A 72089-nucleotide genomic window follows, 5' to 3' on the forward strand; every position below is an offset into this window, starting at 1 on the left:
CCTATTACTTAACCCTAAGACATGCTTGGAGCTAACGGAGGCACTTAACGATTACTTTGCTATGAATGAGTCCCCTGACTTATCACCATCCATAGTCTGGGAGGCGCATAAAGCCACAATCCGTGGAAGGCTCATCAGCATCGCCTCTGCTCGACACAGAGAAGAGAAAGAGCTGATAGCTACATTAGAGACTAGACTTATCTCCCTCCTCGCTCAACATCAGGGCTTACTAGACCCATCGCACCTGCGAGAACTGACGGCAGTGAGGGGCCAGCTCGGCACGGTCCTTTCCAAAAAAACAGCCCGTAGTCTTAAATGGACCCAGCAGCTCTTCTACGAAAAGAGTGATAAGGCGGATTCTCTTCTAGCTAGGAGGCTTAGGCAGGGACGTACGCGTAATGCGATTACATTAATTAAAAACCCAAAGGGTGTAGTGACATACAACCCGAGTCAGATAATGAAGGAATTCCAAATGTATTATTCGTCGTTATATAATTTAGATGCCTCATCTCCACCCCCCCCTGATTTAGAAGATAGAATAAATGCTTACATATGTTCTTGTCAACTTCTGCGGCTCTCTGAAGCAGAGATTGAATTTCTTAACTTAGACATAACGGAGGAGGAAACCATTGCTGCCTTAAGTGGCATACAAGTGTCCTCTGCTCCAGGCCCAGATGGCTTTCCAGCCAAATACTATAAAAAATGTGCAGGTGTCCTTAGCCCTAAACTCACCACATGGTTTAACACCATCCTTGACGGAGCTTCCTTTGACCCGGCGACGACCCGATTCCGGATATCAGTAATACCAAAAGAGGGTAAGGACCCCTCCCTTTGTAGCAGCTATCGCCCCATATCACTTCTAAACGTTGATCTCAAGATATATGCTAAAATTCTCACGAATAGGGTTAATTCCGTGCTCCCCAGGCTAATACATCCAGATCAAGTCGGGTTTGTCCCAGGTCGACAGGCAGCGGACAATACTAGGCAGATCATAGATCTTATCCAAAATATTAATGATAACAAACAACCCTCTCTCCTCATGTCACTTGATGCGGAGAAGACATTTGACCGCGTTGGCTGGCCCTTCATGATGCAGGCTTTAGCTGCGTATGGCTTCCAAGACTACTTCCTTAAACGGGTGTCAGCCCTGTACCATAACCCATCGACCTCGGTCCAGGTGAACAGAGGCACCTCTCCATCTTTTATTATCCGAAACTGAACCCAACAAGGGTGTCCCCTGTCTCCCCTTTTATTTGCTTTGGTGATAGAACCCCTAGCTACGAGAATTCATATAAATCCTAATATAACGGGGATACAACTACCTTCCAGTACCCATAAGATAGCCCTCTATGCGGACGATATTCTCCTCACCCTAACTAACCCTCTAACCTTTCTCCCCAACCTATTTCAAAAGCTTGAAATCTTTTCCACAATATCAAACTTTAAGATAAACACAGCCAAAACAGATATCCTTGACCTCCATATTCCCCCTAAGTTAAAGCAACTTCTAGAATTAAACTTCCCCTTTCACTGGAATTGCGAATACATAAGATACTTGGGCATAGCCCTTACCAGAAGGGTGGAAAATATCTACCAAGCATTTTACCCCCTTTATAGCCTGTATTAAAAAAGATCTAAAAACATGGGACAAACTCATGATATCCTGGGTGGGTAGGATAACGTCTGTGAAAATGAATTTGCTCCCAAGGTTATTGTACCTTTTCCACACTTTGCCTATCAGGGTCCCCTCCTCTATTCTGAAAATGTTACAAACTTTAATAATGCGATTTATATGGTCGAACAAGAGACCCAGGATATCTGCTCGCATTCTACAGCGCTCTCCCGCGGCGGGTGGTCTTAGCATCCCTAGCATCCGCAATTACTATTACGCTGCGAGGCTGGCCCAGTGTGAACAATGGCAGTCTCCTCCTGGAACTAGGATATGGGTGGACATAGAGTCGGACATACTGGGTGGCTCACCGATCTGCTCTGTACTATGGCTATCAAGCACACAGTGCCAGGCCTCTGTCCGAGCCCATCCAGTCCTGGCCCTATCTCTATCAATTTGGTCTAGATGCAATCGCTTAGCTTCCCTCTCTCCTACTCCTTCGATTCTAGTACCCTTATGGTCTAATCCAGCCTTTACGCCCGGTCTGTCTCGCTCTATGTATTCGGAGTGGGCGGGTAGAGGCAAACTGCTGTTACTCAACCATATAACCAGAACAGAAATATTTCCACAATTCTCGGAGTTGGTGGAACAGTGTGGCTTTGTTCCGAGGCAGTTCCATCAGTATCTTCAGATTAGGCACTACCACCAAACAGTCAAAGCTCAACTCTCTTCCAGACCATCCACCACATTTGAGAATCTATGTCTTTCGGGCCCAACCTCCAAAAGACTCATTTCTATTCTATATAATACTTTACTTCCTACCACTCCGCCTGTTAAGGATCGCTTTCAGACGCAGTGGGAGGATGACCTGGGGACTGTACTGGATGAGGAAGAATGGTCAGATGTATTTGATGGTACGGCTCACTCTTCTATAAATATACGCATTAAAGAAAATATATCCACAGACCAGCGCTGATTGTTGGAGAAACTGTGGTCAGACGGTAACATTCATGCATATATGGTGGGACTGTCCCGGGATCCGCCCATACTGGGCAGCAGTTCTTGCTCTAGCCTCAACAATCCTAAATGCCCACATACCACCTGACCCTAAGCACATCTTACTGCCACTACCCATTCCAGACCTCACTAAATCTGCTCACAAACTCTTTAGGCACATCATCAGTGCTGTCACATGTCAAATAGTGGCCTCTTGGAAAAGCTCCACGCCACCAACACTCCAGATGGTCTGCAGTCGGATATGGCACACTTACCAGATGGAACACATTACTAGTGTGCTGAGGGGCTCCTCCGTCTCCTTCTACAAAATTTGGACCCCTTGGGCCATACATCACAATCAGTCTCCACTCCAGTTCTAGTGGAATCTAGACATGGAAAGATATTCCTAAGCAAGCATACTTGTTCTTTTACTGGATGCGTGAATCATTTACCCCCCCATCCCTCCCTTTGGTCCCTGTATACCCCCCCCTTTTATAACCTTCAAACTTGAAAAGTTAAAATAATATCTTTGCAGTATTAGATAGATAAATATACATTTATCTCCCAAGTGCGAGAGAACCTGTTGTATGTAAACATGTGTTATCTATTTCTGTTTAATCTCTCGAGATTCTGTAATGCATTTTCTATGGGAAAAGATGTTTCTAATAAACATGGAGAGAGTTCACTTAGGTCTACAGGTAATCTCTCCGAAAAATTCCCTACTAATACCTGCCCAACTCTCGCACGGCGGACAGGAGATATCTATTCCTGCGTTTGTGGATAGTGGAGCTGCTGGAAACTTTTTAGACTTGACACTTGCCCGGTCCCTGAGTTTCTCAGCGGTCCCTCTGGAAACCGCTATCGCTGTGCATGGGCTCGATGGGAACCGCCTGAACAAAGGTGAGATCCATCATCGCTCACCTCCTCTTCTGCTAAAGTTGGGTGCCCTTCACTCCGAAACCATCTCATTGTACTTAATCCATTGTCCTTCAGTACCTCTTATCCTGTGTTATCCGTGGTTGGTCCTCCATAATCCCAGAATTTATTGGACTACGGGAGATATAATCAAGTGGAGCCCCATGTGCTCCTCCACCTGTCTAACCCTGCCGCTTAGGGTGACTCATACTTGTCCAGTACAGCTACCCTTTCCGTATCGAGAATTCTCCGACATTTTTTCCAAGAAAGGAGCAGATATCCTCCCTCCTCACCGGGAGTACGACTGTGCTATTGATCTTATTCCAGGTGCCAAATTACCCAAGGGAAGGTTGTACGCCCTGTCCATTCCGGAAACATTAGCCATGGAATCTTACGTAGAGGAAAATTTGCAAAAAGGCTTTATCAGACCGTCCAAGTCACCTGCAGGGGCAGGCTTCTTTTTCGTTGGTAAGAAGGACGGCAGTTTGAGGCCCTGTATTGATTATCGAGGGTTAAATAGGGTAACCATTAAAAACACATGCCCTTTGCCTCTTATTTCGGTCATCTTTGACCAGCTTAAAGGAGCCAGGATCTTTTCAAAGATTGACTTTCGAGGAGCATATAACTTGATTCGTATCCGTGAAAGCAACGAGTGGAAAACGGCCTTCAATACCCAAACAGGCCACTACGAATATCTCGTCATGCCCTTCAGTCTAAGTAACGCTCCAGCCATTTTCCAAGATTTAATTAATGACGTCCTTCGTGAATTTCTGGACTCCTTTGTAGTCGTCTACTTAGATGACATCTTAATCTATTCTCAGTCCCTTGAACAACATCGTGAACATGTACAACTGGTTCTTCGGAAACTCCATCATTATCACCTCTATGCAAAATTAGAGAAATGTGGGTTCGAAGTTTCTACAGTTTCATTTTTGGGGTATGTCATCTCCCCGGAAGGATTTGCCATGGATCCCGTGAAGGTGCAGGCCATTCTTGACTGGGTGCAGCCCTCAAATCTTAAGGATTTACAAAGGTTCCTAGGGTTCGCCAACTATTAAAGGAAATTCATCAAGTCCTTTTCTACTCTCGTTTCTCCTATTACAGCCTTAACACGCAAGGGAGCGGACACTAAAAACTGGTCTCCCATCGCCATCTCTGCCTTCAAAGCCTTGAAACAGGCCTTTGTATCAGCACTGGTGCTCAGACATCCAAATCCAGACCTTCCATTTGTCATTGAAGTGAACGCCTCTGATGTGGGAGTGGGACCGGTGTTGTCCCAAAAGGATTTGAGTGACCATCGCCTTCAACCCTGTGCCTACTTATCCCGGAGATTCTCTTCTGCCGAAGAGCATTATGATGTTGGCAATCGGGAGCTGCTGGCCGTCAAGTGGGCTTAAGAGGAATGGCGCCACTGGTTTGAAGGTGCGAAACATGTTATTACTATTTACACTGACCATAAAAACTTGTCCTACATTGAGTCGGCTAAAAGGTTGAATTCTAGACAAGCGCGGTGGTCCCTCTTCTTCTCCCGTTTTCGCTTCATCATTACCTACCGACCGGGTTCAAAGAACCTCAGAGCTGATGCTCTGTCTCGCAGTTTTGTCTCTTCTCAAGCTCCGGTCTCTGAACCCTGTTCCATTGTTCCAGCTTCTTCTATTCTGATTGCCTTCACGCAGGAACTTGGTAAAAACCTTCAACAATTTCAGTCACAGGCACCTCCTGAAACTCCAGCGGACAGACTCTTTGTGCCGGTACATCTCAGAAAATCAGTCCTTTTAGAGTGTCATGACAACAGGACTTCTGGACATCCCGGTGCTGCAAAGACCATCGAAATCCTCTCTCGTGTAGTCTGGTGGCCATCATTATCTGCGGATGTTAGAGAATATGTATCATCTTGTGATCTGTGTGCTAAGAATAAGAGTTCTCGAAATTCTCCTTCTGGGTTACTTATGCCATTACCAGCCCCAGTCAGACCTTGGACCCATTTGTCCATGGATTTCATTGTTGATTTGCCTCTGTCTTCTGGGTGCAACACCATCTGGGTAACTGTAGATCGATTCAGTAAAATGGCCCATTTTATTCCGTTGACAAAATTACCCTCAGCACGCTCTCTGGCCGCCTTGTTTATTAAGCATGTTTTTCGATATCATGGGTTGCCGGAGGATATAGTATCAGATCAGGGATCACAGTTCATTGCAGCATTCTGGAAGGTTTTTTGCTCCCTCTTAGGGATTAGGCTCAGTTTATCATCAGCCTACCATCCACAGTCTAACGGGTAAACCGAGAGGGTGAACCAATCTCTGGAGCAATATCTACGGCTCTTTATATCCAAAAATCACGACAATTGGTCTGACCTTCTTCCATGGGCTGAAATTGCGTACAATAATGCATGCCATACTTCTTCTCGGTACTCTCCCTTTTATTGTAACCTTAAATATCATCCCAGAGTCAACTCATTGTCCTCTCTATCTACGGATAGGCCACCCGAAACCAGGGTCAGGGCTACCCGGCTTAAGAAGATCTGGAAATCAGTTTATCAATCTCTACTCCGAGCATCTTTTAGGTCTAAAGTTTTTTCCGACCTGCATCGTGTCACAGACGTGACCTTAGTACCTGCAAGTATTGGCACTACTACACCAGGAGACGCGGAGTCTAACACGCCGCTGGTGTTCACCAGAGACCCCCGCAAGGAAGTTTGGACTTAGCGGCAACGACGTGCAGGTCGCGGCCCTCCCAGGTAGCTACTTGCGAGATATAGAGAAACACGTAGTCAAACAGGCAGAGTCAGGAACCAACCGGGCAGATGAGGTACCGAATCAGGAGACAGAGAATGGTCAGCAGGCCGAGGTCAAAACCAGAATATCAGGATGGAACAAAGGGAGAATCCGAAAGCGAGGTCAGGAAGCCGGGTCAAACACAGGAGACAAGATAACACTATACTGGAACGCTGGAGACTAGATAAACCAGTTGCTCTGGCACCCTAATGGTGTCAGAGCAGACTTTAAATAGGAATTGATGACTCCTCATTGGTGGGCAGAGGATCGGCGGTCAGCTGTTCTGACCGCCGACAGGAACTTGGAAACGCGTCCCGTTGCTATGGCGACAGGCGCGCCTGCGCACCACGTCGCTGTAAGACACCGTCCCCGTTGCTTGGCAACGGGGCGCTCCAAAGATAGACGTCTGTCCCTGCTCGAGGAGGAGGCGCAGGGACGGCGTCTGACACATCGCTCTGCCTGTTCCTTTAAGGTAGGAGATTCAGTGTGGCTTTCTACTCGGAACATAAGACTCCGTCAACCCTGTAAAAAATTAGGACCCAAGTTTATTGGTCCCTTTACCATCATAAAACAAGTCAACCCAGTGGTTTTCAGACTAGAGCTCCCTGAATCTCTAAAAATTCCCAGTACGTTCCACTGTTCCTAGTTAAAACATGCCCGGTCTTCTCAGAAATTCAGACCTCGACAGTTCTCTAGGCCTCACCCAGTCTCGGTGGGTGGACATCAAGAATTTGTTGTCGAGAAGATCCTCGATTCAAAAAAGGTCCAGGGTCAGGTTCACTACCTCATTCATTGGAAAGGGTACGGTCCTGAGGAAAGATCCTGGGTACCACAAAGATATCTCCACTCTGATAAATTACTTGCCGATTCCTTTAAAAAATTTCCCGGAAAACCCGGGTGTCGGGGTTCTTTGACCCCTCCTCAAGGGGGGGTACTGTTACGAGTCGCGGCGGCTCTGGCCACCGCCGCGACTCACTTCTGGGTACTGAGCAGCGTCCCGGGATGTCATTTCCTCGAGCTCCCGGCCGTCACCTAGTCAACCCTCAGCGCAGCGTCCCGGCATCTAGGCAGCCCGGCGCGTGCGCACATCAGGGGGTTTTCAACCCAGCTGGGCTAGATTACAGGGGTAGGAGCAATTTCATTGGTGGACACCTGTTTATAAGGCACAAGCCCTCCCTGCCGGTTATAGTTCCTACTAGTCACACTAAGCCTGCTGTGTACCCTTGCTCTCTGTGTACCTTCTTGGATTTTGAACTACTGTTGCCGACCTTTGCTTTGTTACTGACCACGTTTGCTTGCCTGTGCCTATTGACCCTTGCCTGGACTCCTACGCTGCTGATTTGCCTGTGCCCTCTGACCCCGATTTTGTGTTCTAGATATTCTGCCTGCTGCCGGCCTCGACCCTTTTTCTGGACCTCACTCTGTTTTGCTCTTACCCTCTATCGCTGAGTTCCCCTCAGTCAGTGCACAATTCACGACCCTCAGTTGTCTGCGGCCAAGCCTGTCCCCACCACTAGGGGCTCCAGCGAAAACCAGACTTCTGAGCAGACTCCGGGTTTTGTGTTACGGGCTGTTGGGGTTCCTAACAACTACCCCCGAAGCTAAGGGAAATAGACTGGTAGACCAGGCGCACGAGAAGCCGCCATAGCCCCAGTACCCCAAGGGGAGTCTATTACACAGTGACCCCCTGACCCCAAGTTTGACCATACCACACTCAACTTATGCAGAGACAAGCAACAGAGAATGAGAAAGACTTTGGCAAAACATGGAGCACTAAAAGTGCAAGGAGAGTGGTGTAAAGGTCAGCGTTTGTATCTGCCAAAAGCACTTTTATTCCATTATGGCCAATATAGCACATGGGAAACTGCATCTGGGGAAAGATGCTATGGTTGTACTCACTAACAGGTTATGGATAGCACCAGGGTTTGCCCAAGCAGCACAGGCATTAGTGGCAGGATGTTTAATCTGTGCACAGAATAACCTGGGTAAGTCTGTCCCAACTCCATGGAAAAGCACACCCCAGGCACAGTATCCCTATAACAGGATACAGATAGACTTTATACAACTTCCCAAATGCTCGGGCTTTGAGAATGTGCTAGTCTGTGTCGACTTCTTTAGTTCCTGGCTGGAGGAATGGCTGTATAGGAAAGCAAATACTAAAGCAGTACCCCAAAAAATTACGAGTGAGGTAATCTGCTGATATGGGGTACCAGAGGTCATTGAAAGTGACAGAGGGACACACTTTACGGGACAAGGATTCCAGGAACTGTTAAAAGACATGGGGCTCAGTGGTTAGCACTTCTGCCTTACAGCACTGGGGTCATGAGTTCAATTCCCGAACATGGCCTTATCTGTGAGGAGTTTGTATGTTCTCCCTGTGTTTGCGTCGGTTTCCTCCGGGTGCTCCGGTTTCCTCCCACACTCCAAAACCATACTGGTAGGTTAATTGGCTGCAAACAAAATTGTCCCTAGTCTGTCTGTGTGTGTGTTAGGGAATTTAGATTGTAAGCTCCAATGGGACAGGGACTGATGTGAGTGAGTTCTCTGTACAGCGCTGTGGAATTAGTGGCGCTATATAAATAAATGATGATGATGATGATCATATCTGCCCTTCACGCCCCCTACAGACCCCAAAGTTCAAAATGTGTGGAGCGCCTTAATGGTACTCTGAAATTGAAAATGCAGAAAATAATGGCTGAAACAGGCCTGCCATGGATCTCATGTTTGCCTATGGCCCTGCACTCAGTAAGAAACACTGCTAAGAAAGACACAGACTTAGCACCAAATGAGATAATGTTTTGCACAGCACACAGAACAGACTGTTATTTTCCATAGCAACTACAGCATCTACATAGTGATTGGTTGAACTATGTTGCTTTATTATAGAAACAACTAACTAAAATACATGGTCAAGTGTTCTCTTCCATTCCAGGCCCTAATTTTGATGCAGGTACCCATAAACTGCAACCAGGGGACTGTGTGGTCATGAAAAAGCATGTCAGAAAGAGTCTTGAACCCAGATACGAGAGTCCTGTCCAGGTCTTATTGACGACTCCCATGGCAGTGGAAGTAAAGGGAAATGACACCTGAATACAGGCATCCCACTGCAAGATCTTCAGACAAAGGGAGTCTGAGTACAATGTATTTTACAAGTTATTTAAAGGTCCAAGGGATACCAGAGAGTGGTGTTCACTGATATTAGCAGGAGGAATATAGACTGCACGTTATTTTCCTTTGCTGTAGGCTGTAGATGTGTACTAGTCTAGAAAAGAAAGCTAGGTCTGGAAAAACCAGACTCACGCCAATAGTAATGTAGAGATCATTATACATAATGAGAAAAATTCTAATATGACAGCTTAACCCAACCAAATAACGAAAAGAGCAACCGATGACTGTAGGGGGTTATACCCAATACAAAAATGTATTTGTGAGTAATGGGGCCCAACACATTATTACAATTACACAAGACAATAGGTTAATATTGGACTACCTGACAGCTTAGTCTGGAGGGTACTGCCTGACTCTAAATATTGAAATTGAAGCCCAGGGATGCACATTTTTAATTAATGACACAGATGATCCAAAGAAAATAATTGATGAACACTTACAAAAAAAAATAAGACATGAAATATAAATTTCTAAAGGTGCACACTGGAGATGCTTATATAGAAGGATAGTTTTCATGGCTGTACCCAGGGCCGCCAAAATGGGAGGGGGGCCTGGACCCTCACTGCCCACAATTTTTTTTTTTGTATTGCTTAATCTTTTTTTTTTCTTTTGCAGCTTTTTTTTTTTGTGGAGGCAGGGGTGAGGGGGTTGCGGGAAAGGTTGGGTCCAGGGCTCCGCACCTTCATTGGATGGGGGAGCAGGGTAGTAAAAAAAAAAAAGATATGCACACCTGATCGCGGGGCTGGCGTCCCTCCTCCTTCCTCTCTGCTCTGTTTACACTGAATGTCAGATGTGGCGTCACCATGTCACGCCTGACAGTCAGTGAGGGGGAGCAGCGCAGAGAGGATCTAGACAGAAGGAAGAAGTCAGAAGATAGAAGAGAAGAAAAGAAAGAAGCTAATAGAAAGGTAAGTAAAAAAAAGGGAATAAAGCAGAAAAGCACACTATGAGGAAAAAGGAGGGGGAAAGAGGTACAGTATAAGTAAAAAGGAGGGGAGAATGGCACAGTAAGGAAAAAGGGGGGAGAGAGGCACAGTATGAGAAAAAAGGGGGAGAGAGATGCACAGTATGAAGAAAAAGAGGGGGGAGAGAGGCATAATAGTGGGGACTATTAATTTAAGATGGGGTGGTTTGGGCGCTAATGATTGTGGGGGTGAGTTTGGGGAGAATGAGGTCTCTTTATTAAATGTGCCTGTAATACTCACCCTTCCCCGTTCCATGCGCTGCCGGCCGCCGGACACTTCCAGAGCAACAAGTTGTATTCCTGACTCCTGCTCTTTGCTCCCTGTGTCTCCCTTGGTCCTGCTACTACTCTCAGCTCTCTGGTGTACCAGACCCGGCTAGACTTTCACTACTCCTTTGGATACTCCCCTGGCTTGACGGACATTGGATAAACGTGTACCAGACATTGTGTACCAGACCCGGCAGTGCCACACCAACCTCCGCAAAGACCCTGTCCCAGTTACTGTGTTCATATTACACACTGCTGTTTGTCTATCTATTCCTCACGTGTGTAAGCTCAGTAGGGGCCGTGACCTGTAGTTTCTCAGCGGCCAAGCCCATCCTGCCTTGCGGCAGTTCTTGGTGAAGACCTGAAAGGCTGTTAGACTCCGCGCCCTAGTGAGCTGGTGCCACTATAGACTGAGTGACTCCCCTGGGCATAACAGTGCCTATGAATTATTTAATGACAGTGGCGGTTGCGGGAAATAGGTATATTTCTGAAATGTAAATACTATTAATTTATTGCTGGGGCTGTTTGTAGGGAGGGTAATATGTTTATTTATTAAATGTGAATACTATTATTTTAATGTTGGGGCTGGAGGAAGGCCTAATTATTAATCGTGGGTGGTATTGATTTAACGCCGGGGCTGGCTGTAATTTTCTAAATGTACCCATTTATTTTTTTCAAATAGGGCCCCCAACATTCCAGGATCCAGACAAGCCGCTACTAAAGAAACCTGCAGCAGAGGTGGTGAAAGTGAGAAAAACAGATGGTAGAGAGCAGCAGAGTCTGTGAAATGTATTGATTCTAGTGGGACAATTCCAATTTTTGGTGACTGTTCAATGGTGTACAAAACAATGCAGGTTTTTTTGTCTGTAGGAGGGTCGCTCGGACATGCCAAATTATGCATAGTCACGCCCCCAATTGTATGAACACACCCATTAACAATTTTGCCCCACTACACAGTGGTGGTGCAAAATTTTTTACATTCTCAACTATAAGGGGGCCCCATGAAGTTGTTGTACTGGGACCCTGAATTCCTCTTGGCAGCCCTGGCTGTACCTGGCCGATTTAGTCAAGGGTATAGGAGGATGGGTATCAGGTTTTATACATGTTGTACTTCAAGGACTGTTACTAATCCTTATTATTATATATATACTAATAAAACTGATGATGTGGCTTATTAACAAGATTATTAAAGCTAAGTGTTTCTCTTCCAGAAAAATTAAAGTTACCACACCTGTCTTAACTAGAGATGCTCACTGAGCCCCGTGAAGTGGTTTTGGTTTTGGTTTCGGTTTTGATCTGTATTTTTTTATAAAAATTGCTAAAATATTCTAAAAACACATAATTTTGCTATTTTTTTGATCCTACATTATTATTAACCTCAATAACACTAATTATTTTGACCACCTCACAGGTCACATTATTATTTTCATACATATTTGGACAAATACAGCAGCGATCTGGCTGGATAGTAAGCGACAGAGCAATAACTCAAACAAACAGCAGTTCCTACCACATTTAGGAGACATTGGCATACAGCAGTGGCAGAAAAGAAAAGTGGGTCAAGATGGAATTGTCCTTGGATCATGAAACCAGTTATGGTTCAATTGATCGCTCCACCTGTTTCTTGGATAAGAGAGGTAATTCTACAACTAATACATGGCAATGAATGCTGAACCCCCTGGGATGCGTTCTTTTATCAGACACACACCAATCCAGGGTGCCAGACAATGCACAAAAAAGAGCCATTGTAATTCCCAGCAAAAAGCCAGTTCATCAGTGAGCTTTGAATCAGCCCCAACTCCCACAAAATTATAATCTATTTGTGCACCACTTTTGGAGTCCAAATTACTTGGTCTTGCTTGGTCACGAGTGACCTTACAAGATGCCTCAGTAACAATTTTAGATCTCGCACTCATAGAGAAAGGCAAAGGCCTCATTCTTTCTTTGCCACTGCGTGTGTAGAATGGCATGTTGGCAATTATTTTTTTTTCGGCAGATAACTTTTCATGGTTTACAGCTCTTTTTTCCTCACCGCGGTAAAAAGTGTTTTTTTTATGATTTTTTTCCTGACTTAAAAAGACTATGTACTTTTACATAGGCTTTACCAGATGACGTACAGGGATTACTATCATCAGGACTGCTGGCAGCAGCTGCTTGCTGCTCCTGCTCCTCTGTGTACTGCTGTGAATCCATTTGGATAACACCCTACACTTTTTGATGCAAATTCAGAAAAAAAGCCTGCAAGGACTAGTATATTATATTTGTATTTCAGCAATGACAAATTCAGCAATGGAGCTCTTGTCTTTGGGTGTATATAATACCCTACACTTTTTGGTGCAAATTCAGAAAAAAAGCCTGCAAGGACTAGTATATTATATTTGTATTTCAGCAATGACTAATTCAGCAATGGAGCTCTTGTCTTTGGGTGTATATAACACCCTACACTTATTGGTGCAAATTCAGAAAAAAAGCCTGTAAGGACTAGTATATTATATTTGTATTTCAGCAATGACAAATTCAGCAAAGGAGCTCTTGTTTTTGGGTGTATATAACACCCTACACTTTTTGGTGCAAATTCTGACAAAAAGTCTGCAAGGACCTGTATATTTGGATTTCACCAATGATAACAAAGCTATGGAGCTTTGTTGAACACTGCTACCACCATCCTCTTTCACTTCTGTTCATTTGCCTGCCCAACTACTCTCACTCTATCCTACCCCTTCTGTATCCCTCTCTCAAATGGCGCTAGATCGCTGTGGAGGGCGGTATTTATAGATACCAAAACTCAGAGGTCCGAGATCCGAAGACATCACAATGACGTTTTGCATCGTTTTGGAATCCGAAAAAGCGCAAAAGTACCGAGCTGGAGGGAAGCCTAATTATAAAACGTGGGTTGTATTGATTAAACACCAGGGCTGGTTGGAGTTTTCTAGATAACATGTACCCATTTTTTTTCCAAATAGGGCCTCCAACATTCCAGGATCCAGAAAAGCAGCAACTAAAGACTCCCACAGCCACAGGTGGTGAAAGTGACAAGAACAGGTAGGAGAGAGCAAGACAGTCTGCCAACTGTCCTAAATCTGGTGTGGAAGTCCCAAATTTGGGTGACTGTCTCGCTTAGTGAGATTTGGTCCGACTACAAGGACAGTTGGGAGGTATGTCCCGCTTCACACTGTACTGCTTCTGAAGACAGAGCTGCGTGCAACTGACAGTAGTGCACACAGTATTGCCTGTATATTTGACTAAAATTTGTCTAAATTGATAAACATGTTACATAATATGGGCCCCCTATCTTAAATACCCCGGGCCCCCCAAGCCTTAATCCAGCTCTGGTTAGCAGGAGGGAGTGGATAGCTGCTCCCTGTCCCAGAAAAGCAAGCCGAGGAACTCTAAGTCTCACAAGATTTGGTAATCTCGTGAGACTAAGAGCTTCCCTGCTCACTCTACAGGAAGTTCCCACCCTGATGCAGGGTGGCTAAGTGGTTAGCACTTCTGCCTTACAGCACTAGGGTCATGAGTTCAATTCCCGAACATGGCCTTATCTGTGAGGAGTTTGTATGTTCTCCCCGTGTTTGCGTGGATTTCCTTCGGGTGCTCCAGTTTCCCCCCACTTTCCAAAAACATAATAGTAGGTTAATTGGCTGCTAACAAATTGACCCTAGTCTGTGTGTCTGTCTGTCTGTGTTAGGGAATTTAGACTGTAAGCCCCAATGGGGCAGGGACTGATGTGAGTGAGTTCTCTGTACAGCGCTGTGGAATTAGTGGCGCTATATAAATGATGATAATGATGGATGTCAGCAGCACCAGAAGCATAGATAAGTACAGTGGGCTGGGGGTGTCATAATGTGCCTGGGGGATGGCGTGATATGGCTGGGTGGGTGTGATAAATGTAATGTTTTATTACAATCTAAGTATCAATGACCCATGTTAGCCACACCCACAACACAATGTGGTCACACCCTTTTCGGCGACACACAGTTTCTCTCCTGCTCATCTAGTGGGGGGGGGGGAGCCCAAAAGTTCACTGTACCCGGGCCCCAAATTTCTCTTTCCGGCCCTGTACATCCCATTGTCTGATACTAGTGTGCCCTATGCTGCAAATAGATAGCCAAGCTGCGCGTAATACATTTGTATCTCACAAGACACGGTAGTGATACCGGGAGAAGGCCAGCGCAGGGCAGGTAAGAGACAGCAAACATCTGATCCACAGAGGACTTTAGTAACATACCCCAACACCCTGAACTAGACGTCTCAGTATACCTGTGAGCCTATTGTGGGGCGTGCTGGTACTTGTAGTTCCACGTAAACCGGAGAGCTACAGGAGGCTGTTCCTCAAGCATACTTCTGTTTGACAGCAGCATGTTTTCATAGATTCTCTGATTATGATACAATGATCTTTGCAAAAAATACTGTGTACTTTAAATGCCAGGGCAGATTTATAGTCCCAGTCCGGCCCTGGGCTCATCACTGCTTGTGGAAAATTAAATCTAAAGAATATTCCAACAGGAATGTGGCTATGCAAGAACTGGTTAAGGCACGTCTTCCACATTATCCTGGAGCAAAAGCTGAGTGGGCCAAGTGAAAGATACAGAACCTTAGGACTGTATTCAAAAATGACTAAATAAGATTGAGGCCTCAAAAAAATCAGGGGCTGCAGCAGAGGATGTATATGTGCCAAAGCTGTGGCACTTTGATTTCCTGCACTGTGAAAATGAAATAACAAGACAGTCCACCTGCAACCTGGATACAGACAGTACTAGTTCTCCATGTGAAGTGGTGCAGAGTGATGATATATCACCAAGTGGAACAGTAAGTGAAAAATGTAGCGTTGATGATGCATAAAAGGTTTATTGTATTAAATATTGTATAACATATACATCACAATCAAGTGTACACATATAACATGCTTCTGTACATACATTACACAATGTCATTCTGCCGTGGCACACCACCCACACCATTAAAATATTGTAGGTATGCCTCCCTGTTTAATTTGGCCATGTGACTTGCATTTCTAAGCTGCCCTGACTCCAGTGGTGTCAAGCCCACAACTTCCGTTAGCATTGTTGTCCATATTGGTATGCGTACTGCGCACACAGAGGGTTTGCGCTTAAGAAAGTTATGTAGTACACAACAACCATCACCAATTTGTCTACCTTGTCTAAACATAGATTTATTGATGAATGAAAGAGTTCTAAATCTTAGAATTCCAAAAGTGTTTTCCACAACACGCCTAGCTCATGACAGCTTAAAATTAAATATCCGCCTCTGTGTTGACAGATTGCATTGCGGGTACGGTTTTAATACATTATTGTGCAAAGCAAAGGCTTCATTTGCCACAAATACAAAATTTAGTCCATATTTTGTATCACTTCCTGTCGGTAGATTAAGTTCATTGTTTTTTAGTTTGGAATAGAAAGGAGTCTGCTCCAATGAGACTCCATCTGACACCTTCCCATTTTTCCCAATGTCCAGAAATAGGAATTCATAGTTGGCATTTACTATGGCCATTAGAATGATGCCGAAAAAAGCTTTTGGAGAGTGGAATAACTCGAACATGTTTCCCATCAATGGCATCGCCAGAGTTTGGAAAATTCCAAGATAAATAGGTTTGAAATTGTTAAATCGGTACATGCATGCTGTCCTGTTAGAACAAGTAATGTGTGATGACCAACTGGAGAAAACTCCAACAACAATGATATAAGGAAGCCAGCTAACAGATGACAGACAGATTTTATCAGAAGTTGTAACACAGCAACAAAGTGTGCAGAAGAAGAGAAAGAAAAGGCTCTGGGAACTCAAGCAAAATGATGCGATAACCGAAAAGATGGTGGAATGCGCAAACACTTAATTTTACACATTTGATCTGCTTGCAGCAATGCTAGCAAGTAAAATGAAAAGTGCAAGTAGACCTATACAAATCCAAATGGAACGTTTGGAGTGTGACTTCATTTGTAGGTCCGTGGCGGAGGATTTGTGGACAGACACAATTTTAACACCATCCAACCACAGACAGGCACCATACACATTTCGGCCTACTCAAATTCAACATTCATATATGGGAGGGCAACAGTGTCGGACTGGCCTGCCGGGGAGCCGGGGTATCCCCCGGGAGACCCTGTTGCCTGATAACCCCGCCCTCTTTGTTGGTGGGGCGGAGCAGAGAATTACTGAGTTGCGGTCAGTCTACATATGAAACGGAGACTGTCAAACTAATAAATTCCTTCCTACAGCCAGCACGTGAGAACACTTCCTGCTCCCGAGACAGAAATGCTGCACAGTGACACAGATCTCAGATTACTCCTTCTGTTGTAGTTGCAGGCGTCCTGTAGTCATAAAGTTGCCGTCCTAACTGCAGTGTGAGTCCGTGTAATCAGTAAGTGTAATAAATCGTGCAACTTCTCTAGAGCTCTCCACTGTGTGACCTCGGAAGGAGGGAGATAAATTAGAATGGCTTCATGGCAATATACGTCTTCAGTACCTCTATAAAAGGATCCTATTGCAGCTGACCAATGAATGGATTCCTAATAAACTAGTACCAAATTCACTGTTTATATCATGTTTCATGTTTATTTGTTTTCAATCAATTTTGGGACTCTATTCCCTATAGAAGCATATCTTAATCAGAATAAAACACATTGAGACAGTTAGTTCCTTATAGGATTACATCTGCTATATGCTTTAATATTAATGTTTTGCTTTTGTCCTTTGTAGTGGCATTGGATTATTATTGATTGTACATTTTGTGGGTAGATCATTTTTTAGAGTCCAGTTTTTATTTGCCAGTCTCTAGAGTGTAGGGAGTGTGATTAGTTTTATGTAATATTTTAAATGTGCATATATTTTTATGCTAATAAATTTGTGGTTTCTATAGTGCTTCATGGATATATTAATTTATAGTCTATACCCTTATATTGTGGTTTTCATATGATGAATGGTTGATCTCTAGTGCTGTACTATAGCATTTCTTTTCTGTGTACACTATGAGAGAAGAGAACACTAGCCACAAAGAATGGACAGCACACAGAGGGGGAGTGTAAGGGAAATGTGAGCAGATGGACACAGGGGGTATAGCCTTGTATTTAATATGTATCTGTCCCTAGTGATACAAAGCATCTAAAATGAATTCAAAGTGGGCCCCTACCGCTGCATTTCCCCCGGTGGGCCCTTCATGTCCCAATCCGACACTGGAGGGCAATGTATTATGCCAAAAACCTACATGACTTCAACACCAATGCCCAGTACAAGCATGCACCACTACATCGGGACTCCACCCCTAATGGATGACAGCAAACTATTGCTCTACGAGCAGCTGTGAACCCCTTATTTGGTTTTTATTTATTTTATTGTACATTTTTTATATAATGTATAGTTTCTATTTTAATTTTTTTTTTATTTTGTTTTATCAAACTTCATATACTGTTCACATAGAACTTCAATTATAGCATCACAGGTCTCAGATATATTCAAACCCAGAGCTTGAGGTGAAATTGCTGTGCTGTATTTGAGACCAGCCAGTGTCCTTCCTGTGGCCAATAATCTCAGGGTAGCAACTAGTCTCTCCTCTGCAGATATGGGTCTCCTTAAATAGGTATCCTCTTTCTGGATGAGGTGGGGGTTACAAGTTGCAGCAGTTTCTGGAATGTGAGTTCATTCATTTGCAGGAAATTCCTGAAGTCATCAGGGTTGTTGTCCCATATCTCCTGCAGCAGGAATATATGAGAGTAAGATAACAGAGGGCGGGGATTCGACCGAGGTAACATAAACGCTGATGGGGCAGGTAGAATAAAAGTAAAAAGTATAGCAAGAGTTAACTCCACTGGGGGGCACGGGTCAGCCAATCAGTGGGGAGATAGGGGGCAGGATTATAGTGGGGGGAAAGCAGGATAAGGCCAGGTACAGGGCAGTCAGCTTCCCCTTTCACTGCTGCAGAGTTTACGGAGAGCTCGCTGTCCTGCTGTTCTGGTGAGTACACATTGTGCAAACTGTTTTTATCCTGCATTTTACTTGTCTTACTGTTTGTTGCTTTCCTTGCTTATCCTCTCTCTTCTGCTTTTCCTGGCTGTATCCTTCTATTATAGCTCTCCTGTGTTTTCTTTGTCCCTTTTTGGTACTTTCCCTATTTTTCCCCTTTTTCTTTTTTATTGCCTTTTCTCTTCTTCCCCTTTCCTTACATTCAACCCCCCCTTCACCATACTAATTCACCCCCCCCTTTCCAGCATGACAAGGGCCAAAAGACTCCGTGCGCCCCCCTCTGCCTATTAGAGGCCGCTTCCCGGCCTGCTGCCAACCCCATTCGGCGAGTCCAGGTCCAGGACTCGCCGCAGCAATAAGCGCTTCTGTGCATGCGCGGCGCCACGTTCGTGCACAGCACATACGCAGTCGCAGAACGGATGTCGGCGGCCATTTTGGAGTCGGCCGCTCCCGGAGCTCCCTGTTCTCCCTGCCACTGCCACCAATGTTTTAATGGCCAGGAAAACCCTCCCTCGCCCCAGCGTTAGTCTGCCAGTGGGCCTTGGGGGGGATCGCTGCAGGCTCTGCTGTTATGGTCGCCAATAGTAGGTCAGGGCAAAATGCGCAGTCAGACACGTGTGGGTGCCAGCGGCCATTTTAGGTGTGGGCACCACAATTTCGGCGCAGGGCAGTCCCGCTGCCACCAATGATTCTGGGGCCCTTATTATTAACCCCCCCAGAGCACCAGACAGTTAACGGGGCTGGGGGGGAGATGCATTTTTGTAGCTGGCCTCCATTAATATCCCCCTGCCCCTAGCTAACCCCCCCTCTTAGAGCTCCTGTTATGTTGGCATAGGGCTATGTGTTAGGCACCCTCCAAGTGCAGTTTCCCAGGTGCCATAAGCCCTGCTAACCCTTACACTTCCTCCTATATTCCCTGCCAACCCAGGCCATTTATCACCCACCCCCATACATTAGCAGTTTTTCATAACGGGGGATACCTCTCCCTCCCTGCAGCGGCATTTGCCTGCCACCCTCCCATGCCCCTCATGTTCAGCTTTTCCAACCTCCTCTCTTGTTCCTCCACCTCTCCCTCAGTACACTATCCCCCCCTTTTTCTTCCTCTTTATCTCTCCCCCCATTCCCTCCAGCTGGACCCCGCATAACCAAAGCCCCCCCTTTTCTTACTCAGTCACGGACCCATCCCTTGGCCTTACTACTTGCAAACCCCCCCTCTCTGCTTTGCTCTTTATTTTTCCTTTTCTCCCTGTCCCAATACTTACGGTTTAACCATAAGTGCATTTGCTCCCACAGTTTCCATTGCTTCCGTTCTCTCAGGGTCGGATGGCACGCACACATCCGCATTAGCCCCTTCAGGGGCATTAGGTTCTCGGAACATGCAGAGAGTGGCCGGAGGGCCCGGTTCAGGGCAGGGTCACACGTCCTCTCTGATGGGTTCTCGTGGCACCCCCCCCCCCGCACGGTCGCCTTAAAAAGGTAGTTAACCCCACCCAGCAAGCTGGTGCGGTTATGGCTCTTGAGCCCAGATTATTAGAGCATAATTCGGAACGGTCATTGCGTGCAGGGGCCTCGGTTCCTGGTCCAGGAAGCTCTCTTTCTGTTTCCTCCTCTGCAGGTCGGACCAGGCATATGTCATCGGGCCGGGGATCCAGGCGCGCTTTTTATGCAGGAGCCACCTCTACGGCCTTGGCAGGAACATCACCAGGAGGGGACGGTGGTGGCCGCGAGCCAGTTGGTGAGCATGCCAGTGGGTTGTCAGGCATGAGCTCTGAGTCCGGTTCTTCTTCCAGCAAGGTCCAGGAGTGTGGACACAAGGTGGATAAGGCGGCTGGAGAGGAAGTTTGAATGGTACCCGCTGGTGAGCGGTGGTGGTGAGCCTCAGTAACAGGCTGACGGGTGATGATGTGGTGCGCTGTTCCAATATAGCCGTCCCACGGGACGTGAAAAACAGGGTACGTGACAGATACGCACTGGCCGGTTTGTATATATGTTTGCCATTACCAACAAGGCTAAGGACGATTTGGCAGCAGCAATGTCACGCTCTGGCGTGGGTAAGGAGGTTTATGGGAGTTTTTTGCCAATTGAAACAGATTGGCGGTTGCTTACTCTGGATTAATTTAAAATATAAGTGCAGGATCGCAGGAGATCCAAAATAGGTTGAACTTGATGGACTGGTGTCTTTTTTCAACCTCATCAACTATGTTACTATGTTACTATGTTTGGAGCAGGGTGCGTGACAGCTACGCACGGGCCGGTTTGTATATATGTTTACCATTACCAACAAGGCTAAGGACGATTTGGCAGCAGCAATGTCACGCTCTGGCGTGGGTAAGGAGGTTTATGGGAGTTTTGCCAATTGTTTGGAGCAGGGTGCGTGACAGATATGCACGGTCCAGTTTGTATATATGTTTGCCATTAGCAACAAGGCTAAGAACGATTTGGCAGCAGCAATGTCACGCTCTGGCATGGGTAAGGCAGTTGATGGGAGTTTTGTCAATGGTTTGGAGGGTTTCCTGGTGTCTGCAGCCTGTTATTCGGTGAGTAGGCCAGAGGAGCATATGAACATTATAAAACGCATTCTCTTGATACAGGGGATGTATACCCGCTCCAGAGGTAACATGTGGAGACATTAGGACGAGGCATTTCACAGGAAACAAGATGGTTTATTAATGATGGATTTGGTGTAAGGTTATGGCAACTCCCAAACAGTTTGGACCAGCCCTTTCAGGGGAGATGTGTTGCATATTACGAGAGTCAGTGTGACAGAGGAGCAGCCGTAGGCTTAAGCATGCCTGTGCCGCGTGCATATGGAGGAGGGCATCCCAAGAGAGAATGTCCTAAGAGGAGCGGCCAAGGTGCCACAGATAGACCCACTGCAAGTGCTCCTGCAAGTTAAGGCCTTGTCTCCTATTGCATTGTCTGAACTGGATAAACGGCTAGGTTGGTACCCCAATAGACCGGAGTCAGAGTTTTTAAGGGTTGGTTTTAAGCATGGGTATAAATTGCTGGTAAGTGGATCTGTACATGCGTAGTCTCCCATGAACCAAAAACGAGCTCTAGAGTTGCCTTTGGTTGGGCAGGAGAAAGTGAATAAAGAGAATGAGTCATGCAGAATGAACGGTCCCTCTCCTACCCCCCCCCCTCCCCCAGTTCAGGGCTTGGTCATTTCCCCAGGGGGTGTAGTACCAAAGAAGGAGGTGGGTAAGTTTAGGCTGATGCAGCATCTGTTTAACCCACATGGTATGTCCGTGAATGACGTGTTTGCAGAATCTGAGTGCTCGGTGGTGTATCAATCCTTGGAGGACGCGGTGTTGATAGTCCAGCGCTGCGAGGCCGGAGCGTTGCTGGCGAAGCTGGATTCTTGTTGGAACATGATTCCCTCTGCAATTATTTTGAAGGATGTGCATTATGGTCTGTAATAGGGATTATAATGTACATACTACTAAACAGGGTTTGATGTCTATATTCAGCCACATTTTATATGGTGATCTTATGTGATGTTTTGTAAGTTGTACCAATAAATTTTGGAATGTGATTTTGAACATAGTTTGAATGGCACCCTATGTAGATGGTAATTATTGATACTATTATGATAGGTGGTCCCAGCGCTTGTCATACTGTATATTTGTTTGAATTAACGGTCTGGTGAACCGTGTTCAAGCTGCAGGGTCATCTATATTTTATAATCATCACTTTAATCAATTAGGTATATTGCCTGTTAGCGACGGGGTGATCCCATAGGGGATCGTTTCTTTTGAAGCTGGATAATGAGTCAGCATTTAGGTTCCGACTTTGCTTGCATATTCATGTAAATACATGGGTGTTCGTTTGCCAGAGGGCTATTATGTGGATGAATGTTTGTCTATGGGAGGTTTAATGTCTTGCGCAAATTTTGAGTGTTTCAGCAATTTTCCCCATTGGTGTGTTGTTACGGGGACGGGGCATCAAAAGGTGGCCCATTACCCGGATGATTTCTTGTCATTGGGCCTAGTGGGTCCACTGTGTGTCAGGAATTGTTGTTTTCCGCTCCGCTCAGTCAAGGTTAGAATTATGGAAGTTCCTGTGGTGGCGGACGAATCGGAAGGTCCTTCAGAGAGATTGTCACACCTGGTAGTGGAATTGTCACTAGAGCAGGGTGCTGTAGGTGGTGTTTGTTTTGGTTAACTTCATTGGGGTTTGTGGAGGTTGCCTGCCGCCAAAAATGTGGAGCTGCACTTGTTTACGGATGTGGCTGGCTCATATGGGTTTGAGGCTTACCTGGGGAGTAGCGTGCGGCCGAGTGGCCCCCTTTGTGGCATCAAGAAGGTTCCATGAGGAATGTCTGGTTTCTGGAGTTGTTCCCAATTGTTGTAGCATTGGAATCGTGGTGTAATCGCCACGGCGATAAGAATACAGTTTACGGTTGTGATAATTTAGGGGTAGTGCATGCTATTCGTCCGCTAGCCCCTGTGGCTAATGTGATTGGTGCTTTATGCTCTGGTTTTGTAGAAATATCAGTTGGCTTGGCAGTTCTGGGGAGGGTCTTGTTCATCAAGGGAGACCGAAAGTTAGCCTGATCAGCAGCGTATAGTGTTTTTGTGTGGCATTGTTTTCATGTGGGTAAATCGAAGCCCTATTTAGTGTCAGCTTTGGCAGGTATTTACTTCTTTCTGCAGTGCACGGTGGTCAGGATGCTGCCAAGCAGGTTTCGGCTCGCAGGGCATTAGGGGTTGGGCAAGTATTCCTCCTGCGGTGGAAGTCAGACGTAGGCCCATTTACAGAGATTGTTGGCCGGTCTTGTGAACATCATCCCGGCGGTAGCTAGCGATGCTTTTGAGGCTGCTTTGTTTAGGTTGTCGGTTGCTATGGCCTTTTTTTCCAGCATTCAGAATAAGTGAATTGGTGGCGCCCTCCAGACTGGCGATCGGGTCAGGGTTATGTCGCAAGAATGCTGTGGTAAGAGCGTTAGCATGGCGTGTAAAATACATAGATCAAAGACAGATCCGTTGGGAGAGGGTGGTGGAGTACTTTGTATCGCAGCAGTGACAGTGTAGTTTGTCCAATTGAGCTTGCTAAGTTGTATTCGGACATGGCCAACCCCCCCCCCCTCCCCTGGTGGTAATTGGCTTAGACACCGAGATGGGTACCCCCTGGCAAGGTACTAGTGTTCAGCTGTCTTTAAGTAGTGCGCTGCGAAGCTTGCCTTGATTACCGCAGGTTATGGGCTCATTTCTGCAGAATAGGAGCAGCTACAGTGGCGGCCGAAGTAAGCGATTCAGAACAGTCTATTATGGCGTTGGGTAGGTGGAAGTCAAAGTGTTTTAGGAAATATGTTCGTCCACCTATTGAACTTTAGCGTATCGCTGCTATTTCGGGAGGTTGACCCATGACATAGGTTGCTTACCTTGTTGAAAGGAGGCGCGGAGGGTTTCGCCATTTTCTTTTCTCCGGGGGCCTGATTGGCTGTTGGCACCCCGGGGTTTCTGGTTTTACCTCCGCAAGGGTCACCCTATCTCGCACAAACAGTGGTGTGCCTTTCCGCTAGTTATTAAGTGTGTATTACGTCTCTGGTCGACACACATATAAATCCATCTTACAGGTTCCCGTCAGGATGGCAAAAATATTTGGTTGGTTGGCCATTCATTCGTTCTTTGGGCCGATAAGTGGGCCCGCTCATAACTCGGCCAAATACCCCCAGGCAAGTTCAGTGAGGTGGATAGGTCGCAGGGGGCTTTGTTGGGAGTCGCTATTGAAGGTTCTAAGGGATAGCGAGGTCAGGTTGGGACGCCCTTCGGTGATTATAATCCACCTCGGGGGCAATGATTTGGGTAAGTGGAAAGGTATAGAGTTCATAGTAAGGATCAAAGTGGATATTGGAGCGATTAGACTACATTGGCCAACAGTACACCTCAGTACACCTCATCTGGTCGGACATAATCCCTAGAATTAACTGGAAGGGAGCAGACAGGCCAGCCCGTATTGAAAAGGCTCGCGGGAAGGTTACCAGGGCGGCGAGGAGAATATTCTCGGAAATAGGGGGGCGAGTTTATCAGCTACCCGGGCATCAGAGCAGGTTTCACAAATTGATATAGGCCTGATGGGGTGCATTTGGCAGAGACAGGGTTGGCTTATTTCGTAGAGCAGATTTTCAGTGTTTTGGCTATGAGAGGTCAGTTGGTGGCGGGCTTGGGTTCGTAACAGGACCCAGCTGTGGCGGTAAGCAGCCCAGTCAGCAGACAATTGGGTCACAATTATGACGCAATAGGCACTCTCCCCTAAAGGGAGTGAGCACTTGGGGAGAATACCCCTTCGGGGTTATGGAGCTCCGCTTAGGCGGGCGCGCCCCAGCCGTACCCAATCTAGTGGGGCGGATTTGATAGTGCATGAGTGTGGCCTAGGTGCTGATTGGTCTGCTTATATTGGCCACCTCTCTCAATATATTGAACATTTCAATAAATTACTGACCATTCATTTAGTCAAAACAAAGTCTCCGTGTCTTTATTTCATAGTGGTATATTAACTCTGCAGTAACACTGTAAAAGGTAAAATGTCACCCGTTAAGCGGATTATGAGTCTCTCCTCTGGAACCACTCTTTGGTCCAACAGATTCTTTCCCTTTCGGTCTATACTCGCAGTCTTCTGGCCATAGCGAGTAGCAAAAGAGCAGTAACTTGCTGTTCTTCAACAGTATTCATTATATAAAAATAAATCGTTGTTGTGGAGTTGCAAACGAACATACTCTGTACACAAATATGTATTATAGAATGAATGAAGAAGACCTGTTTCCTTTTCCCTTTAAGAGTTTTTGGGAGGTTCTTACCGGAGATGTACTGCCCTTTATTTAAATTTCTTGGGCATATCGCTGCAGAGACGTCATATGTCGTTTCAGTGTGTATGAAATCAACATCTTTTAACACAACAATATGGCTGTGAAAAGTCGCTGCCCGGACCGTCAGTCTTTTGTTTATTATTTAAAACTAGAGATGCTCACTGACCCCCATGAAGTGGTTTTGGTTTTGGATCTGGATTAGCTTCGTGTTTTGGTTTTGGCAAAACCACCCTCGTGGGTTTTGGATCTACATTTTTTTAAACAAATTGCTAAACTATGCTAAAATCACATAATTTTGCTCTTTTTTTGTCCTACATAATTATTAACCTCACGAACACTAATTTAAAGTCATATATGTAAGGCAGTAAATCAAGAATAAGCGCTAATGTATACCAAAAAGCAACCTAAGTCATCATGAGAGGAGCCACCTGCTCCCCCAAACAGATATACAAAGCAAAAAATAATAACTTACAGCGCTGAAAGGTTCGCACAAACAGGAATGCCAGCATCAAACAGAAAACTGTAACATAAAAATGGAATAGACATAGAGCAGTAAAGTCCCAACAAATGAATGGGGGTCTCAAAGTGTCTTCAAGAAATCCCTCTTCCAAGTGTATTCAAGGTAGCCAAGTATAGGAAAACCACGTGAAGGGGCCCCCCATAGGTGTATGCTTACAAACTAGTTTCTTGAAACACAGCACATCAATCAGATTTTTGATGGGAATCACGACGTCTGCTTTCTCTGCATACTCCAGCGATAAGACATGTGCACAAAGATAAAATCATAGTATAATACCATTTTTTGAGTAAAAATAAAATCTCATAATAAAATCCACAGAGTTGGTCTGCTTCTAGGAGCGTACCTCAAGGTAAAGTAAATACAGCATTTATAGTATAACAGGGTAGATTACCCAAAGTCCGATAGACTCTTAGCAGCTGCCGTTATCCTCAGATAGTCCCAGCAATCATCTCCCTGTTAACCAACGCATTTCGAATCATAAAGATTCTTTTTCAAGGTAACAGGTGAATAGACAGAGAGTCCTTTTAAAGTGGTTGAGTCCGGTCACATGATACGCATTGACGAATCACGTCGCAATCCAGAAGATAGGTTTTATCTTAAAACGAGGCTTGAATCATATGCAGTTCACACATACGCAGATGAATTCTTCCTCTTAGCGATAGCGTACATGTAAATGATCTCAATCAAAGTGGGGGACATTGATGAATTCATATAGGCTCCCACGAACATAATAAAAATAAATAAAAAATATTAAATATTAGCTATGTGACAAGATACATATGCGTTGTACCAATAAGAGTGCACATTACAATGAAATAACATATACAGTATTAGACATAGCAGTGCTACAGCAAACACTATGCATAGCCACTAATTAAACACTGTTTTTACTCCAGAATAAAATATATAAAATATATGAAATGCAGATATGAAATAGAGAAAAGGGGAGCAAGATGGATCCTAGCAAATATCTCGAAACTCAAATGAACCACTTAAGTTCGAAATCTGCATTTAATCCCCTGGGTACCAGGGTTTTCAGCTGAAAGATCCATCTCATCTCAGCCTTTGGTAATCTTTGGAGTGTATTCTTGTATCTCCAATGTGGTATAATACGTTCTAATCCCCAAAAATTAACAATGTGTTTTGGATTGCACTGATGTATTTTTTTAAAATGATCGGATAGGGTATGGGTTTCTAGGCCCTATCAGATGCCGTCCCTGCGCCTCCTCGTTAGGCAGGGACGGGCGTCTTCTTCCACCTAAGCGCCCCGTTTCCAAGCAACGGGGACGCTTCTTCCGGCGGCGTGGTGCGCATGCGCACCCGTCACAATAGCAACGGGATGCACTGCTGGACTTCCTGTCGGCGGTCAGCGTGTCTAACCGCCGACCCACTGCCCACCAATGAGGGCTGGTCACTTCCTTTAAATAGCCTGCTCTGACACCACTAGGGTGCCAGAGCAACTGGTTGTTTTGTCTCCAGAGTTCCAGCTCCATATTATATTCTACTTTGCCTGACTTCTCCTGTTACTGACCCGGCTTTCCTGACCTCGCTTTGTGGATCTCCCTTTGGTACTGCATTACTCTCCGGATTGACCTCGGCCTGCTGACTCCTCTTCGTCTCTTGATTCTGTACCTTATCTGCCCGCTTGGTTCCTGACCCTGCCTGTACGACCGCATATTTCTCCGTCATCTCGCAAGAAGCTTCCTGGGAGGGCCGCGACCTGCAAGTTGTTCGCCGCGAAGTCCAAACCTCCTTGCGGGGGTCCCTGGTGAATACCGGCGGCGTGTTAGACTCCGCGCCTCTCTGTGTAGTTGTGCCAATACTTGCAGGTGCTGAAACCTCCACTGTGACAGGCCCTTTTTAATGTTGTTCACATGTTCCCTTAATCGAACTTTTAGAGGCCTCGTTGTACGACCAACATACATTAAATGACAGGTGCATTCAATTGCGTATACAACATTAATCATATTGCATGTTATAAACTGATGTATACGATAGGTTTGGTTATTTCTAGAGAAGGTGTCTAATTTCATACAGTTCAAAGGTGTATTCTTACACATACTACATGTTCCACATCGGTAGAAGCCAGTGCTCTTCACATTGGATTGGCCCACATCAAAAGTGACGCTTCTAACAATCTTGTCTTTGATATTCGGGGCCTTCCTATATATAAAGGATGGAACCTCTGGAAGATTCACACCTATAACAGGGTCTTTTTTCAAAATAGGCCAATATTTATGGAATATGCTTTCCACCTGTCTATGCGCAGCATTATACTGCGAAATAAATGACCAATCACACCTATTCCTATTGGATACCCCTTTGGTCTGACCTTTATTGTCCCATTCCCGGACTATATGGGAATATTGGAGAAGGACATATATGACTATATCAACATAGAGGATATCACTATCCCAGTCATATATGTCCTGCCTAAGGTCCATAAAGATAGCCATAACCCCCCTGGACGACCTATTATTGCTGGTACAGGATCAATTACTTTGAATATGTCAGAAGTGATTGATGGGTTCTTACAACCTTTGGTCCAAAAAACTCCATCTTATCTCAGAGACACCAAAGATTTCTTAGACAAATTGTCTGTTGTTCAATAAAAAGACAGCTATAGGGGCGTGGCCTGACTGCCATACAGAGCGGACGTGTTCTATCTGAGCTCCGCTCACCCACCCTAAATATCTTCTTATATTAGCGGTTTTCCCAAAGTAACACTCACTAAACAGCGCCATATAAGTCATTAAACTCTGGGCTGTGTAACTGGGGTCTCTTAAGCCCAAACGTGTAGCCTGGCCAGGTGTTTTGAGGACGCAGAGTCCCGCTCAGTGTGCGCCGCAGATCGCCCTGATCCTCCTGGAGGCGTCAAGCTGCTGTACCCAAACACACGCTGGATGCTGTGGAAGCTGCAGACTGTGATACAATCAACCCAGGGGACGCAGCTTCAGGAAATATAGAGGTGAGGCAGCGCGGGGGGAGACACGAGAACGGGCAGTGTCTGCCTATTCTAAATACCTGCATGAGCTGTGGGGATGTCTGCGCTGACGAGCGGCTGCCCAGCGGTGGATCCCCTCGCTTTCCCTGGATCCCGGTGCAAGGATTGAGTGACCGGATATCACTGGCGCCATTACCACCTTCACTTCCGTTACTGGAGCCAGTGCAGTGTCTGCTTTTGCCGAGCAGTTTACACACTGAAAGTTAGTCTCTGCTGCCACCTTGTGACGTTTTTGTGCTACTACATCTGTAAAGGAAAAAGTTACAAAGAGTTGGTGCTGCCATCTTGTGGCTATATTATACACTATACTCTCCACAAGTCTTATCCGGTGCCCTACTGCCATCTAGTGGCCAACTGGTGTAGATCATAAATTTGGCCATCTAGACTTTCTTCAACACAGTCTGTTGCCCTCTGAAGCCATCTCGGGACGTTATACACATTCTACTGCTCTCGGGCGAGAGGAACGAAGATTTATCATCCTCTACTGCTAACTCAAAAATTGCAACTGTGAGGCGTGGCCTGACAGCCATAACGCACGGCCGGATTACTTGAGAGCTCCTCAGCTCCAGAGCAAAAACCCGGGTGTGGTGACGGTGAATAGCGGGACACCGGAGCATATACCGCCCCTCTACTTAACTGTCCCACAACTTACTATGTCCACTTAACCCACACGGGTCTGTCCCCCGCCCGTCTGCCTCATACTCAACAATAGCAAACGGTTTCCCAGAGATTCTGCACTTAACATGAATAAATCTACGGGTAAAGGCCGCAAAGGCGCACCAGTTGAGATAACTCAGCACTTCTCCCGCCAAGACAAAGCACACACTTCATCTTCTCCTAACTCACCCTCGGAGTCCCAGAGCGACCGAGACCCTCCTACCACTGCTTCTCCCTCAACCAAGGCGGACTTTGCTGAATTACGAAACTTAATAGCAGAGCGCACTAACGCCTTTTCCGTTGATCTACAGAAGGCTATAGGCGATCTCAAAACAGAAATGGTCGCAATCTCCAAGAGAACTTCGGTTCTGGAAAACAAGATGGAGTCGTCACTTACATTCCAAAATGAAGCCTCAAAAGATATAGACTTCCTGCTAAAGGACAACGATTTCTTGAGGGACAAGCTGGAAGATGTTGAGAACAGGGAACGTCGCAATAATCTCAGATTACGCAACATCCCCGAATCAGTGGAACCTGCGGATCTGGAGGACTATGTGAGTAGGTTCTTCTCTTCTCTGGACTCTGCCTTATCCAATCACCCAATGCAGATCGAACGGATTCATAGGGCCTTGAGACCACGCCCGAAAGACTCTGAACCTCCTCGTGATGTGATATTGAGACTACTATCCTTTAAGACCAAGGAACTTATCACCAAAGCGGTTCGGAATTCTTCATATACTCTTTACGAAGGGTCCCGTATCCAAGTTTTTCAAGATCTTGCCCCCTCAACGGTAGCCAAGAGACGCGACCTCAGGGAGGTTACCAGCATCCTTAGAGAAAATGGTTACAAATACCGCTGGGGTTTTCCTTTCCGTTTGATTATTGAAGTCGAGGGCCGCCAAGTGTCAATCCGAACACCAAACGAAGGAAAAGACCTACTCCGCAAGCTCCATCTCTTCCGTCTTGACAGGACCGTGGGTGGCGATGTCCAGAGCTCCTCGCAACAACCTCCTTGATTTGTAAATCTGTGTCTCTGTTAGAGGAGACGTGTAGTAATATTGTGCCTTAATTTGCTCTGTCTGTATCCTCTTTTATTCTTCTAACAAATGTCAATATTTTCATGTTGCTCTCATAATTTCCGTAGATATTGTTGTCTCTGGTTACAAGTTTAGCTTCGGTTTAACCTTATTATGTTATTTATGTACGGGCGGGAGACGTATCCTGTCCTCCTAGCCACGCACCCACATACCTTGGGATCTTCTTAGCAGTCTATCTGATAGTTTATATTTTATACGCACTCCCGTATTCTGTGCCTTAGTTCTGATAATTGTATAGGCAAAATTTTGCCTCGTTTTTAAGTTAACATAGCTCTTTTAGGCACTATCCTAGTAGGTCTTTCCTCTGCTATTGAGGCCTGAACCTACACCCTTGCCTTTCTTCTTTCATAACTCCTCCTCCCTTTACTCTTCTTTCCCTTCCCTTCCCACTCCTCGCTCCCCCCTCCCCCTAAGAATACCGATCATGACTCTCACAACACTCTCCCTCAATGTTAAAGGCTTAAACACACCTCAAAAGCGCTCTATGCTATACCATACGTTACGAAAACTTAATGGTGATATAATTTTTTTGCAGGAGACTCACTTCAAAGCAGGTGGCCATCCCTCCCTGTCCTCAAGAGGATATCCTGATGCCTACTATTCCTCTCACTCAACAAAGAGGAATGGTGTTGCCATTCTTCTCCGCAGTTCAGTTCCGTTTGTCGTGTCAGCAGTTAAGGACGACCCTGAAGGCCGGTTTCTCTTCCTGTCGGGAAAAATTGGCCATCTAGATATAACCTTTGCCAACGTTTACGCGCCTAATACAGGTCAGACAGCTTTTTTCACACACTTATTCTCGGAACTACACCATTTCCGTAAGGGTCTGCTTTTACTCGGGGGTGACTTTAACACTGTTATGTCCCCCCTCTTAGACAGATCAGCATCTAGGCACACTTCCCTCCCATCTTCACATACAAAACACCTGCAGAAACAAGTGACTGAGGCCGGCCTATTTGATATTTGGCGAGCGCTATATCCCTCTTCAAGGGACTACACATTCTACTCCTTTCCCCACCAAACCTATTCCCGGATCGACATGTTTATGGGCTGCTCAAACATCTTCCAACATATAACTAGGGCTGATATAGTCCCCAATACGTGGTCCGACCACTCTATATTATCATTAACGGTTGACCTTTTTCAGAACCCTCGGGGCAGAACCTCCTGGAAACTGAACGAGACTCTTCTTAAACTCCCCGGGTTTAAAGATCTCATATCTGATTCTATCACAAAATACTTTGAGATCAATTCAGATCCAGAGATTCAGACCTCCACTATTTGGGAAGCCCACAAGGCAGTCATTCGGGGGGACATCATTCAGTTTGCCTCCCGCAGGAAAAAAGAACGTAACGCAACGCTTGATAAACTCACTCTTCAACTTAAAAATCTAGAAACAACACATAAGGAGTCCAACTCCCACTTAGTTTTGAAAGAAATCCAAAAGACTAGAGGCGAAATTCAATCAATTCTCGCAGAGAGAACAGAACGCCAGCTTAGATGGCTTAATCAAACATTTTTTGAAAAAGGCAACAAGGCCGATTCTCTTCTGGCTAGGAGACTGAGAGCCAAACGTGGCTCCCAAATAATCAATTCTATTAGAAACAAAAAAGGGGACTTATCTTATGATCCTAGGACCATAAATGAAACATTCCACAAATATTATGAAAATCTATATAACCTTCAAAAAGACCAAACCTCATTTAAAGCCCCTCCTCAAGCCATCAATACCTACTTAGATAATTGTTCTCTTCCTTCCCTATCCTCCCGCCAGGCTTCTACTCTTAACGAGGTTATCTCCAGTGAAGAAGTAATCCTTGCACTAAAGTCACAGAAGAACTCTAAAGCCCCCGGCCCTGATGGCTTTATGATGCTTTATTATAAAACATTCTCCAAAGAACTAGTCCCTCATTTGACACATTTGTTTAATTGCATTATGTCGGGGGGTAAATTCCATATGGAATCCACGCGCTCCACTATAGTGGTGATTCCTAAACCTAACAAGGACCCGACCTGTTGCCCCAGCTACCGCCCCATTTCACTAATCAACTCTGACGTTAAACTTTTTGCCAAAATCTTTGCAAATCGTTTAAATGCCTATTTGCCAACACTGGTCTTCCCAGACCAAGTAGGTTTTATCCCCACCAGGCAGGCTTTAGACAACACTAGGCGTACTATAGATATCATCGCCCACATAAACCAGAACAAGATCCCGTCAGTGGTTGTGGCATTAGACGCCGAAAAGGCCTTTGACAGACTCTCGTGGCCCTTCATGTTTAACACGTTAAGTCATTTCGGTTTAAACGGGGCCTTTCTCTCAGCCATCCAGGCCCTATATCACCGCCCCACCTCATCGGTATTGACCAATGGGCTCCTATCTCAGGCTTTTTCACTAGGTAATGGCACTAGACAGGGGTGTCCCTTGTCCCCCCTCTTATACGCTTTATGCATAGAACCTTTAGCTGCCGCCATTAGAAGAAACCCGGACATATCAGGGATCCAAATTGGCCCTCGTCATTTCAAAATCTCCCTATTCGCCGATGACGTACTATTAACACTCGCAAACCCCCTCATCTCACTCCCAAATCTTCTTAAAGAACTTAAAGAATATGGTTCCTTATCAAACTATAAAATAAATAATTCTAAATCGGAAGCCCTCTCACTCCAAGTCCCTATTGTCACCAAAAATATTCTCGAATCCTCGTTCGATTTTCAATGGCGCCCAAAGGCGCTTCGATATTTAGGGGTTCAGATCACGAAAGAATACAAACAGCTATTCCACGCTAACTACACCCCCCTATTTGACTCAATAAAAAGAGACCTGGCCAGATGGGACTCGCTTTTTGTCTCCTGGTTTGGTAGGATTAATGTGGTAAAGATGAACGTTCTGCCTAGAGTCTTGTATCTTTTTCAGACCTTACCCATTCCAATCCCAGGTACTTTTCTAACAAATCTGCAATCTTCATGCGGTACTTTCATCTGGCAAGGGAAAAAATCGAGACTCAAAAGGTCCTGCCTAGCCAAGTCCACCCAATCAGGGGGGTATGGACTTCCGCTCTTTGAGCGCTACTATCATGCAGTTAACCTCAGTCACATCATTTCCTGGCAGTCTGCTCCGGGGGTCAAGAGATGGGTCGATCTAGAGAACGCACATACAACAGATCACAATCTGAATTCGCTCCCCTGGCTCCTTAGAGCTCAAAGGCCGGCCTCAGTGTACTCGCACCCCTCCATACAGTTCACACTCAATCTATGGGACAAGCTCCATAGAAAGTGGGAGCTCACCTCATTTCCTTCCCCTCTTACCCCACTGTGGCATCACCCGGATTTTCCAGCAGGAAATATGCGGTCGTTCTCGCGCCCCTGGCAAAAGGCTGGTATCACTCAGTTCACTCACATTATGGGAGATTTTGCTCCCCGCACTTTCCCAGATCTAAGAGAAAAAAAGGGCCTTCCTTCGTCCTTACATTTTGCTTACACTCAAATCCGAAGCTTTATCCAATCACTTTGCAGATCTTCCAAGCTACGTACCCTTACTCCTTTTGAGAGGAGCTGTGTGTATAGGCCAGGAGACTCAGGATTAATATCACTGATATATCATAATTTCCTGGAACCAAAATCTGACACTGCGGAATCGTTTGAGATGGCATGGCTTCGGGATACTGGCAGAGATCTGGATCAGAAGGGATGGTCCCGGCTACGGGTGAGAATTTCCAAAATCTCCATTAATACCTCAATACGAGAAAACACATTTAAAGTATACACAAGATGGTATCTAGTGCCTTCAAAGCTCCACATAATATATCCGGATACTTCTGACTCATGCTGGAGAGGGTGTGGGGAGGTGGGCTCATTCTACCACATCTGGTGGACATGCCCCAGAGTTTCAAATTTGTGGTCCCAGGTGGCCGACCTAATGACAAGAATTTTAGAGGTTGAGATTTCACCTGACCCAATGGTTATGTTGTTATGCTCCCGGGTCGAAGGCTTAACCAAGCAGGCAGATAGACTTGTTCAACACATTTGTGCAGCTACTCGCCTACAGATAGCGAAGGAATGGAAGTCCCTTCATCCACCCAGCCTCCAAAGTGTAATCTCTCGTGTGTGGTACATGGCTTCCATGGAATACATCACCAGCCTTCTCCACGACAAAATTATAAATTTCAAAAAGGTATGGAATTTCTGGTATTCTTTTCATCAAGCAAACATGCCCGCTACTTAAAAGGTTGTTTCTTCAGAAGCTCTTACTAGGTCCTTACCCTCCCCCCCTTTCCCCTCTTTTTCCCCCTTACTTCTCTCTCTAAAAAATAAAAAAATAAAAAGCAGCATCGGTTCATAGTTCCAAGGCAGCTGATCTTCTATAATCTTTGACAGGGTCAGCCTATTTCCTCTCTATGGGTTAATTTACTGCTTCCCTTTATGTTTAGGAATTTGTTTAATAATATGTCATATGCCTGACTTTCTTCCCGTCTCTCATTTGCCATGTTCTGGCCCTTATGCTCAAATGTTTTTCTTCCCTGTTACTATCTGCTATATGGAACCTCTGTTTTCTTTTGCATAAATAAAGAGTTTAAAAAAAAAAAAAAAAAAAAGACAGCTATATTTTAGTTACGGCGGATATCCGTGCTTTGTACACCATCATTCGATATGATTTGGGAGTTAAAGCAGTGTCCCATTTTCTGAACACAACAGATATGGCTGAAAAACTAAAGGAATTTTTTATTGAATCAATTAGATTCATTTTGAGCAACAATTACTTTCGCTTTGGGGATGATTATTACCTACAATGTATTGGAACGGCGATGGGCACCAGATTTGCCCCTAGCTATTCCAATCTCTTCATGGCCCTGTGGGAAGAAGAGTGGCTGAAAGATCCACGCGGTCTGGGGGCGAATCTGGTGCTATGGACTCGCTTTATAGACGATATCTTTTTTATATGGGACGGACCACGATACTTATTGGAACAATTCCTTGAGCATCTTAATTCAAATACGTCTAATGTGGAACTTACTTTTGATGTAAGCAATCAGAACTTTTTGGACATCACAGTTTACATCAAAGGGAATGTCATAAACACTAAAACCTATCAAAAGCCTACGGACAGACCCAGCTACGTTCATTATGATAGCCATCACCATAGGAATTGGCTTTCAAATATTCCAATAGGACAGATGAAACGTCTTAAAAGAAATTGTACTGAAGAAGCAGTTCTAAATCACCAGATTGATGATCTAAAAAATGATTTTAGAAGTAGAGGTTATAGAGAAGAGTTATTGACAAAATCTGAGCATATAGTCCGGAAATGGGACAATAAAGGTCAGACCAAAGGGGTATCCAATAGGAATAGGTTTGATTGGTCATTTATTTTGCAGTATAATGCTGCGCATAGACAGGTGGAAAGCATATTCCATAAATATTGGCCTATTTTGAAAAAAGACCCTGTTATAGGTGGGAATCTTCCAGAGGTTCCATCCTTTATATATAGGAAGGCCCCGAATATCAAAGACAAGATTGTTAGAAGCGTCACTTTTGATGTGGGCCAATCCAATGTGAAGAGCACTGGCTTCTACCGATGTGGAACATGTAGTATGTGTAAGAATACACCTTTGAACTGTATGAAATTAGACACCTTCTCTAGAAATAACCAAACCTATCGTATACATCAGTTTATAACATGCAATATGATTAATGTTGTATACGCTATTGAATGCACCTATCATTTAATGTATGTTGGTCGTACAACAAGGCCTCTAAAAGTTCGATTAAGGGAACATGTGAATAACATTAAAAAGGGCCTAGAAACCCATACCCTATCCGATCATTTTAAAAAAAATATATCAGTGCAATCCAAAACACATTGTTAATTTTTGGGGATTAGAACGTATTATACCACATTCGAGATACAAGAATACACTCCAAAGATTACCAAAGGCTGAGATGAGATGGATCTTTCAGCTGAAAACCCTGGTACCCAGGGGATTAAATGCAGATTTCGAACTTAAGTGGTTCATATGAGTTTCAAGATATTTGCTAGGATCCATCTTGCTCCCCTTTTCTCTATTTCATATCTGCATTTCATATATTTTATATATTTTATAGATTCTGGAGTAAAAACAGTGTTTAATTAGTGGCTATGCATAGTGTTTGCTGTAGCACTGCTATGTCTAATAATGTATATCTTATTTCATTTTAATGTGCACTTTTATTGGTACAACGCATATGTATCTTGTCACATAGCTAATATTTAATATTTTTTTTTATTTTTTATTTATTTTTATTATGTTCGTGGGAGCCTATATGAATTCATCAATGTCCCCCACTTTGATTGAGATAATTTACATGTACGCTATCGCTAAGAGGAAGAATTCATCTGCGCATGTGTGAACTGCATATGATTCAAGCCTCGTTTTAAGATAAAACCTATCTTCTGGATTGCGATCATGTGACTGTTACAAACTAGACGTGATTCGTCAATGCGTATCATGTGACCGGGCTCAACCACTTTAAAAGGACTCTCTGTCTATTCACCTGTTACCTTGAAAAAGAATCTTTATGATTCGAAACGCGTTGGCTTAACAGGGAGATGATTGCTGGGACTACCTGAGGATAATGGCAGCTGCTAAGAGTCTATTGGACTTTAGGTAATTTACCCTGTTATACTATACATGCTGTATTTACTTTACCTTGAGGTACGCTCTTAGAAGCAGACCAACTCTGTGGATTTTATTATGAGATTTTATTGTTACTCAATAAATGGTATTATGCTATGATTTTATCTTTGTGCACATGTCTGGAGTATGCGGAGAAAGCAGACGTCGTGATTCCCATCAAAAATCTGATTGATGTGCTGTGTTTCAAGAAACTAGTTTGTAAGCATACACCTATGGGGGCCCCTTCACGTGGTTATCCTATACTTGGCTACCTTGAATACACTTGGAAGAGGGATTTCTTGAAGACACTTTGAGACCCCCATTCATTTGTTGGGACTCTACTGCTCTATGTCTATTCCATTTTTATGTTACAGTTTTCTGTTTGATGCTGGCATTCCTGTTTGTGCGACCCTTTCAGCGCTGTAAGTTACTAATTTAAAGTTATTTGCAGTCAATTTTGACCACATCACAGGTCACAATATTATTTTCATACACTTTCAAACAAAGATTTCAGCAGTTCTTGCCAGTGATAAGAAAAAGGCCATTGTCATGCCTGGGCATAAGACCAAAAATCCACCTCTTATGTGTGTAATTATTTTTACACAAATCCTGACAACAGTTGTCTAGCCATTTGTAGCATTTGTAAAGCCACACTCAGTAGAGGTAGGGACCTTAACCATCTAGGATCCTCATCCATGTTACAGCATTTGAAGCGAGTTCATGGAAAGCTGTTGGGAAAATCAGAAACTTATGTTAAAAAAATAACAACAACCCCGATAATGAAGTGGTTCAGCTGGCATGTGTATGTTACGGACAGAGAGGGAGCGCGTCCAGACCGAATAAACTCTGATTTACTACCTGCATCTCCTACACTTAGCGAAGTTCCCCAATGTCCCTATTAGTAGTTCCCTGGTGACCATTCGACCAATGTATCTTTCACGAATTGGAAGGGAACCTATTAGGTTCCCTCCCTCATGTATTCAATATGGTTTAACAGCAGAATTGTTTAATGTGTTCTCCCCACTATGTACCCCCTCAAACCTTCCCCCTTTTAATTTTGTGTCCTTTCCTTACCCCCATCCCTTTCTACTTTATGTACCCCATAATTTTTGAAAAATTAATAATAAAAATACTATTGAAGTTAAAAAAAAAATAACAACAAGCAGTCCAGCATCATCTACCTCCCTTCTCTCATCTAGATCCCTGCACCTGCAATCTACACCCCCAACACCTTCATCATCAATATCCCCACAAGTGATGGGAGTAAGTCCTGCATCCAAGTTGCTAAGGCTAGATGACTCCTCCACTAACCATGATTACTCTGAAGAATTATTGAGCGTAAGTCCCGCTGCTGCTGTTGCTGCTGGGGGTGGATCTTCAACCCAGAAGAATACTACTAATAGTTTACAACAATTGACTGTTAAACAATCTTTTGCTAGAGGAAGAAAGTAAGAAAAAAATGAAGGATGAAATTAAATTAAGCAAATCCGCTAACTATATTGTAATTGTAGATCTAGGACTTAATTCGCTTTGCCAGGATCCAAGAGCTATCAACATCTTGTAATGACGTCTCCTCCTTCAGTTTCTCTAGAAACTGCTTATCGGAAAAAACTTAGCTTTCCCAAGACACCCAGTGGTGATGCAGATGAGTCAGCACAACATTTTGACATTTGCTCTGCTCTAAAAGAATTGCCCAAAAATCGTGACAGCTCTGCCATAAAACGAATTACAAATTCCATGAGGAAGGCCATTATCTGCAATTACATCAAAGTACACAGACTTCTGTGATGGTGCATTCCAGCGGGGATGAATTAGTATTGCTTGAGGAAGATGTACACAATGATGAGGGTGAATATGATGACAGTGTAGATTGCATGTGCTGAAATCTAGCTAAGAGAAGGGAGGTACCTGATGCTTGTATGCCTAGTAATATTTTGGGTAGTATGGTATTTTGCCAATTTTATGATTTTTTACAGTTAACTTTCACCTTTTTTAGAGAGGATTTTTTTTTCTTTAAAAAGGTACAAGCTTTTTATTTACATTTTTGCTTCCCTGACTTAAAACCACTATGCACTTGAACATAGGCTTTAGCACATGGGGTAGAGGGATTAGTATCATCATGACTGAGACTGGAGAGTGACAATAAAAATGTCACTCCTCCTGTTTCTGTATGAGATATGGCACAATACAATGTGACTGGACACTTTAAAGAACACTTACAGCCCTATTATTACAATTTCTGTTTCAGCACTGAATCCTACCACCTCTTCTGTTTCTGAGTTGAGCTATGGTACAGTAAAATGTTACTACAGATTTAGACCAAGCCAGCCAGCCCTATAATTTCTATTTCAGCAATGACTCTTAGCAATGGAGCACTCCTCTTTGTCTGTTACCTATATAACGCAGTAGAATTTGCCTGCAAATTCAGAATACAAGCCTGCAAGCCCTCCCATTTGTATTTCAGCAATGACTCTTAGCAATGGAGCACTCCTCTTTGTCTGTTACCTATATAACACTTCTGAATTTACCTGCATATTCAGAAGAAAAGCCTGCAAGGACTAGTATTTGCATTTCAACAATGAGATTTAGCAACGCAGCTCTCCTTTTTGTGTTACCTATATAACACACTTTTTGAGTCCGAATGACAAGGTCTTGCATCATCATGACTGACCTTACAAGAAGATGCCCCACTGACAGTTGCAGAACTAGCACTCATAGAGAAAGGCGAAGGACTGATTCTTTCTTTGCCACTGCGTGTGTAGAATGGCATGTTAGCAATTGCAGGTTGTGGCCCTCTAGGGAAGTTCCCAGTGAGACAGAACAGAGAGAAGACTTTAAGAGGCAACTTGACACTGAGGAGTACACCCCGTGAAGGGCAGATACATGAGTCCTAGTAGAACACTAGATAGGAAGAGATGATGAGCCCGAACAGGGTAATCCACGGTGAGGTGGCTACGCAGAGATACAGTGTACAGGGTATGCAGCAGACGATGAAGCATGGATCAGCGGAGGTCAGCAGTGCATGCAGAGTAGATAGCAGGCGTTGATCACAGCAATTACCACTAAGGAGTGAAACAGGTGAGCAGGGATCAGCTATATCCAGGTTATGCAGCAGACGGTGAATCACAGCTATTACCACTTGGAGGTGGAACGGATCAGCGGAAGTCAGCGGTGCATGCAGAGTAAATAGAAGGCGTTGATCATAGCGATTACCACTAACAAGTGGAACAGGTGAGCAGAGATCAGCGGTATTCAGGTTATGCAGCAGATGGTGAACCACAGCTATTAACTGTCGAAGTCAGCAAATTGGATAAAGTCATTTCAATTAAAGTCTAGCAAACTTGGTTGTCTTTGTCTGAAAAGATGCGTACGGTACGCTACGACGTACAAGGGCACGCTACGGCGTGAAAGGGCGTACGCATCCACTACACGTGGCAGCAACAGTAATCGGTCTTTTACCATACATTCGCACAAACACGCACACTTATAAAATAGCACACATTAATGGTAGTTGCAACACATAGTCAGTTATGTCGAAATATAGTAGTATTTATATGTTATAACAGAGTTACATGTATATTAATGAAATACACTGAACAGGTTGAAGGAATCACATCATAATTGGTATCATAATGAACCTCGTTACATATCCTACTGTTTGGTTCACTCTGCGAGGGAATCGCAGAGTGCATACACAAGTTATGAATGATAGAGAATTATGAACTACTTAAGACTAAGGAATCTTGGCGGGAAGAGCAGAGCATACCCCCTGCAGAGATAACCCCCTCCTTTGGATTCCTTTGTATGAACTAGCCAATGATGACGACCCCTTGGACCTTCCTGAGACCTGGACCAATAGATGCAAGCTATTCCATCTTCATTGTATTACTGTATTTGATTGTGTATATAAGCAGCAGCTTGTGATCCAGAGTGCAGACATCTTGTCCCCAGACTTCAGGATTGAATGACTGCACTGGATCCAGAGCGCCTGCGATAAGTAACGGCTGTATTTACTATTACTTCGCTTGAGCATATTATTCTACTTATTTGCGAATAATTTTTTGTGCTTTGGAAACACAAATCGAGGTTCGACAATCGTTATTGGTTAGCGAAGATACGCACATAACATACCACTTGGAGGTGGAATGGATCAGCGAAGGTCAGCGGTGCATGCAGAGTAGATAGCGGGCATTGATCACAGCGATTACCACTAACAAGTGGAACAGGTGAGCAGAGATCAGCGGTATCCAGGTTATGCAGCATACGGTGAACCACAGCTATTACCACTTGGAGGTGTAACGGGTCAGCGGATGTCAGCGGTGCATGCAGAGTAGATAGCAGGGGTAGATACAATGGAGAGAAGGAAGCTGTACAGGTCAGGTGAAGACTTGAAGAACCAGCATTGAGAAGGTGAGGGGAGGAGCCTTATAAATGAGTATTGAACAATGGCTATATAGGCTAGATAACACAGTTGAAGCATAGCACAGGTGCAGACTGGTGCTCACAGCATGCACAATGAAGATAATTTAGATGAGGGCAGGTGTGCCGATGTTTGGGTGGAAATACCTGGAGAGCGGTGTGTGACAGTACCTCCCCCCCCCCTTTAAAGGTGGTCACCGAACACCTAGGACCAGGTTTCCTGGGGAATTTGTTATGAAACTTCTTCAACAGAAGAGGTGCATTAACATCATATGCTCGCATCCAAGATCGTTCCTCGGGGCCAAATCCTTTCCAGTCAACGAGATATCTCAATACCCCTCCAGAATATTTGGAATCCAATATTTGTTTGATCTCAAATTCCTTGGTTTGCTGGATCTCAGGATGAGCGTAAGAGATAATGGGAGAGGAAAATCGATTGATGATCAGAGGCTTCAATAGCGAGATATGGAAGGTATTGGTGATCCAGAGAGCTGAGGGAAGCTGAAGTTTAAAGCACACCGGAAAGATGACTCGAGAGATCTTATAGGGACCGATGTAGCAGGGAGCAAACTTCATACAGAGTACCCTGAGATGAATATTCTTGGTCGACAGCTAGACTTTGTCAACAACCTTCAGGGGAGGCATAGCTCTGCGTTTCCTATCTGCAAATAATTTATACCGAGATGAGGATTTCTTCAATGCCCTTCGAACTTGTGCCCAAGTGGAGAGAAAATCTTGTCTCAAGAAGTTAACTGCTGGAACCTGGGTAGATGGTAGAGCAGAAAATTCTGGAATTCGCGGATGTATGCCATAGACAATGGAAAATGGAGCCTCCGAGGTGGATGTATGAAAGGCATTGTTATGTACAAATTCGGCCCACGGTAACATATCGACCCAGTCTTCTTGGTTGGTTGAGGAGAAGATTGTAAGATAATTCAGGCACTGGGTGGATTGGACATAAAGGAGGTTTTTATGGTCTGTAAACACCGTGACAATGTGTCGGCCCCTTCCAAAAGATAACGCCATACGCTCAATGCTAGTTTAATGGCCAGTAACTCCTTATCACCTATGGAATAGTTTCTTTCAGCTGGTAGGAATTTACGGGAAAAGAAGGCACAGGGGTGGAGTTTCCCTTGAATGAACTTCTGTGAAAGAACAGCTCCCACTCCCATCGTAGATGCATCGACTTCGATAAAAAATGGGAGGGAGAGGTTGGGTTGCTTCAGGACAGGAGCAGTAGGGAATACCTCCTTGAGAAAAGAAAAAGCCTCAACAGCTTCTGGAAGCCAATGCTTGGTGTCAGCACCTTTTTTGGTGAGAGCCACTAGTGGGGCCCCGATGGTGGAGTATCCAGAAATAAAACGTCTGTAATAGTTGGCGAAGCCCAAGAATTGTTGGATAGTCTTGAGAGTATTGGGACAAGGCCATTTCAGAATAGCCTGGACTTTCTCAGGGTCCACCCGGAGACCGGAACCAGACACAATACACTCTAAGAAGGGCAGTTCAGCGGCTTCAAAGGAGCATTTCTACAATTTACAGTAAAGGTTATTTTTCTGCAGTCAAGAAAAAACTTCGGCAAGGTGAAGGCGATGAGACTGGAGGTCTTTAGAAAAGATTAGTATATAACTAAGGTACACTACCACGGAAGAGTACAAAAGGTCACGGAAAATTTCATTAACATAGCTCTGGAGAAGGGAAGTTCCCAGTGAGACAGAACAGAGAGATGACTCTAAAAGGCAACTTGACACTAAGGAGTACACCCCATGAAGGGCAGATACATGAGTAGTAGTAGAACACTAGAGAGGAAGAGATGATGAGCCCAAACAGGGTAATCCATGGTGAGGTGGCTAGGCAGAGATACGGTGTACAGGGTATGCAGCAGACTATGAACCACGGCTATTACCACTTGAAGGGGGAACGGATCAGCGAAGGTCAGCGGTGCATGCAGAGTAGATAGCGGGTGTTGATCACAACAATTACCACTAAGGAGTGGAACAGGTGAGCAGTGATCAGCGATATCCAGGTTATGCAGCAAATGGTGAACCACATTTATTACCACATGGAGGTGGAACGGATCAGCGGAGGTCAGCGGTGCATGCAGATTAGATACCGGGTGTTGATCACAGCGTTTACCACTAACGAGCGGAACAGGTGAGCAGAGATCAGCAGTATCCAGGTTATGCAGCAGATGGTGAACCACAGCTATTACCACTTGCAGGTGGAACGGATCAGTGGTGCATGCAGAGTAGATAGAGGGCGTTGATCCCAGCGATTACCACTAATGAGTGGAACAGGTGAGCAGAGATCAGCCGTATCCAGGTTATGCAGCAGACGGTGAACCACAGCTATTACCACTTGGAGGTGGAACGGATCAGCGGATGTTAGCGGTGCATACAGAGTAGATGGCAGCGGTAGATACAACGGAGAGAAGGAAGCTGTACAGGCAAGGTAAAGACTCGAAGAACCAGCACTGAAAAGGTGAAGGGAGGAGCCTTATAAAGGAGTACTGACCAATGACTAGATAGGCCAGATAACACAGGTGAAACATAGCACAGGTGCAGACTGCTGCTGACAGCATGCACAATGAAGATAATTTAGATGAGGGCAGGTGTGCCGATGTTTGGGTGGAAATACCCGGAGAGCGGTGTGTGACAAGTGACTTCACATGTACACAACCTTTATTGCTTATATGTTAGAAAAACAAGCCAAGTATGAGCTTGTTCATACAATACATGAGAGGCACAGGCAGTATTATATGTACAATGATCATTTGTAATTGTGGTATACCACAGAATGTGGTTATCTGACATTTATGCTGAAAGGTTAGCAAAAGGAATTTTTAACTGTGAGATTATTGCTTATTAGCCATGCTATATGTGTATATTAAGGAGTAGAAGAACAAAGGTTGGATCTCGCATAGTGGATAAGGCCTGGACAGTGGATCACCACAGACTGTAAGTTGATAAAGTACCATGGTAAAGGACATAGCAAAACATCTAAATAATTTAGATTTGAGCTGATGTAGAGGGTCCGAGTAGAAGGCTTTCAGCACAGAGGGGTTTGTTATGGCAGGCATTCTATGAATAGACTGAGGGGCAATTGAAATTGAACTGTAGGCAGTCTGTGATCAATTGTTTCTTGTTAGCAAGAAAATAAAGGGAATATTTGCAGATTATGTTGTAGCTATAAAAAAACACAGAAAAAGAGATAGGTGGGAGATACAGATGGCATGGATTTGTGCTGTGAATCAACAAGGAGAGTGGGGAGATTTAAAAGGGACAATTGTCAGACATATTGACATAGATCACTATGATCCCCTAGCAAGCCTACAATTTTAATTCAAAACTAATGACCCCAGTGCAATGAGACAAAAATGTTAACCACTGTGCCACAATGCTGCCCATACCCAATGGTAATGTGACTCCCCATATGGAAGCTACAGCAGAGATTGAGTAATGAAGGGAGAGGAACACATGTACTTGTCTAATACAGGGCAGTAAGTTAATGAACAAATAACTGAAGAAACTGGAACTTGCAATTCTGGAGAGAATAGTGATTTGACAGCTAAATACATACAGAACCTGATTAGTAGATACTAACATGTATGCTGAGAGGATTTAGAGGGATTTAGAGGGAGACAAAGTGCAATTAAACCTTTAGGAAGGTGGGAAACAAACCACAGATCCGATCCTGGTTTTAGGTCGCACGTGAGAAAGATACAACTGAGCTCTAACCACGTATTACCTTAAAGAACTAATATAGTAGTGAAACCAGAAAGAGAGGTTGTGTGTGGTAAAACAAAGAGAACACAAACACATACTCACTGCTCACATATTCATTCCACTGCTATTAATACCTGTGTTTTTATGGAATTATGAGGGAAAATGAGGTATTACATTGCAGAGCTTTTGATGTTATGCATCTTGCAGAAGAAGAAAATAGGGGGTGGCTTACATAAAAATAAGAGGTGTGGCTTATCAAAGTGGCAGCACCAGAATCCTTACCGATAAAAGAAATGGGTGTGACTTACTGAAGGGGTGGCAACAGCACAAGTAGCCACTGCCCATAATCTCATCAACTTTCTTGCAGATAAGCAAGTAACAGGACAAAGGAGTTTAAGCCAAGAAATGGGCCTAGCCCATTGATAAACACTTGTTGATGCTGCCCTTAACCCCAATAGCAGATCTAACTGTGATGATGCTACTACTGCAAAAAATGTGCCTCACCTGTCTGATGGATGGATGCCCATAAAGTAGCAACATAACTTAAAAGATTTAAAGTCTACGACCTGGGTAAGTGAAGACAAATGGAACCACCTGTGAGTCTAAGCCCACCAAAGACACTTTAACAATGATACACAGTCTGGTTATTTAGACCTGAGAGACCAGTTAAATGAGCTATGGGCTCAGGATCAAATTTTATGTATCACAATGGACACTGAAGATAGTCAACTGCAAAATTTATGCCGAACTACATAAGTAGCCTCTAAGAAGAAAATCTCCATAGACACAGAGGGGCTCAGTCTGTTCAACTGTGACCAATGGATGTCATTGATCTACTGGACATGGATACCAGAGAAGAACAATGCAGCGGCACAACCATGAGCACGTGCTCAGGACTGATGCAAGCAACACTTTCTAAAACAGTACAGTACGCCAGCACTTGCACAACATGTTGGGTGGCAGGACACACAAGACAGCCCATTGGTAGTGACAGTGATAGGGAGGCCAAGGCTGAAGGACTCCGATAGATCCCTTTGCCACTTATGAGTGCCCTGCTATGAAAACTGCTCATTGTCACTTCTGAATGCTGATTTTTTTTTTTTAACATAAAAGTTTAAAAAAGCAGTTCCATTTCATATTTGTGGTACAGTGTCTTGCTTTATTTAAAGACTTTCCAACCTCTTACAACATCAATTCTGGTTTATGAAAATCCTCACATTGCCATATGAATGAGGTTAGTCATTAATTTCATAATAATGCATGGTTTTCTTACAATAAAGAGAAAAATCATCCAGCAACAATGCTGTGAACCAGTAAAAGAGCTGCCATTCTACTTGTACATCAAAAATGCAGAATTCTCAGTTACACATAGGTGCTAGAAAGGGTGGGGTTATCCAGAAAGGAAAATACAGAGAAAATCCCCCAGCAACACTGCTGTGCACCAGTAAAAGAGCTGTTATTCTACTTGTACATAAAAAAGCAGAATTCTCAGTTACACACATTTGCAAATGTATGGTAAACCACCAGACCCATCAAGGGGCTTCTACTAATAGGGTGGTCCTAAATCTAAACAATGAGAGTCCCTATATTGGATCATGCATTCATGTGTTTTTAAATTGAGAGGTGGTTAGCAGACAGGCATTTCGTGGGCCAGTGGCAGATCTAAGAGGGTAACAAGGAGCGTATTTTGAGATAAGATTTGAGATATATGAAGTGGTGGAGTTGTTGAGGGCTTTGCAAGTAAATGTGAGTAATTTCATTTGGATTGTGGAGGACATGGGAAGCCAGAGTAGGTTTCTGCAAGAGAGGAAAAGCAGTCTCGCTGCGACATTTAATAGGTATTGAAGAGGGGATAGATGGGTGACGGGAATGTCAGATAGGAGAAGTTTGAACTAATCAAGGTGGGAGATGATGAGAGAGTGGATGAGAGTTTCGGTAGCATTTTGGGTAAGAAAAGGATGTATTCTGGCAATGTTTCTAAGGTGGAGCCTACAGAACTGGAAAAGTAACAAAAGAGTAAATTGCAGTGTTACTGACGGTGAAGGGAATTTGAAGTGTAAAAAAAGCTGTATAAAGACACACATATTTGTCCCACTTAAGCCAGACGATGGCTTGGTTTGTGATTAACCATGTCGGTAGGTGGATAGTTCTGGAGGCCGAATCCTGTAAAATCTCCTCTCTGGTTGCGATTGTGGGAGACCCAACCAGAGGGTGGCCCACATCAACACATCAATCACATCTAGTAGTTCATTTTTCCCGTCAAGTATGGAACCATTGTAAACTCCACTTTAGCACTATCGCTTACACCTCACCCCTTACCCCACTCTGGAACAATTTTAAGTTTACTCCTGGTCAGTCATCTTTCTGTCTCTCACATTGGTCCTCTAAGGAATCAGAATGGTGATAGATGTTCTGGAAAAAGATAAATGCACCACTTTGGAAGCGGTACAAAAAGAATTGAGCTCCGGGCGGTGAGACCTTTAGAATAGACATTATGGACCTGATTAATCTTCAAACACAATGTGAACGCAACTTGCATGCACGTACCCCCGTATTCAAATACAAGTGGAGCTCAAGATACATTTCCATTTGAGCTGGATATACACATGCAAAAAACAAAACTATAAAATAAATTACAATCTCATAATACTAGAACATTAACACAAATATGTGTTTTAAAAATATATATGGACCACAAACAAAAAATGTTTAAATGCACCACAAACAAAAATGAAGCTGAAATTCAACATTTTAAAAATATGACAATATTATATGGGGTAGGTAGTAATAATGTATAGAAGCAGAAAAAAATGTACACTCTTAGTCAGGGCTGCCAAGAAGAATTCAGGGCCCGGGTACAACAAATTCATGGGGCCCCCCTCATAGTGAAGTAAGCCCCAAAATTTTTTTGCGCCGCCTTACGGCGGCGCAAAAAAAATTAGGTATATGGTCATATATTCAGGGGCGTGGCTAGCCAAACGGCAGTGCAAAAATTTTGGGAGGTGCGGTCATGCATTTGGGGGCGTGGCAAACGTGCCATTGGGGCGTGGCTAACATAAAAACCACTAGGCTCTCAATTCGCCGGAGCGTCACATATGTTTAAGCACTCCTGACTTTCAGGACATCTACCACCACAGGGTAGTATACAAACAATGCAGTGTGTACACAAACAGTTCAGTCTTGGCCTACACCTTACATTGGACACAACATTCACCAAAAATTGGTATTGTCCCTACTAGAATCACAACATTTCACACACTGTGCTGCTCTCTCCTACCTGTTCTTCTCCACTTTCTCCACCTGTGGCTGCTGCTTTCTTTAGTTGTGGCTTGTCCGGATCCAGAAATGTTGAAGGACCTATTTTGAAAAAAAAATGGCTACATTTAGAAAATTACAGCCAGCCCCAGCGTTAAATCAATAGCACCCACGATTAATAATTAGGCCTTCCTCCAGCTCCAATATTACAATAATGTGCCCCTTCATCATCGCCATGCCTTATGATCACACTGTGCCCTCCATGCTGTTTTTGCCCCCTTCATCTGGCTCCCCTTCATCAGACTATACTATGCTGCTCCCCCCCTTTTTCAATCCCACTGTGCCATGCCTCCCCCCCCCCTTTGTAACCCCACTGTGTCATGCTGCCCACCATTTTTTAACCCCACTGTGCCATGCTGACCCCTGTTTATTAACCCCACTGTGCCATACTGCCCCGTTTTTTAACCCATCTGTGCCCCTCTCATTTTTTCACCCCCTCTGTCATGCTGCTTTCCCATTTTTTAACCCCTCTGTGCTCCCCCCTCAATTTTTAACCCCTCTGACATGCTGCTTTCCCATTTTTTAACCCATCTGTGCCCCTCTCATTTTTTAACCCCTCTGACATGCTGCTTTCCCGTTTTTTAACCCCTCTGTGCTCCCCCCTCAATTTTTAACCCCTCTGACATGCTGCTTTCCCATTTTTTAACCCCTCTGTGCCCCCACTCATTTTTTAACCCCTCTGACATGCTGCTTTCCCATTTTTTAACCCCTCTGTGCTCCCCCTCATTTTTTAACCCCTCTGACATGCTGCTTCCCCGTTTTTAACCCCTTTGACATGCTGCTTTCCCGTTTTTTAACCCCTTTGTGCTCCCCCTCATTTTTTAACCCCTCTGTCATGCTGCCCCCCCCCCCGTTTTTTAACCCCTCTGTGCCCCCCTCGTTTTCCTCCCTTCACTTACCTTTTCTCCTCTCTTGGTCTTCTCTGCTGCTCTGTGCTCCATTGTTCCAGACTGACTGAATGCTGGGCATGACATGATGACATCACACCCAGCATTCAGACAGTCTGAATAGAGCACAGAGCAGCAGAGAGGAGGGATGCCGGCTCCGCGATCAGGTGAGTATGTTTTTTTTTTTTTTTAAACTAGCCTGCTCCCCCCACCAACGACCGAGCCCCCCCCCCCCCCCCCCCCGCCAAAAAAAAAAAAAAAAAAAAAAGGAAAGGAAAAAAAACGTTTTAAAAAAAAATTAAAACATTAAAAAAAATCAGCAGCGCAAGGGCCCGGGCCGGGCCCCCTGACATGCCGGGCCCGGGTAATTAGTACCCGCTCCCCCCCCCTCTCGGCGGCCCTGCTCTTAGTAGCTAACTGCTATTGCTACTATGCGTGACTCATGGTACAACTGAATGGACAAGGGAACATAGGGGACTTATTTATTTATTTAAACCTGCTGTCCTAATGGATTTTGCAATATGATTGTCACGCTATACACTTTAAAGACCTTATATTTATGATTGATACACAAACAAAAAAATGAATGTTAACCAAACTATACTTAACATCAATTTTGACATGCGACTTGTGTTACATACAAATGTGACTCTCGTTACATTTCTGTCCCCAGTCAAATGGTCAGAAAATGTATATGCTATTACGTCTTGTAGTCACAAAATTTAGACTGCTACTATTGATGAACTGCTTACCCTAAAAGTACCTTATGGAGCAGCAACTATGAAATTACGATTCTATAATTTCATGGATAGAACACTTTGTTTCATTTATTTTTGTGTCAGTCTCTATATTGAAGATTTCATCAATAGACATTTATTATTTTAAATAAGCTTGCTTCTGCTTAAATCAGACACGCATACTATTTTCCACATATAGATCCTTTTAGTCAGCGTTTTATGTATTTATCTGAATGTAATTATTCTGAGATATATGTATGTATATACCTATATATTACATTAAAAAAAATCATTATTTTCTCAACGCATACTGAACATACCGTATATACACGAGTATAAGTCGACCCGAATATAAGCCGAGGTACCTAATTTTACCACAAAAAAACTGGGAAAACTTATTGACTCGAGTATAAGCCTAGGGTGGGAAATGCAGCAGCTACTAGTAAATTTCAAAAATAAAAATGATATATACAATCTATAAAAACAAATGTATTGTTCCCAGACTAGATAAATAAATAGGATGATTGACTGGTGTAGCAATACCAACATGTAATATATCACAAAGGATATATAGGAGATGCAGACCTCAATAAACAGTACTGAAGAGAATGGTGGTATATCCGGAGGCTCCAAACTGTATAGGACATAACAATAAGTAACAATGCAGAGCAGTGTTGGTGTGTATAACTCACGATTTCTTAATAGCAGTTCTCAGTCCGTCCGCGGTATTCCTTAAAGACTGCAAGCAAACAGATGGGGTGCGCTGACTATAATAGCCGTCCAGACACAAAGTCTTTTGAAGGAAAGTTCCTAGCTCCGTTTGGTCCTACCACTCCAATAGCGCTGGTTGAAGTAGTGATGTTTCCATTCTTCAGACGCGCCTGTGCAGGAGGTTCCTGACGTCCCGGCTGTTACTGATTTCCTCATGTCTCACTAAACAGGCTGTCAGTGCAGTCCAGCGCTGCAGCGGCAGAGGATGAATGGGATGTGAAGCGATGATTCATTTACCATTCATCGCTTCATCGCTAGGAACTTTCCTTCAAAAGACTTTGTGTCTGGACGGCTATTATAGTCAGCGCACCCCATCTGTTTGCTTGCAGTCTTTAAGGAATACCGCGGACGGACTGAGAACTGCTATCAAGAAATCGTGAGTTATACACTCCAACACTGCAATGCATTGTTACTTATTGTTATGTCCTATACAGTTTGGAGCCTCCGGATATACCACCATTCCTTTCAGTACTATTTATTGAGGTCTGCATCTCCATCCCCCGAGTATAAGCCGAGGAGGGCTTTTTCAGCACAAAAAAAGTGCTGAAAAACTCGGCTTATACTCGAGTATATACGGTAATCCACTTTTAAAGTTTCTCTACCTTGCATATACAGGTTCTGTGCATTGTAGAGGTATGCATACTTCAGTAAGTGCAGTTGGTACAAATTATATGGCTATAAAAACATAAGTACAAGATGCCCAGAGCTTGAATTGGCCGCATCTGCATTGGCATGCCCCTACTGTACATTTCTATGTTCATCTGCCCCTTCCCTTCCCCATTCCGGTCATCAGGACGAAGACAGTCGAAGGTGTCATTTGCGTTCAGACATGAATTGCATGAAATTGGGTTCATTGACATAAAGTCCGTTTATGAGCATGAGCAGAGCAATTTCATGCTAGATACGGCACGCAAAGGGACTTATGTCTGAAGATGAATTAGACTCTATGTTTCTACTCTCCCCAAAACTCACATTACCAGACCCCTGACACTACTTGAGTCATTTTGTTACCGCAAACCCCTCTCCAAAGGTATGAACTCATACCTCTATAGCTTACTGATTAATGCAAAACAGTCCTCTACACCTAAACATGAAACCAATTGGGGAACAGATATGGACAGGCCTTCGGACGTGGACATATGGTCAATGTTTAGGGAAAGGGTGTCAAAGTCCTCCATTTCAACTCACATTAAAGAAAACTCATATAAATCTACATTAGGTGGTACCTAGTACCAACTTCAGAGGATCTTTGGAACGTCTTCCCATTGTTGGATAGGTTGTGGTGAACTAGGTATCTTCTACTATATCTGGTGGACCTGTCCTATAATAACCAGTTTCTGGAACAACATAGCAAGTCTTATCTCTAAAATCATTATAATGCCCATCTCTAAAGACCCCTGGTGCTTTTGGACCTACCAATAGAGGGTCTATATAACACCTCCAACAAAATATTTGATCACGTTCTTAATATGCCCAGATGCCTACTTGCGAGCCATTGTAATCAACTGGACCCCCTTCCTTACAACAGGTGCATAATAAAATATGGCACCTTGACCAAAAAGAAAATATCTGCTCACCTGTACAATAAAACCTATACATTTACCCAGACGTGGAGCCTATTTTACTAGTTTAACAATCCAACCTCCCAAAAGAAAAACCCTCTAGCGGACTTTCAGTACTTTTTAGTAGTCCTTATACACTTGCTATTAAACTCACTTGTTGTCAGTTCCCCCTCAATGGTATGCTCACCCACCTTGCGCCTTCCCGGGGCCTTGGAGCCATTCTTTGCTTCTGCTACCCTTCCTCCCTTTACCCCCTTTTTTCTCTTCCTATCATTCATGTTAAATATACTTAGACATCACGAATGGGCAATATTGTACCCTTCAATCTTAGGCATCTCTATGCTATAATAATTGTGTTCTATTTGCTGATTTGAATTTGCCTACTATCCTGTGATCCATTGCTGCCTTTTTGTACCCGCTTCTTGCCTGTTGTTGTTTGCATTGTTATATATAACCATCAAAATAAAGTCTTAAAAAAAGAAATGAAAAAAATGCACATATTTATGCCGATATACTGAGTCAGACACATCTCAAGATGCATACTGCTCTGCACTAGTAGCATATATGCCTGGTTGACGTTAAAATTACACCCAACCAGATCATAAGCACAAAAAGAGGTTTTTTTAACATTAGTTTTGATAATGAAAAACACATTTACTGTTGGGTTTGATTTAAATGAAAAAAAACCCTATATAGCAGATATAATCTTCCTTTTTGTGTACAAATGAAATTAACAAAAAAATTAATTATAAAATTTGCCCACAAAATCATGTATTATAGACATGATCAATGAAGGAAGCATTTCAGAAGTCAGTCCGCAATCAGCCAATCAAAAGCGGCTAGCTAGTGCTGGCGACCGTCATCATCATCAATGCATGTATTTGCACAATGCCTTGCAATTACGCGAACATGCCCTTACTGTACTTAGATTACATTTGTCCTCCCCTTCCCTCCCCCTTTCCACCTCTCCAAGCATAAGGAGGCACAAGGTTCAGATCTGCATATGGACATAAGTGCACATTTTTTTTAAGGATGAGCGCACTCGGATTCCTGGAATCCGAGCCCCCCCCGAACATTGCGGATCCGAGTCAGATACGAGCACTGTCCGGGTATTCCCGCCGATTCCGAAATTTAAAACAAGGCTCTGAGTCATAATCCCGCTGTCGGATCTCGCGATACTCGGAACCTTTAAATTCCCCGCTTGCCGCCGCCATCTTCACTCGGGCATTGATCAGGGAAGAGGGAGGGTGTGTTAGGTGGTCCTCTGTCCTGCTATTTCTCGTGCTGTGCTGTGCTGTGCTCTGTCCTGCTGAGTCCAGTGGTGCTTTTGGCAGTGCTCTGTCCTGCTGAGTCCAGTGGTGCATCAGTCCAGTGCTCTGTCCTTGCTGAGTCCAGCGGTGCATTTTGTCCTGTGCTTTGTTCTGCAAAGTGCATATTTCTTTCAAAAGTATTAAAAATTCTTCCATAAAAAGAAAAAAAAAGAAAAATTCTACAAAAATCCTTTTAAATTAATATAAAAAAAATAAAAAATAAAAAAAGTCCTTGCTGAGTCCAGTGGTGCATCAGTCCAGTGCTCTGTCCTTGCTGAGTCCAGTGGTGCATCAGTCCAGTGCTCTGTCCTTGCTGAGTCCAGTGGTGCATCAGTCCAGTGCTCTGTCCTTGCTGAGTCCAGTGGTGCATCAGTCCAGTGCTCTGTCCTTGCTGAGTCCAGTGGTGCATCAGTCCAGTGCTCTGTCCTTGCTGAGTCCAGTGGTGCATCAGTCCAGTGCTCTGTCCTTGCTGAGTCCAGCGGTGCATTTTGTCCTGTGCTTTGTTCTGCAAAGTGCATATTTCTTTCAAAAGTATTAAAAATACTTCCATAAAAAGAAAAAAAAAGAAAAATTCTACAAAAATCCTTTTAAATTAATATAAAAAAAAAATCAAAAAAGTCCTTGCTGAGTCCAGTGGTGCATCAGTCCAGTGCTCTGTCCTTGCTGAGTCCAGCGGTGCTTTTGTCCTGTGCTTTGTTTTGCTAAGTGCATCTTTATTTTAAAAGTATTAAAAAATCTTCCAAAAAAATTATAATTCGACAAAAATCCTTTTAAAAAAATATAAAAAAATATTCTTAAAAAGTCTAAAAAAAATTATTGCAGTCCATTAACATTAATACTGCAATTTATTAAAAATTGTTCACTGTTTTTGCGGTATTTAAAAAATAGTACTGTAATACAACGTGTGCTGCATATAATGGAGTACCAAAATTTGGGGGATAAAGTAGGGAAAGACCAAGACCCACTTCCTCCTAATGCTGAAGCTGCTGCCACTAGTCATGACATAGACGATGAAATGCCATCAACGTCGTCTGCCAAGGCCTATGGCCAATCTCCTAGTAGAGGGCATGTAAAATCCAAAAAGTAAAAGTTCACTACAATTAGTAAAAAAAGAAAATTGAAAATATCTGAGGAGAAACGTAAACTTGCCAATATGCCCTTTACGACACGGAGTGGCAAGGAACGGCTTAGGCCCTGGCCCGTGTTCAGCACTAGTGGTTCAGCTTCACCCAAGGATCTAAGCCCTTCTCCCCCCCCCCCCCAAAAAATTTAAAAGAGTTATGCTGTCAGCAACAACACAGCAAACAACTCTGCCTTCTAAACAGATGACATCACAAATCCCCAAGGCGAGTTCAAGGGTGTTGATGGTTGCGAAGGCTGACCTTCCCATCACTGTACGGGAAGAGGTGACTCCATCCACCATTTGCAGCACACCCTCTGCATATTCTGTAAGGATGACCCACAGTGTCGCTCCAGATTTGGATAATCAAGGTGTCAAGGAGGCTATTGATGTAGCTGGCATTGTGGAGGAACTTGGAGCCTGATTCATCAAGGTACGCAAACGCATACGCATCTGCTAATTTGTCCTGCGCATGCGCGAAACAACACTTGAGATGCGTGTGAGGAAACGGGGTGATACTGGACTGAGAACTATGTAATCATCACCCGTTTCTCACGGTTTATTGTACTTTTTAATCCTTGGCCCAGTCTAAGTATATACACCAGAGCATTGGTGTATTATGTGTATTATTATTTCATGTTATTGGATACATTTTGCCCATACTATTACCTGTGATATTGTATGTAGTATAAATAGAAACAATATTGCCATACTGTGTGAAAATATCAGAACAACAGCAGTCATTTTGCTTGTGCTAGCTAATGTAATTACCATTTGTCTCAAATGTGTATTGTATGGGGTGCAGCTGAGATGAGGTTTGTTATCAGAACAATGTCTGAGTTAACTAGCTGGCAGCCCATGTTAATTAGCTAGGTCAACAGATAACCTGAGAGGTAATGAGGTTAGAACTTCTACTCATATGTAATGTGCCTCCACAGTAATATATTGGTTGAAATAGCATGGGGAAATGTATCAATATGTGTAAATATAAATGTAATTGTATCAAAAGGTATCACAGACTTATATTGTGTAACCCTACTGATATAATGTGTCAAAAGTCTTATTGTTCCATGTAAGCGTGCAGTGTCATTCCTTGATGTACTATTGTAACCCCATGTGTAGTGTATCCAGCCAAAACAGCTAATTGAGTCAAGCCATTCTATTGTCTAATCAAGGTAACAGGGACAGTATGTCTAGCAGCTAAATTGTTGACTGGGAGGCCCCTTCTGTAAAGGGGAGTTTTGAGACATTTGACCCTACTTCCTGGGTACAGAGAAAATAATATAGGGGAGGAGAATGCCAGGAGAGTATGCTAGTTTGGAGGATCCTGGTGTAGAAGACATCAGTGAAAAGGACTCTGGGCCAGGCACTGTGGTGCCGCTGGAGGGAACCCTACCAGGACAGGGTTGGTGTGAGCTAGTAACCCAGGCTAGGAGACACCATAACTGTTTTGCTAAACGGTAGTGGTAATATTGCGGGAGGATAAGACTCTGAAAGGGACAGAGATTATGACTTTGGAGTGCTGACTGCAGGAGGCTGCTGGAGGATACGTGCTACCATTTACCCTGTAACTTGTGAACGTCTTGTGGTGTTGTGCTGTCGTAATAAAGTCTTATTTTGGATATATCCTGGTCTACCCGAGTGAGTTGTATCCCACAGAGGGTAACTTCCATCCCAGCTAAGGGTGGTATCCTCACATTTGGTGGCAGCGGTGGGATCACTCGGCCCGGTGTCACAAGAACCGGGAAGGCTGCAAAGGACGCAAGCGGTTGTGGTCCAAGAGCCTTGTAGGTACAGCACAGCACGGGCTACACAGCACCCAAAGGAAGCCTATCAGAGGAGTTGCAAGAAACGTGAGACATGATCAAGTATAACTCCCCAAAACTGGGTGAACTCCGGGGATTATGCCAGACAAGGGAAATTGCTACTACACAGGATGACTTCAGGCCACAACTAGTGGAAAAACTATGCAAATGGGACCTGTGCCTACTCGATAATGCAGGCAGGATGAAAATAGCAGAGGTCCCAGCAGTGGAAGGCACCCAAGTTGGGACTTATGTTGCAGAAATCCTGAAAGCCAAGGAGTTGTATGAGGACCAGGAGCAGCCAGTAAGGATTCAGGAGATTGCAGCTACAATGCAAACATCCCCCACCCCAGGCCAGTCAGCAGTGCACCGTGGAAGCTATGACTATGGTCAGCTTCGTCAAGAGCTGCAGCACGTCCTCAGTCAGTGGATCCAGAGAAAAGGACTTGAGCTGGTAAAAGCAGGGCTGACTGAGATATTTCCCAGCCTTCAGGATTGGGTGGCAAAGTGTAACCCACAGTCCTGGGATAAAGCAGAAAAGGGGCAGCGTGAAGGCCAAAGGCGACCCAGCAGCCAAGGACAAGCAATACCACACTTGGGACAAGGCGGGAAGTGGTGCCTTCGATATGGATACTGGGGACATCTTCAACAGCAGTGTCCCAGGAAAGGAGGTCAATTAGACCAATTAACATCCACGGGGGTTGTTGGCAGGAGCCACCCCCGGAAAAACAAACACTACCACCCGGATGCGCCAGAGGCGGGGGGGGGGTAAAGGCCACTTGCAATGCTGTGGCTGACATGAGGCAAACAACAGGAGAACGCCTTTACAGGCACTTGAAACCTGTATGGGTGGATGGCAGAAAAGCCCAAGGGATTAGGGACTGTGGGGCAGCCATCACCCTGGTACGGCCCGAGTTGGTGGATTCAAGAAGACTTATCCCCAACAAGTACTTTAAAATTAGGATGGAGGATGGACGATGGGCAGAGATTCCAACAGCCCAAGTCCAGTTGCATTGGGGCCATTGTAACAACCTGGTGGAAGTTGGAGTTATGGCAGGAATGTCCAATGAGGTGATTTTGGGCAATGATTTGGGGCAAGACCTCGGGAATTATTTTGTTGGAAAAGCCCATAGAAAGGTGAGCCCCAGGCAGAGGAAGAACAACCACTTCTACACGCCAGTAACTAACGGGTATCAGCAACCTCTCTTTACCATCTCCGGGCCTCTGAGGGTGAGTAGCCAAGACCATCCTGAGGGGGGGGTTAGTCCTGGGGGAGGAGGATAAATCTAGAATGCAAGATGCCCAGCTACTAGATCCAGATCTAGAAGGGATGCGGGCACTAGCAGATATGTCGTATAAGACTGGGGTGGTAGAGGATTGTGCTTGGTTGGATGGGTTACTGTATACGGTGTCCAGCCCAAATCATAAGTACAGGTTGGTAGTCCCACCCGAATATCGGGATCGGTTTATAGCTCAGGCCCATGGGGAAGGGGGTACTGATCACCGAGGAAAAAGGAGAACACGTGCCAGGCTCAGACAGCAGTTCATGTGGTTAGGTTTAGCGAGGGATGTAGACCGCTACATAGCCAACTGTGCAGACTGCAAGAATATGTTAGGGCAGGGCTGCAACAGTGACATTCGGACACAGGAGGGGAGAAGGCAGCATAGAAAGCAGGACATTGATGACTGCGTGATGTTACTCTCAGTAGTCCCTGTAGGAGATAGTGTGCAGCAGGATTCCTGCAAGAAGCCAGTCCATAAGCGGACGCAGTCTGCGAAAATGAGTAATCCCAGTGCAGAAGGGAACTGGGGAAGGGGGAGGCGTAGCCAGACAGGACCCCAGACAACCAGGGAAAGGCAGTCAGTAAGGCTCTTAGACAGCAGGGCTCAGAGTAGCTACTGGAGCAGGAGACCGAGACTTCCCGCAGAGGTTCTGGGAATTGATAGGTGCTGGCGGCTACAAGAATATAACAAGGTGCAGCAAGTGAACGCTGGAGGCTGCGCACAGCCCAGCAGGAAATTGGTTCATCTCGTGGGAGACCACATAAAACCTGCAGTAGTGTCTGCAGAAGAGACTGGGGCTCAAGTTTAAAAAGTAGGGGAGGAATGTGAGGAAACGGGGTGCTACTGGACTGAGAACTATGTAATCATCACCCGTTTCTCACGGTTTATTGTACTTTTTAATCCTTGGCCCAGTCTAAGTATATACACCAGAGCATTGGTGTATTATGTGTATTATTATTTCATGTTATTGGATACATTTTGCCCATACTATTACCTGTGATATTGTATGTAGTATAAATAGAAACAATATTGCCATACTGTGTGAAAATATCAGAACAACAGCAGTCATTTTGCTTGTGCTAGCTAATGTAATTACCATTTGTCTCAAATGTGTATTGTATGGGGTGCAGCTGAGATGAGGTTTGTAATCAGAACAATGTCTGAGTTAACTAGCTGGCAGCCCATGTTAATTAGCTAGGTCAACAGATAACCTGAGAGGTAATGAGGTTAGAACTTCTACTCATATGTAATGTGCCTCCACAGTAATATATTGGTTGAAATAGCATGGGGAAATGTATCAATATGTGTAAATATAAATGTAATTGTATCAAAAGGTATCACAGACTTATATTGTGTAACCCTGCTGATATAATGTGTCAAAAGTCTTATTGTTCCATGTAAGCGTGCAGTGTCATTCCTTGATGTACTATTGTAACCCCATGTGTAGTGTATCCAGCTAAAACAGCTAATTGAGTCAAGCCATTCTATTGTCTAATCAAGGTAACAGGGACAGTATGTCTAGCAGCTAAATTGTTGACTGGGAGGCCCCTTCTGTAAAGGGGAGTTTTGAGACATTTGACCCTACTTCCTGGGTACAGAGAAAATAATATAGGGGAGGAGAATGCCAGGAGAGTATGCTAGTTTGGAGGATCTTGGTGTAGAAGACATCAGGGAAAAGGACTCTGGGCCAGGCACTGTGGTGCCGCTGGAGGGAACCCTACCAGGACAGGGTTGGTGTGAGCTAGTAACCCAGGCTAGGAGACACCATAACTGTTTTGCTAAACGGTAGTGGTAATATTGCGGGAGGATAAGACCCTGAAAGGGACAGAGATTATGACTTTGGAGTGCTGACTGCAGGAGGCTGCTGGAGGATACGTGCTACCATTTACCCTGTAACTTGTGAACATCTTGTGGTGTTGTGCTGTCGTAATAAAGTCTTATTTTTGATATATCCTGGTCTACCCGAGTGAGTTGAATCCCACAGAGGGTAACTTCCATACCAGCTAAGAGTGGTATCCTCACAATGCGCAAAACGACACTTGAGATGCGCAAAACGCCACTTGCGCTACGCAATCACGGCAGATACTACTCTTAACGTCAACGCAATCTCAAAGGACAACGCAAATAGATTTGAGATGGCTGCTGACCACTTGAGAACAAAGGGGTTGGAATGGGCGGAGAGTAGGCGCGGACTGGGCGAAGATGAGACACCATTTGAGTAAAGTAGGCGTTATACATTTTTACTTGAGAACAGTAGGCGTTCCCTCTTTCCAGTTGAGTGAAACTGACGTCACTCCTGTCTCAAATCTTTTACAAAAGTTAATAACGGCCAGGGTCATGTTTAAATCCCAAAAACCCCCTTTAGAAGGCTTGCACGAAGTTGCCTTCGTTTGCTTTTCTTTGCATATTCCGTGCCTCATCGGTGTTTTGGAGTGAGTTTCATATGTTCCCACATGAGGAGGGTGATGTTTGATCTGATAAGCGCATACCACCTTTTGGAGATGTAAGCATACACCCGAGAGGGGATTTGAGGAGAAGAAATCACAAGTGCGGTTCTTTGAGGAGAATTACATATTTAGAACTTTTTCACACACTATCAATCTGGTGGTGGACTTATAGCATTGCATTTATTTTTACATATTATGCTATGTGGTTTTGTATGTTTTTGTGTTTCCATACATGTACATGTCTCATGTGATGGTGGCATTGAATTCTAAGTGGAAGACACCATCTGGCCATGAATAGAATATTTTGACTGTGATTATCTATAGGCATGAAAAGAAGCGCCAGTGTATGTATTTATTTTACCTTGTATATCTATGTCATTTGGAATTTGTTGTGGAAATTCTAAAGTGTATACACGGCTGCATGCTGGAGTGAAGCGCCTGACAGAGCTGATTATTAATTCCATAACAATTAACATTAGTCTCAATATGCAACATGGATGATTTGACACTTGTTGATGGTGCCTTTTCAATATAATAAAAGAAAAATACACATAGAATAACTGTACACTTTTTAAAGGAACTTACATGCATTTTATGAGCTATTGTAAACAAAGTGTTCAATTACCACAGGGTAAGTTTGGACACCAACACAAATATTGTAAGGAAATATCCTTAATCCGTAATTAAGGATCCCTAAGACACAAGTGAATTAGTGAGGTCTTGAACACACACACATTTGCAAGCTTCAAAGGTGCCTTAGCTATCTGCTATGCCACTGTACAAGTAGTGACGAGAACAGAATAGAATAACAATGAAAGATGAGCACCAACGTATATAATAAGTTGGTGTCCTTAAAAGATGTTTAAAACTCCAAATATTTTCACATATTATACACGGTAGGAACTGGTATATGGTGAGTAAAAATGTATGCATATTGAATTATATCCATGTTCATTAATACAAATTAAAAGTATATTAATATTGCTACAATTTTTGTGTTCTCTTTTTCTACTTCTGAGAGTATAGATTTACTATGTCTTTGCAATAAAGTCTTTTGCTACAACTCCTTTCATCTGTTGTAAGTGATCACAATGTTCAACATGACAGATGGGCAGATTAAACACCAAACCATATACAAAAGCACTCTTACATAAGTCACAGAGTGGAATAAATGCGCTCAAACATTTACATAAACAAAGGTAAGCCACATACACGCATGAATCGGGGGTCAAACTCATTACCTTATCATTGCAAGGTTAGATCTTTATCCACTAAGGTATACTTCAGATAGAAAAACACACACCAAACTGCACAATAACTTTTTTGGCCAGCTGAATCGCTGTCTTAGGTCTGACAAATCTGGCAGGTTGCATTTCTTGTTAACGGAATGACGGATAAGGTGCTATAAAAAACATAACCCCCTACATACACACACATAAAATAAAAAAATGCTTGTCCAACGCATCAGGACCTTGAAAGACTTGACCATGTTAATAATTGAGAAAAAAAAGTAAAAAATTGTGTATCTTGCACTATGTTACAAGCATTTGCATATTTTTATTCCTATTATACTTTACTGAGTATGCTTAATGGAGCCTCGTAAATGGCTCTGTGGGCTCAAACTCCTGCACTTAGTACTGGTGGGTGGAATACATAACCACTACACTATAGTGCCACACATTAAGTTTACTCATGTTAATTCAATACATGTAAATGATTTTTAGGGAATATAATTATAGTCCAAATAATTTATTTATTATTATTGGCACAGTTATAAAAGCTAAGCGCATTATTTACATCTGTAATAATAGTTTAAATATTGACTCACCGTACAATGAAAACCTTAGGTAACATGCCAGCATGACTTTTAGTCAAAAACAAACTTGTTTAATTGGTACGCACCTGTCAGCTCCTAATGACTTCTGTTCGCCATACTCTCCGGCGTTCGCACCGGCATTTTATTACCTAATTAGAGTGGTAGTTAAAAATATCTTGCTTGCACTTCTGTGTTGTTGTGAGTTTCACAATTCAGGGTAAGTAGACTGTAGATGGGCAAATGTTTTTTGAATCTGATGTTTACTGCTATACCTTGCTCAGTACTCAGTATGTTTAAAGATGTAACTATATGTTGGTGAGCAAGAAATCTCTATTGCTGCAGAAAGGGCTTAATGTACTGTGCTAGTGGTTTTTATGTTGAAGGTTAGTGCAAAAGTGTTTGGTTAGCTGTGGAGTTTTAATATTTAGTCCACTGTGTATACTTAGAGGCGCAACTGCATACAGTCCTCTAGAATGTAGTGAAATGATTAAATATTATGCCTTTTTTTTTCTTTTCTTTTTTACTTGTTTACCCTCCCCCACAGATATTTGGTTCTGCTGGGATTTTGACTAATCTTGTTGTGTGCCATTTTAAGACAATCTTGGCTGTGTGTGTGGTAAGTATAAACCAGATATAGTTTCTTATACATACCCCTTGTTAAAACACCTTGCAGTAATAATGGGCATGGTTTTAGGATTTATTTTCTTGTGCTATAATCACTTTTATTAAAGTGGTGTTTTTTGCCCCTACCTTAAAAACACATTAGCACTCTGTGTTTAGTGTTTCACTCCCTTCACATTTGTACACCACATAAAGGTCAATCTAACTAATCTGATTTGTGAAAGGGTCTATGGCGATGGTAAGTATCACGTTTGCAAGCACTTTGGTGGTGGTTCTATATGACTATATGGTGTTTGGACAATGAATAGGGTTTGTTTATGTAAATATGTTTATTTTTTTTATTTATTTTTTTATTTTTATTTTATATACAATCTCGCCCTTCCACATTACTTTCATCTACTTATGGACTGTCCTTTTACACCATTAAGCGAAAGCATGAATAACGACATCATTGTAAGTATTGGTTGTGTAATTTGTGCCAAAGTCAGACAATGCAAAGTCTAAACGTTTCACCTAAGTGCTGGTTTGTGACCTCTTCCTTTTCAAACATATACAGGCACTCCTGGAGTTTCAGTACATTATGCATCACGAGGGGCGTGCTCCTGTGCCCCGTCCTAACCAGCAACTACGCCAACGTCGCCATCCGAGGGAGCGCATCTTCAGGCCACGTGTCAGCCTCTTTGGGATGTGAGATGCGGAGGTTGTCCGTCGATATCGGCTTCCTCCATATCTGATCTTGGACACCTTGCGCATTGTGGAGCGTGACCTTGAGCCAATGCGCGTCATCCCGACAGCAGTACCGCCTTTGACCAAACTTGTGGCGGTACTGCACTTCTGTGCAACTGGATCTTTCCAGTTCACAGTCGGGGTCGCTGCAGGAATGTCCCAGACGACCTTCAGCCGTGTGCTGGAGGTTGTCCTGAGGGCATTTCAGTCACGACTCCGGCAGTTTATACATCTTCCACTCGAAGAGGAGTCTCTTGTGCGGATCAAGCAGCAGTTTGCCACCATAGCTGGCTTTCCAAACGTCATAGGGGCTCTAGATGGGACGCATGTGGCACTGGTGCCCTTGAGTGGAGATGCTTCCGTTTACATTAACCGGAAGCATTTCCACTCAATAAACGTCCAGGCCATATGTGACCCATCTCTCCTGTTTCGAAACCTGGTTGCGAAATGGCCTGGGAGTACCCATGACTCCTATGCCTTTCGTAACTCATGGTTGTAGCCTAGATTGCAACAGAGGCAAGGGGGTGTGACACCACACGGAGATGCGTGGCTTCTTGGTAATTATCTGCAAATAATGGTTCCCTCAACTCTAAATGTTTAGTCATATTGTATGGCAGACATAGATTGTTAAAGTTTAATATTGTAATTGATATTTCACTGTTACACATGTGCCTTGTATTTATAGATTTCGCTACTATAGAGTGATTGTATCAATCTTTTGACTAGTAAGAGATATAATGCTCATGTAGTCGTATAACTGAAAGTCACCTATAAGTAATAGGTATGTGTCTTGAGAATAGTGGACTCTGCCAGGTGTTAAAATATTAGTTAGGTGCACTTTGCCAATCTGTAAAGTTTATTTACCTTTGTTGTTGAGGCATTAATGGATATGGGTAGTTTTGTTTGGAGGCTAATTATACAGTATTAAGACGTTGTAACCTTACTATTTGGCCTAGATTGTAGTTTTCTCATATATTAGAATGTTTGCATAAAATTTTTATGACGTATAGTTGTAGTCTTAAAAGGTTTAATTTTTTTTTTTTCCTTTCCTCTCTTCCTACATAGGAGACAATGCGTATCCCTCCTGCCCTTGGCTCCTCACTACTATATTGAACCCACACACAGAGCAGGAGGAGGCCTATAACTCGGCTCATAGGGCCACCAGATCGGTAATAGAAAGGGCTTTTGGAGTTCTGAAGGCTCGATTTAGATGCCTGGACCGGTCTGGTGGCGCCCTGATGTATGAGCCGAGGAAGGTTTGTAGGATCATCGCTCTGTGTGAGGTGTTCCATAATATTGCCATCAGGAGTGGGGCACCAGGGGTCATGGACGAGGTTGCTGGGGTGGACGAGGCGGAGGAGGAGGAGGTGGAGGAGGCAGAGGAGGAGGCGGAGGAGACGAAGGAGGAAGATCAAGTTCCCCCCCCCCTCGTGAAGCAGTGCGTGGCTCAGGAGCTATGTTGTTGATCGGTATTTTTGAAGCTGTGTGTTAAAATCATCAGCAAGCTTATTCAAGGTTAGATGATATAAGGTATGTTAAGTTCAAATGCCAATATGAATCTACATGGACTGGTGTGATAGTGAAATGTATAATATGTGTAATAATTTGTATTTCCAAGCTTTGCTACCTGTTTTTAACCTTTACAATGTGTGTAGAAAGTATAGATTCATGTCTGTAGGTTTTGCCTCAATGTCTTTTGCTAAATGCACCTTAGTGTGTTAGATTTAATCTACAGGTTTTTTTTTTTCTTTTTAAAAAAATTTTTGTTTAATGTTTGATACACTTTGGCCAGTCTAGACTTTGCACACTTGACGCTTGTATTTGCTAAGTCACAAAAGGCATTAATGCTGTAGTATGTAGATGTCCCCTAGTGTCATAATTTGGTTGCAAAATTGTGACCATGTAAATGTGGCCTAACTCTGGTTATTTATCCATGCGAGGTTTATAGGTAATTGTTTGGCACATATAGTGTGTTGTAGTGGTCATTTTTCTAACTGTGTTTTTATTTTCTTATATCTACAGCCTGTATATAACACCTGGCCTGGAGTGCTGGTCTTTGTGGCATTAAACTTTTTATTTTGTTTGCTTTTTGGAGTGGTGCAATTCGTGTCTCACTACATGTTGAAGTATTTCTCCAGAGCTCCAAGGCTGCTTATTATGGCAGACTCTTCAGTCTGGCCACATTGGCATCTCTTCATCCAAGGATCTTTGCCACACACAGACCATTAACTTCTTTGCTATGTTTTTGTTAGCCCGTTTGGATTCATATATGTAATAAATATATCTTATCCTGCAAATGACTCTGCAATCTGTTGTCATGCCATTTTGTACCATTACTATAGTGCTGTGATTTCTCTTTGAATACACACAAATCCTTGTGATTTGCTTACCTAACTATTGTGTAACAGGTATACTTTGAAAATATAATATTATCATGTGTGGTTCTTTTGTCCTTTGCCACAGACACAGCATAGCCTACAAACACACTCTATGGTGTTTATGTTCAGTTATAGGAAATGAGTTTAGTTTGGAGGTTTGTATGTGTGTTTGGTTGCTTAGTAGTTAATTTCTGGTACACTTTACAGCTTTTAGAAGGAACATGGTAGGTGCATAGCAATATAGGCATTATAAAATGTGTAACGCATACAAATAATGAAAAAATGTTACTGATGTTGCGTCTAACACTATAAACTTTTGGCCGTTGCACAAACAGGATAACTATCTTTCGCCTGTGCTAGTGGCACTTTGTTTAAAAGTGGCCCAACACCCACATGGCACACACAAAACCAACACTAACAATAATGGTAAATGCGTTAGTGTCCTAAATTAGTGTAGTGTTGCTACAAGGGCAGATTAACATTATGTGTAACCCACCTTTGGAACAACTAATAATACAGTATACACCCTTTTCATGGTGTCTTTACAAAGTTTCATTGTTGTGATAAGTAATACTTCACCTAGTTTGGTAATGGCTCCAATCTGCAAATTGTCTGATTACGGCCAACACACTTATTCAAAATTAGCACTAGTTACATTTGTCTGATTACACACATTGTTTGCCAGCTGTCACATGACATGTTTGGTGCCCCTGTCAATGTTATTGTTTATTTATTGTGTTGTATAAATGTGTAATTATTAGACTATCCAAATATCTGTTAAATTTCCCTCTGTAAATATAACATATCGACAAAAGCCACATTCCAGCTTGGTTGTACTACAAATCCTATGTCAGTGTGTGTGTCACTAGTAAATTATGTTAGTTTGGCCCCGATTAGAAGCTATGACTGTTTAAACATGCTACTACATGCGAAGAGTCTTTTGCTCCTCTTGCATTGTAACATGGTTTTCTCCAGGACACTGAAATAAGGATACAAAGCTTTGAACATCCTTATTCATTCTGGGCCAGTGATCATGTGCAATGGGTACCTGTGTCTGTCTATACCCGAAATCTCCACCTACCAAATGACTCAGCATTATAATTAGCACGTGATGTCAACTAGCTTGCCCTTGCGTAAATAAAATCCACCACTGGAAGGGAGCAAAAATATATTGTCATGGCCAGTATAGCAATGAATGAATGAGTTTTCATAACTAAATAAACTATAAGGTCTGTTTAGGAAAAAAAGGTATTAAGGCATCCAAATTGTTTTGAACTGTCATGCAATTGTGGAATGAGAGCATAGAGTTTTGTTAAATAAGGACTGTATCAATACAATTGGGTGAAAAACTACCTCTTGGATATCCATCACGGGCAGCACAGTGGCGTAGTGGTTAGCACTTTCACCTCCCAACACTGGGGTCATGAGTTCAATTCCTGACCATGGCCTTATCTGTGTGGATTTCTCCCTGTGTTTGCATGGGTTTCCTCCAGGTCCTCTGGTTTTCACCCACACTCCAAAAACATACTAGTAGGTTAATTGGCTGCTATCAAAATTAACCCTAGTCTCTCTCTCTCTGTCTGTGTGTATGTTAGGGAATTTAGACTGTAAGCTCCAATGGGGCAGGGACTGCTGTGAATGAGTTCTCTGTACAGTGCTGCAGAATCAGTGGCGCTATAGAAATAAATGATGATGATGATCACTAGGTGATGTAGATAATGTTGTGTATACTTAATTGAATTAGAGGGTGTGTTTCTTTGGCAGAGTAAACCATAATCAAACTGCCATGTTTTTAGTGTCCTTATGACATGATTAGCCAGGCACACAGCAAACAGCTCACACAACACAACACAACATACACCCTTATATAGTGTACAAATGTCACGGCCATCTGTATTTCTTGGTCCGATTATGGGCCCTTGGGACTAGCTGGAGCTGGACTGAATAAGAACCTAGCAGACTGGATCATCTTCCTGCTCATGTTCTTGATGATTGTCTAATATAGCAGGGGAATGAGCAGTCTGCAAATGTGGCCAAAAACTCTGCTTTTGTAATGAAGGCCAGAACACTGGAGGCAAGACCTATCCTCTGGAGAGAAGTGTGTTGTTCAGCCAATGAACAGATCACAGCAACAGATTTAAATAGGGTGTCCCAAACAACTATTGGCTAATCAGTTAATGTGATCTGAGCTGGTGATTCTGGTTGGTCTGGAATGATCACCTGACTGCATCCAAGCTGGCCACGCCCATGCAGCAGAACAAACAGTGTGTGTGTTTTCAAATGGTGGTGTGGAGGACGGGAATGTTGCAGACTAACAGAAGGGGCCAGGGTAGACGTGATATGACAGAGGTGGATGGGGTAAGTGCACCTAAGAACCCAATTTGACTCACTAACTATATGTGCTTAGTGCAATAAGGACATTAAGTAACATTTAAACAAGCGTTAGACTAAAGGGTGATTGGTGTACCATACACTGTGCATTAGTACTATTCTTAAAGACAAATGCCTTATTAGATCTGTTTAAATTTTCTACAGTCAGAACGGTTCAGAATAGTAGTTAACAATACTTGACCTGTGGCATTATGGGAAATAATCTTAGGAGTATTTTGGCGCTATTTGCACCTTTTTTTTCCGGCTACTTTGTGTCAACTTACAGTTTACAAAAACAATACTTCCTTTACAGGATGATTTTTGCAACCTATAAATGCCCACTGTAGTAGTGCCACGCTTGATTTAAAAACATTTACTCACACAAATAAAGAAACACTGTGGCAAAATCATTCTGAAGCTTAGCTTGATAAACTTCTTGTTTAAGTCTTCTTGACCAAACCATGGACCTGAATCATTCTGGAAAGTTAAGGCAAAGTAACTAAGTCAGGCCAAACCATGTGGCATTGGAGGGGTATGTTTTAAAAATGGAGCTTGCTGTTTCTTATGGGCGGGTAGGAGAGGTCCTAGATGAACTTAAAATTACCGTCTACAAATAAGCTATCAAGTATTTGTGCACAATATTAAGATACAGACAGTATGTAATTTTTTTAAAAAAACGTGTGATATTTTACTACCCTGACATTAATTCATGGTTTCTAGCAGATTATTGTAATAAGGATCCTTTGCATTTATGACCCTGAATCAATCTGCCACTTCCTTTTGGACACCACACTGAAATTAGATACCTATTCCTTAAAGAACCTTAATGATTCCGCCCGTGTGTTCGGAGGTAATATTTTGCTTATACTTGATAACAAGTATTGCGTACAAAAAACCATAAAAGATTGTTTATTTATTATTACATAAACACATACTTATTAATAAAAAAAAATGTAATTATGAAACAATGCATTTTTTTTAATCAAAATATGAAATAAGGTTTGGAAACCAAAACAATAAATAATTTTCTCTTAGGCTTTTTGTAAGGAGTGGGAATGGGCTGGCTCCGACTCCTACTTCTTGTCACCCGTGATGTAGAGGAGTCAGATGAAGCAGCCAAACCTGCATGGGAAACGGTTTGTGTCCAACGAGGTGAAGGTGCAGCCTCATGGACAGGGGATTGGGAAGGGACCACGACAGGGGATTGGGAAGGGACCACGACAGGGGATTGGCCGAAGCCACGGGCAAAAGCAAAACACATAAGACGACAGAGGGCTGGGTCAAGGAGGGAGGACGCAACAGAACCAACAGGGAGAGAGGACGCAACAGAACCAACAGGGAGGGGGGACGGAACAGAACCAACAGGGAGGGGGGACGGAACAGAACCAACAGGGAGGGGGGACGGAACAGAACCAACAGGGAGGGGGGACGGAACAGAACCAACAGGGAGGGAGGAGTCGGGCACAACAGGGAGGTTGGAGCCACCAGCCAACTGGGTATGGGGCTGGTGAACAAAAAATCTGGTGGGTGAAGGGAATGTGGCGGAGGTGCGTTGGGAGTGGGCATGCAAGAGATCACCCAGGAGTGTTTCGATATGTGACATTGTTTGATTTAAATTTGCCATTTGGGTGTTGTTAGTGGTCATTAAAGAGTTGTGTGTGGTCATTAAAGAGGTGTGTGTGCTCATGAAAGTGGAGAGTGTGCTTATGAGACTTGTAAGTTGCTGATCCGTGTGTTGGACAGTGCTCGCTATAAGTGCCAGGTGATCATTCTGTGATTCTGTGGCACAGTTAAGTCTTTGTGATGCGTCCGAAAGTGCCCGCTCCCATGCATTTTGAGCTGGATCCACCTGATCCCCCCTCCACATCACGGGCAACTTCTGGAATGGCTTCAGTGGCCTGCTGCTCGGAATCTGTAGAGAGAATAAAAACAAACACTAAGATATTAGATAAAAACATTTGGGAACAATAATGTTTTTTTTAAACATATTGAGGTACGCCTGATGTAGCATTGGTCAAGTGTGAAATCACATTTAATGTGCTTGCAGCCCTTTACAGTCACCCAAATCAGACTTTAGATTTTTTATTTTATTCAAATTATGCACAAAACTGTATATATAGAGGATTTTTATCTTCACTGTCTACATTGCATTTCCTCAAATGTGATAGGCTAAGATATTGTGCAATCAAAGTTATCCTTCAGACACATCCAGAGAGTTTACACATTTGCTCAGACATATAGAAACATTTACAGTCATTAACTAAGCACACTCATCATTGTACCTAGTGGAGCGGAATCTCCTCTTCGGGGTGGGCTATAGCCAGTGTCTATGTCGCCCACCCCAACAATCTCCACAAGAGAAATTGCTGCCTGTGACAAAACGAGTATGATATGTGAATTATAGCAAATACTTTGTATAGCCCTTCTTTTGTTTCCCCAGCTCATCAGACTACAACTGCATTGTCCAATTACATGTGGTTAAGGGGACATTGTAATTCAATTTAAATATGTATATTTTGTATTATATATTGATGACTTGAAGTAATGTTATTCATTGTCCTTAAACTGAAGCCAGGAGGGTTATGGGTAAAGATCAGGTGGTGTCTAGGATACAGGTGAGAGGGCTTGAGCTGCATTCATTCTCCCCCCTCCTTCCTCTACAGGAAGCATGGAACAGCTGGGGACCCTGTGACATCACAAAGTAGTGTAAGGGGTTAATTTTAGGAGGGGCTCACTGCTACCTTATCCTTGGAAGTAGGGGAAGCCAATTAAGCATCAATTGTTCTCCTTAGGACTAGTCCAGACGTTCTGTCTGCATCCCAGCAGGGGGCTTCTGTGAAAGGACATCTCATCTCCACTGCCCTGTCCAAACCCCCTAGTCCTGCACTGGCCAATGGGGAAGTAGAATAGATGCAGGGGTTTGTCCAGGGAGGGGAAAGACTGTGGAAATTAGACCTGTGATATATAAGGAACAACTCCAGGGGGGAGGCATGTTCATGCTTGGATTTCATTCAGGAAGGTGCAAGATGGAGTTTTGAATTGTCGTTTTCTAACTCAAGTCTATATATGCAGCTGAGAGGGATCCATGGGTCATGAAGTCTGGACAGCAGGTGACTATATCTCCTTAAGTTATTGGGGTAAGGGACAGATGATGTGGTAAATCAGCCTGGCATTTATTTACTGTGTGTACATAATATTGTAGTGTGATTTGTATGACAATAAATATACTGTTGTATGTTTATAACTGCATTTTGCCTGAGTGACCATACGAATCCTAGAAGGTACTGGGTAGCACTGGGCCAGATAAACCCGGTATCTTCACATTTTTGGTGGCAAGCAGTGGGGTCACTCAGTCCCAGGTCCTATCTGGGTAGAGCTGCAGGGGAACTGTATCGTGAT

Source organism: Mixophyes fleayi, chromosome 1 (genome assembly GCF_038048845.1).
Source record: "Mixophyes fleayi isolate aMixFle1 chromosome 1, aMixFle1.hap1, whole genome shotgun sequence".
NCBI lineage: Eukaryota > Metazoa > Chordata > Amphibia > Anura > Limnodynastidae > Mixophyes > Mixophyes fleayi.